At 33.0% G+C, this 72,089-nt stretch overlaps 1 protein-coding gene across 1 annotated transcript; it reads left to right on the forward strand.

Moving 5' to 3' along the window:
• Positions 1-17,620: 17,620 nt before the first annotated feature.
• LOC138338847 (uncharacterized) lies at positions 17,621-19,059 on the forward strand. The gene is made up of 3 exons (XM_069289930.1): positions 17,621-17,710; positions 18,163-18,806; positions 18,903-19,059. Exons 1-3 carry the CDS (start codon positions 17,621-17,623, stop codon positions 19,057-19,059), a joined length of 891 nt encoding a protein of 296 aa, XP_069146031.1.
• Positions 19,060-72,089: the final 53,030 nt, after the last annotated feature.

The following is a 72,089-nucleotide window of genomic DNA, read 5'->3' on the forward strand; positions in this document are numbered from 1 at the left end:
TGAATTTGAAGCAAGTACTGCGAGCTTGAGAATCTTTATTAATGATATGTCACAACTTTAATCTTGAGTACACAATTGATCCTCACATGAGTAATTTGAGTTTTATTGTGTACCTTCATGATTGAATTTTGTGTAGCACTGTTAGAGACATCCTTGTTGAACTACTGAATTTTGAGCAAAATTCTAAGTTTGGTGTTGATCAGTCCACAAATTGGACTCATTTAGAGATATATTTTAATAGAAATAGTGTCCTCAAATGCTTATTGTATCTAAATATCAGATGAAAACTCTCAAGTTTCAGGTATTTGATGTTTTAAGGAAAGCATGGACACTATGTCACAAAAAGGTCTTAAAAGAACAAAGAAATGAAGGTCTGAGGATCGACGAGTCCACGTGGTGAGTTACCAAAGTGTTCTTACTTTGCCTATTTTTCTAGTGTGTTGAGACCTAAAGGAAATGATCAAATCTTTGGTGCAAAAAAGTAGCCTGCACATCGCCTATTAGTTCCCAAAAGCAATACTATGTCGCCCAACGACCCAAAGCACCACAATGATGAAGGCTGGTGCAAGACGGCGCGAACGGCACCGAACGGGGAATCCCCAAGTAAATCAGCGATTCCAACTAATGATGTAGAACAACTACTGCAGCTTAGATCTGAGAAAACTATAAATACTAGATATAATTATACTTTAGAGTGTCTAACAATATTAAAATTTTCGTCTATAATCGTACTTTTTCATATATCTTCTCCATGTTTGAGGAGGTTTCGAAGACATGAAGATCCGAAGGGTTTTATCTTCAAAATTTACACTTACGTCTAATAGATTCTTCAGTTTCAGACTGTATGAAGACTTAAATATTCATACATACTTAAATTAAAGTCAATTTGGCATAAATATCTATCTCTTATACATGTGTGGCTAAAAACTACAAATCTTGGGGTGTGATTTTGTGAATATGGGTTAGATTAGTCATTGGGTCTTGCATGTTGTTTGTTTATTCGTAGTTTGAGTATGACTTTTTTAAGTAGTTGACGAATCTAATGAGTTTGTAGTTGTAAATATAATCACATCGATGTGTTTCCTGCTTGTTTTAGAGAGTAGTCGTGAAACTAAGACTACTAAATTGATGGACATGAGGAGTGGATCGGCATGAGGTCCAGCTCGAGAGAGTGAACCTTAGTCTCATTCCCACACACTCCGCTGCAGAGATTGAGTGGGTTATGGCGGAGGTTGTTCTTCATGCGACTAGTGTGTATCCGAGAGGAACTCATTCGAAATGGGGTATGTTGCTCCAGAGAGAGCATATCACCCTTATAGTCTAGCCTAGTCATAAATATTCTATGAATGCTCTATCAAAAGCATGTACACAACAATTTAGTCTAGTATATATTCCTAATGGTGTCCCAAGAATCCCCTCTAATTATTTAGAAATCTTTGTTTAATATGTTGTTTTTACTTACCAGTGACAACCCCCCCCCCCCATTGATAATTGACGCTTCGTCACCCCTTTTAATTTACAATGTTTTTTACTACTACAAATTTGAACTAAATTATAATTTTCTATTAATTCTCACAACCACTCCCTTGGGACACCACCCAAACCTTTTGTTGGGTTAGTATACGATTTCTTGATCGTAGACACTTGTATTGGAAGTTGTGTCTTTATTAGGTAAACATCATCACCTAATAACAAAATCTACAAGGTAAGGGAGATAGATATACTAGCTACCTCCTAACAATTCGTCTCATTGGTTCTTGTTATTTACCTGTTCGAATCTCATTTTCTTTTATGCTAATGAATGATAATTTTTTAAATTCCGCCATAGTATCCCTTGGTTATCTCAAACACAATGCTAATGTTCTCCATAGTAATTTCATCCCCATTTGTATTCTTCCTAGCATCTTTTCACAAGAACGCCTCCTTTATCTTCTAAGCATCAAAACTAGCTAAGAGCTTCAGGAGGAATAAGACAAGGGAATCAATGCTCAATGACTCCCTAACGGGCCTCCATACGAGCAACACCACTGGAAGTGGCATGCTTTGTTGGAGGCACTCTAAATTCCTTCAGTAGTTCTCTCATCGAGGTCATGTCAACTTGAACTCTCTCAAATAGGCCAACAGGCCATGGATATTTCAATTTTTTTTTAAATTGTCAATATAAAAAATAAGAAGTTAGACAACATTAATGAGGATCATGATTACTAAGACTAAATTTCCATACCTTTGCACTCAACCCCTTTACAAGCCTTTAAAAACCTTTTTAATCTTTAGAGAGCTTTAACAAATGTTGAATGGAAAATACGGGCAAGCCTTGGGTAAAATCATTCGTTGTGTTCCTCGTTTTAAGTGTGAGTGTTGTATTTGATTCCGTATCTTTAATTTATCATACCTTTGTTTATGAGAATGGAATCATCATTTGTGTGAAGGAAATCAAATGAGCTTGAACTTAAATTTGAAGAAAGTACTGCAAGCTTGACAATCTTTACTAATGATGTGTCACAATTTGAATCTTGAGTACACAATCGATCCTAGCATGAGTAATTTGTGTTTTGTTGTGTACCTTCATGATTGAATCTTGTGTAACACTTTTTGAGGCATCCTTGTTGAACTACTAAATTTTGATCAAAATTTTAAGTTTGGGTGTTGATAAGTCCAAAAATTAGACTCATTTAGGGATATATTTTAATAGATATAGTGTCCTCAAATTCTTATTATATCTTAATATCTGATGAAAACTCTCAAGATTCAGGTATTTGAAGTTTCAAGGAAAGCATGGACACTATTTAACAAAAAAGTCTTAAAAGAACAAAGAAACGAAGGTCTGAGGATCACTGAGTCCACTTGGAGAGTCACCAAAGTAGTCTTACTTTGCCTATTGTTCTAGTGTATTGATACTTAAAGGAAATGATCAAATATGAGATGCAAAAAACCAGTCTGCGCATCTAGTTCCCAAAAGCAATACTATGTCGCCCAATGACCCAAAGCACCACAATGATGAATGCTGGTGCAAGACGTCCCGAACGACACCGTACGGGGAATCGCCAAGTCAATCGGAGATTCTGACTGATGATGCCGAACGATCTACTAGAGATTAGATCTGAGAAAATAATAAATACTACATATAGGTGTACTTTAGAGTGTTTGACAATATTATAATGTTCGTCTAGAATTGTACTTTTTCATATTTCTACTCTAAGTTTGAGAGGGTTTTGAAGACTTGAAGATTTAAAGGGTTTCATCTTCAAGGTTTGCACTTGGTTCTATTAGATTCTTCTGTTTTGGCGTGTATCAAGACTTAAATCTTCATACACACTTGAATTCAAGATCAATTTGGAATAAATTTCTATCTCTTATACTTGCGTGGCTATAACCCCAATTCTTGGGGTGTGATTTTGTGAATATGGGTTAGATTAGTCGTTGAGTCTTGCATGTTGTTAGTGTATTCGTACTTTAAATGTGATTTTTAGTAGTTTTCAATGAATCTAATGAAGTTTTAGTTGTAAATATAATCTCATCCATGTGATTCTTACTTGTTTGAGAGAGAAGCCCTAAAACTAAGACTACTAAATTGATGGTTAGGGGGAGTGGATCGACATGAGGTCCAGCTCGAGAGAGTGAACCTTAGTCTCATTCCCATACACTCAGCTCCAGAGATTGAGTGGGTTATGGCGGAGGTTGTTCTTCATGCGGCAAGTATGTATCCGGGAGGAACTCATTTGAAATAGGGTAAGTTGCTCCAGAGAGAGCTTATGCCCCTTAAATTCTAGCCTAGTCATAAATATTTTAAGAATTATCTATCAAAAACATGTACACACAATTAGTCTAGCATATATTTTTAATCGTATCCCAAGAATACCCTCAAATTAGTTAGAAATCTTAGTTTAATTTGTTGTTTTACTTACTAGTGACAACCCCCCCCAATTGATAATTGACGCTTGCGTCACCCCTTTTAATCTACAATGTTTCTAACTACGACTAATCAGAAAAATATTATAATTTTCTATTAATTCTCACAACCACTAACTTAGGACACGACCACAACCCTTTGTTGGGTTTGGATACTATTGCACGATCGTAGACACTTGGATTGGAAGTTGTGTCTTGATTATGCAAACATCATCACCTAATAACAAAAGCTATAAGGTATGGGAGAGATATATACGAGCTACCGCCTAACAATTCATCTCATTGGTTGTTGTTGGTTACCTGTTGGAATCTCATTTTCTTTTATGCTAATGAAGAACTTCCCTCAGAGTCTCCCTTGGAGATCTTAAACACAATGCTAAGGTTCTAAAAAGTAATTTCATCCCCAATAGTATTCTTGCTAGTATGTTTTCACAAGAACGCCTCCCTTTTCTTCTCAACATCAAAAATAGCTAAGAGTTTCATGGGGGACAAGACAAGGGACTGAATACACAATGACTCCCTAACTAGCCTTCATAAGAGAAACACCAATGGAAATGGCATGCTCTATTGGAGGCACTCTAAATTCCCTCAGTAGTTCTCTCATCAAGGTCATGTCAAGCTGAATTCTCTCAAATAGGCCCACAAGCCATGGATATTTCAATTTTTTGTAAAGAAGAAGAAGAAGAAGTTAGACAGTATATTATTAAAAGTAACAGTATTAGATATAAATCCTAAAAGGATGCACCTATTAGGGGTGGAAAATTTGACTAACTCTATATGTTGAGTAGTATAACTTAGAAATTCAAATATCTAAGATAATTCTTAATATCTTATTTATAGAAGTTCATAACATCTATATTTGCAAATAAATTAAAACTATTTTTTCACTATTTTATAATATTACATTGAATTGTCGATGGAAAAATTTTACCATCATTATCTAGATGTCTTAGAAGTAATTTTGTTTCAAAGATGAAAACATTGGTTGTTTGTTACAAGAGGATCATGAAATTAAATATTCAACAATTTAATTATTCTATCACAAATTAGATAATCTGAGTTAATATGTATATTGGTTAGAAGAAAATTTGACCACGATATAATTTTCATTTGGAGATGGATTACAACTACAAAAAATTTATAACATAACCAAAAAGACAATGTTCTTTTTTGGAATATTAGTAATTCCTATTGTTGAAGTGAAATGATACATAGAGTGATATAATATGATCTAAAATAGTAAAAATTTTATCATGAAACTGACAAGCATAATTTAAAATATTCAAGGTTATGCTATAGTCGAGTCAGCAGGACTGCAGTTCATATCAATTTTGCAAATTTATGTAAAAGAAAATATATTTTTGATATGATAAAAGAAAAATCAATCATAGTATAAGTGGTGGATTTGGAGCAATATTTTTTGGTCAAACTAATATTATTTGATTGTGAAAAATAACTTAGTTGTAATTTACTTACTTCCTTAATTTACATTTAATTTGGGGAAATTGAATGGTAAATGAAATTGGGGTATAAATAATTTGGCTCATTCTTGAACTTCAATATGTGCACACATGTCACTGATTTTGAGCCGGTCAAAATTAAATATTTTGTGCACACCTGCCACTAATATTCATTGGAAATAAATATTTAATGCATGCTAAGTTTCATTAAATGACATATACATAAAAAAATATTTTTCTCAATTAATTTTATTCCCTAGCCTCTTTTTTTCTGAAACTTAATTGTTTGTTATATATATATTTTTTTGGGTCTAAAGGGAGGGAAAGAGAATAAGGTAATGAAAAATCAATTACAAGAAGATTTTTTAGATCTAACCCAACGATTAACCCTCTTTTTTGTAGATAGATCTTTTTGGACTTTGGATTTTTCTTGAGCGTCAAAAGGTGAGCTCTTTTTTAGAATGAAAATTGCCTACTCTTTTTCTTCTTTTTTTTTTTCAATTTTCAGTGTTATTCTAAAAAATTGTGTTGTTTTTGTTCTATTTTTGCAGAATGAAGAGATTGAAATCCGATGTAGTTGATACACCACCATTTAAGTGGTCAATTTATTCTTCCAATGAAGAACCGTAAGTTCATGCCTTCAATCAACTTTAATTCTTTGTGTGGTAATTTTTATATACATGTTTGTTCCCAACTCTTTTGATTTTCCAAAATCAAGCATTGGATTAAAGTGGATTAGAATATTACTGAGCTGCTACTTGTGTTTAAGAACATTACGAGTTGACCTAATACATCAATTTCCCCCTTAAATAATATTTTATTTAGATACTCGAATTATAATGTGTTCAAATTATATTGAGCACATGAACAAATGAAAAATGTTTTAATAGATACTTTGAGTTTGAGTTTTAGAAACATTTTGCATACAAGTATCAATAACAAATATTTGTTAAACTCTTAAAATATGTTACCTCCTTTCATTATACCGATTGACCTTCCACGACTTAAAACCTCAAGCATGTTCCAATAGTTATCGGTATGACTAATTAAATGAGATAATTTATTTTATGTAGTTAACTTATGTAGGTAGAAATGTTTGAAAATGCAACAATGTATTTAAAAATAAATCAGAACATATGAGCATCTTTGTCAAAAAATGTAGTAACTTTAAGGATTTAGTTAGGTGTGAAGATATATTACTCGTGTTACTAGAATTTGAGTTATAATCTTTTACATTTCACTTAGTTTACTTAATGTTAGACCACATCATACATTTTTCAGCAATATATTTAATTGGTTACTTATGGCTATGGTTCTGATATTTTTATTTTTTCTATCTCTTGGAAGAATAAGGTATGTTAGCAGCATAGATCCAGATGCTACAAGGTCTTATATAAGGCAGATTAAGGACACATTTGTAGACCAAGAGGGAAAGTATGACATGTTAGTTTATGTGATGAAAGACTTGAAGGATGGAAGGTTTGAAACTAAAATTTACCTATGGTCATGATCTTTATTAAAACATATTCTAATTTGGTGACATATATGGAATATATCTTTAAATATTCATTACAGAATTAATCATGTTGGTGTCATCGAAAGAGTGAGAGAATTGTATAAAGGATATCCTAGTTTGATCCTTGGATTTAATGCTTACATGCACAATGGCTATGAAATAATGCTCAGTGATGAAGAAAAGGCTTCTTTGAAGAACGTAACAAACTATGAAGAAGAACGTAATTTTGTGGAAAATATAAAGGTTACATTTTTGCTATGTTATGATTTTACTAATAAGAGTAGGACTTATCCTTGTTTTAATAAATTACAACAAATTTGAATTTTAACTTCTTGCAGAAGTGTTTTGAAAATTACAATAAGTACAAATTATTCATAGATATTATGATGATGTATAAGAAAGAGAGGAAAGACCTAAGCAAAGTGTATCATGAGGTGATATTTTTAAAAAAAAAAAATTGGATACATACACATCATATACAATTTTTATGTTTTTATTTCTTACTATTTTAATAAATGTGTAGGTTGAGGTACGTTTAAATGAACATCATGACTTGCTAGATGAGTTCTCTGAATTCTTGAAAGATTCAGTTACTCCCAATCCATTATCAAGTTTACTCCTTGTATTAGATCCCCTATTGCCCTGTGGCTATGATATAATCCTTAATGATGAAGTCAAGTCTCTGAATAAATCAATTCACTTTGAACAAGTACTCACTTTTGTTAAAAAAAAAATAAAGGTTACATTTGGATTACCTTATGATTTTACTAATTAAAGTCTTCTTTTTTATTCTTTAAAACACTTTTGTAATACCTTATTAACTTGTACCGACTTGCTTAAACATTTAGTAAATAACCATGAGTACAAATCCTTCTTATATATTATGAACAACTATAGGAAGGAGCGCAAGGATGTCAAAGAGGTGTATCATGAGGTGACCATTTCTTTTTATAATTTGAGTACATAGATATTATTGACAATATTTATATTCTTTTTCATTACTACATTTTTGTTATATTGTAGGTTTACATACTTCTCAGTGGCCGTCCATATTTGCTTGATGAGTTCTCTAGATTCTTGCCAGATTCATTTACTACTAATATGTTGTCTAATTTTGGACGGCAATAAAAATAGATGAAGTGACATACATGACTGTTGTTGTGCTATTTGGGTCAAATTTACAGTAAATATGTGGATTTAATAGAATTACATAATTTACATTGTTTAATTTAGAACATAGATTGTTGTACTTGATTATTCATCAATTGTATTAATTAGTCCTTCATCGTTTAACTAATATTCAACTTTTACTATATGTGAGGTTAATTTTTTTCATTTGTATGATTTTGGTAAATAATTTATTAGAAATAAAATATATTTATATTACTTGTGTGTAAGGGCTCTAACATTATCAAATTGTTGGAAATAGATACACTCATTCATGGGTTGAGTAGTAACTTGTTTGTTCCACGAAGTAAGTTACCACTCCACTAAATAGTAAAAGAAGAAGAGTTATGTATTCTTGAATTGAGTGGTGTTATAACATAATGGGTGATGTAACTCTTGATTGAATAAGAGTTCTCAAGATAAAGAGTGTATTTGTTGTGGAAAACAATACAACACTCCATAGTAATCTTATAAGAAATATCTTAGGCAATTGGTGGTGATAGCACCTCGATCCTATAACAAGAAGGTAGACATAATTCCGCATAAATCTCCGAGTTTAATCCTTCTGCCTGCAACCTAATGATCTTGAGGAGCGTGTTACTTTAGATGTATAAAACTTGTTAACTTGAAACTTAACTAGAAAATATACATAAATTAGTTTTGATTGTTTAAAACCATTGAAAATAACTTTCTAATTTGTTGTCAAATTCGATTCACTATAATAATAACTATATATAGTAATTGAAGAAATATTTTAAAATTTTAATATTCAACACAATTTTATAGTCATGTTGCTTACTACATAAACTATTTCTGTGGATGATTTTGTTGGGAAAAATATGATCACAGAATTAATTTTTTTTCTTCAAAGGTAAATTATACTAATTACAAATTTTTTCCTTCAAAGGTGAATTTTACTAATTACAAATTTATTAATCTACTTAGAATATTATAAAAATAACTAACTTCACTTCACAAAATTCTCATTATTATATTACTTATAGTGATGTAGCTGATAATATTGACGAGAAGAGTTCTGAAACATGTGATAGTTCTTTGCAATTGAGATGAATCGTAGTGACTGCAACATTATTACAGAACTAGTAGCCACTACACACTAGCCTCCTTTTCACCATGCTTCACCATGAAAATAAAATTATTTAACACGAAAAAGCTACAACAAGAAACTATTTATCTGTTGTGAAATGTTAGTATGTCATAATTTTCTCTAACATTACCTACAGTAATGTAACAATGTCTAATTTTTAGTCGCGAATATTCAGGAGTATAATTTCGAAACACAAATATCTTGTATCGTCTTATTTTTTGTCAATATTACTCCATTACATCTCAAATTAGAAAATCAACTAACTCCTGATTTATTTTGAAGTCATATTGTTTCAAATGAAATAAAAATTACTCATGTGCTATATTTAGTTTTTTTATATTAGATGCATTTTTTTCAATATTTACATTATCAAAAAAAAAAATACAAACAAAAGTATTGCAACTTCTTCAGTATCTTACTTTAATATAATGTGAGAAACAATATCTAAGAGTCCTCTAAAATTATTATTCAAAAAAAAACATTAATAGTCTTTGATGAATGTGATTGTAACTTGTATAAACCTAACTAAGACTGAACAATAGAAAAAGGGAGAACCGCAGAGGGGTTCATGGTCCCCCTGAACAAGACAAGGAGCCCTCCACGAGTCATGGGACACCACACGGGCCAACATGTGACCCGTGAAAATACACCAAACCCCCCCCCCCCCCCAAGGCACTATGAAAACCCATGATAGCATTAAACGATGCTTCACATGGTCCATGGAGTAAACCGTGAATAGGGTAGTTTAGCCTGTAAGTATTGAGTAAACTTCAAATGCTCAAATCTTTTACCACAAAATGAATTAGGTAGCTCATAACCTATCAAATTAAAGATGACTAAATTTCAAAACTCTAGGTTGTGTTACACTCGTTTCAGTAGAGACTTGTGTTCCAGGGCCATAACCATGACTGAGTTGATGGACCGTGGTCTTATTGAAGGTTTGTGAGCCCCATCATGATGTCCCTTCGTCTATTTTAAATTAGTTTAATATTTGTCTTTTGTGCTATGCATTGGGAAGTTAAACCACATCATTTGATACTTATATTACGTCGTTTTACTCAATACAAGCCTTAAAATCTAATAAGAACCTATCCAAAACCATTATTCTCAAAACAATCATCAAAATTAGTACAAAAATAAGAGTAAGAATCACCAGTTTCTTCCCAGAGCAAGCAGGGGTGTTCTTCAAAGTTCAGCCCCAAAATCCCCAAAATCCCAAGGATTTCTCCATATATTTTGTCAGCAAGCATGTGGGATTTTTCTAGTGGAATCATTTTATCCATTAGGCCCATAGAATTCAAATAGTTTTTCAAATTCTTAAATACTGTTCTGACCTAAGGTTTCTAGATTCTCAAGAATTATTGTGATTATTGTTCATTTGATCTATAACGTGTCTCTTGATAATTTAGTGTAAATCTAATTCTTAGCACTAAGAACCCTATCTTTTGTAAATTTCTCCTAGTTAAAGAATGATGTAAATTCTTAAGTAAACATGTAGGATGCGAAAGCTTAAAACAATGGATACCGGCAATGGGGATAACCTAATTAGTGTGAATATGTAAAATATAATAAGAGTTTAGTGATGACTAAAAACATACTTAACAACTTGAGCTGAATCTACTACTATGTCTAAAAACCCCTATTGAATTGAATTGCTGGAACATGCCCCAGCTATGTCTAACAAAACTGAAAATTGGAATTTAAGACTAAAATATAAAGTATTTATATTTTTCTCGAAATTTGAGGACTCACTAGTAAAGCTCTTGAAATCAAATCGAGAATTGATCTAAACGTGATGTGGATGCTGAGTGTGTGAACCTACATCATGAAATGATGTCGCGCAAAGTACACATCAGTACTTGGAATGTACTGAGCATGCAAGCTATATATATTCTAGGTTAAAAAAATATATAAGTTGAACAATGCATTACTGAGCAATGATATAATCTAAACACAGATCTACGTATGTACTGAAGTATAATGCAATCTAAAAGGATGTAATAACAAAGTACTAATCATGAAGGTAACATGTTTAACTGTATATTTATGTTAATGCTCAAAACCTAGTCAATGCACTAATCTCAGCTAGATGTAGTAACAAAGTACTAATCATGAAGGTAACATGTTGAACTTTATATTGATGCAAATGCTAAAAACCTAGTCAATGCACTAAGAGTCTTACTATGGAAACTACTATTAGCCGACATAAACCACATCAACTAAATCTGGATTCCAATATGCAAGCCCCACTGATATGTCCCAATAAAAATTTCCAAGGATATAAAGGCATGGTTTTAAAATTTACACACCCCATCAAGAGGACTCAATATAGCTTTCCATATGTGTAAATGCATGAATGTTGCGTGATCACTAAGCCTGATGTCGAACATAAGAGACTTCTGAACCTATATAAGCATGAAATTATGGGATATTGAGGGTAGACTGAACCCTAGTCTACCTCGGTGCTAATTCTACTTCCAACTAAATATTTATGAAGCTAAAATGCACTAAATGCTGATTAGCTGAAAAATAGTGACATGCTGACTAAGAATGCAATATTTATTTATAGAGAATATCACATTCCAAATTTGGAGCATGATTTTTTGTTTGATTGGCCTAGGAATCATAATTCATGAACTAGGATAAACTAACACAACTTACGGTTCAGAGTACTATGTGTGGATTAATACTAAATTATCAAGAGATACATTTTTTTAGATTAAAATAACCATAATCATAATAAATTTTGAAAATCAAGAAACCATAGTTCTTGACAGTTATTGAGAATTTGAAGAACTAACTGAATTCTAGTAACCTAATGGGTGTGGAATTCACTAGTGAAATCCCACATACACTTCTGCTTATTCTTGAGAGGACAGGTTGACATTTTCCTCTTCTTTTCGCTCAAAGTATTATTATTTTTCGAGAATGAGGGTTTTGTGTAGGTTCTTACTCTATTTTGAGGCTTAGACAGTGTAAAAGATGCATTGTTTAGGCATCAAACTATGTAGTTTAAAAGTACAAATGCATAGGGGAAAACGCCAGAATGACCCTGACTTAAAGGGTGATGAAGGTTCTTCACACTGGGACTATTGGGCCATCTTTTGAGCCACTACCCGTGAACTGAGTTGTGGTTTCTAGCTCTGTCTAATAGGGATCTAATAAAATGGCCGTAACTTTTTTCTTTAATCTTGGACTTTAGCAAACTCAGTGGAATTGGAAAGAAGAACCAACATCTTTAATATTCTTGTTCATGAGACACCTAATTCATTTTGTGCTAAAAGATATGACCGTTTGAATTTGACCTAAAATCTCATTCATTCCAAATAACTATGGATCCTCAGTAGAGGTCAGACCTATGGTTTATAGGTCCAACCATGGATCGTTCTAGTGGGCCATGGGTGGGATAGCAAACCCCTAAATCCTAGACCCCAATGATGAGTCTTCACCAACTGACCGTGGACCACGAACGTAGCTATCATCTCCTTGGACGTGAGGTATTACAGAAGATTAATGTTCCCAAGGGGGATGTAGTATAATACCTTAGATTCGAAAAATAATATTGAAGTAATCTGGTGCCAGTACCAATGGAACCACCAATTATTCGTAGGTTGACCATGAACCTTAAGTGTGAATCGTTGGTTGCAACCTACAACGATTTAGAATGGGTAGTCCCATTAGTATTTTATGGTTCACCAACATGATATGTCGTTCAATGTACGAATCCTAAGTAGGTGTTGTATGAGTCCTAGAGAAATTTTGAGGGTCAAATTTTAGACTTGCGGTTGGGATCTAAGGTCCATAAGTGTAACACTCAAGGAAATTTTGAGATAAAACTTGAATAATCCTTCATTGTGAGTATGATTTGCCAAGAAATCTTAAAGTATATTAAGTATTAAGATTATTATATATAGCACCTTGAGTTTCAAAAAGAATCAAAGAAAATTCATTGAAGTTATTCTTAGGTTCTTGTAAGGTTTTGGGTCAACTTTAAATGACTATAACTTTTAGCATAGAATAAGTTAGATGACCCATAAGATATAAAACACGAAAGATCTTTGTGTCCTCTTTCCAGAGACAGCGTGTTTGCTAATTTTTGAGCTCGTATGATCAAGATATGCCCCTTTTTAAATTAGGTTGTTCATTTAAGGAAAGTTACCCGAAATAGGAGGGATATTTTAATATTTTCCTTGCCCCCACTTATTCTAAACGCAAATTACACCCAATAAAGGGTGTTAACTGATTAGAATTAGTTTCATTCATCCCCAATATCATTTAGGATTTTCGAGAGAACATTCAAGTGAGAAAAAGTTCAAAGATCAAGTTTTGTTCAAGAAATTAAAGATTTCGCCAAGGCGCTAGTTCTTCGAGGTTTGTAAAATTCCATAGTGTTTGGATCGTTCTCCAACATGTCAATCGTAAGTTTCTTTTGCCAATCTATATATAAATACAAAGCATTTTAATTTCTTGATTCGTTCTTGATAAGTGTTCTTGTAGTTTCCTTATAAATTTATTTTTGAGGCAAGATTCTAGTTATGTAAACTTCAAAAAAACATCCCTTAGAATATCAATAGTTTCGTGGGCCATAGCATATAAAAATAAAGGAATTCAAGATTATTTCTATCGTTTTCAAGATTGTTCTTCAAGGTAAGTTTTTTTCTCCAAGAATTCCATTCTTTTCAACACAAATTTTTCCATACAATTATGTATCACTAATGAAAATCATAAATTCTTGTTCTAGAGATTTCAAAAAACTTATTTAATATTCTCAGGAAATGTATTCTTGATTGTTTACATTCAAGCTAGAGTATCAATGCTTCTAATAAAGTTTTTCTTCAAAATTCTTTAAGAACCTTATTCTTTCTGGTATATAAGGCTAGATTATTGTTGGAATATTTCATCCTCACGTCTTACATTTTCAAATCACTAAAAGAGAAATATAGGATGATACCCCTAAATCTTAGTATTCTTGAGATTAGTTGATTTAAGTTCTTGATTTTAAGGTTATTTTAGAAATTCTATTTTTAATTATTGAGTTTCTATATTTTTATTGATATCCTTATTACATTTGTTCATGTCTATAATCTAGCATGAAACCTATTTTGAGTTGTAAATTTTATATTAGATTTTAAAGGCAACATATGAGTTCTTAAACTGAGTATTTGAAAAAATAAAGATGAGTTTTGAGAAACAGTTTTGAAACATGATTAGTTTGACAGTTAAGTATGCATTCAATGTTTAATCAACATAATATCTAGTTATGTCATCAATTTTTATGTAGTATGGTGTCCAGATATATCATCAATGTTTATGTTTTATGACATCTTGAGTAATCAATGATCATATTAAAATATTATTTTAATATATTTTTGGGGAAGATTTTTCAAGTATGAATCCGGTAAGAGTATAGGGAGGACTATGTATTTCCAGAGGTATCAATTTTTACATTAATAAAAGACAAACTGAGATTTATAAAAGAGTTTTGAGCAGTTTGAGTACCACCTCTTTTAAGAGAGAGAGTTTTCAGTGATAATCTCAAAATACATAAAGAGTTATGTTTTTAGATATGTGAGCTAGTTATATTTTGGGAGTGGTATTGAGAACCGATATTAGGGAGAGTTGTAACAACTCCCAACCTCTGTAAACCATGTAGCCTACGTAAGTAGAAAAGGTAATACTTTTTATATGATTCATCAATACTTTGAGCATAGAGTAGTGATATACTGTGGTTTCACGGTATAATTAAAACTTTTTCTTTAAGTTAAGTGTGTCCAAAAGCCTTTTTGTGCTAATTTTTATGTAAGTTTCTTTTTACTTGATGGAAATCTGTCTCAAAAAGGAATGCAGAGGTTTTTGAACGAGAAATACAGAAAAGTACCACCTATGGAGCTTGTGATGGTTCGTCGTGCCCGTGATGGTCCGTAGGTGGCATCGTAGTGCAACTGCTGAAGGAAGATAGGGAAACATGACCAAGTGTGGGGTTATAGAGTGAGTGATGGACCGTCGTATCCATCACAATCGGTCTTGCTGGTTCGTCACGAAGTTCAGAAAAGTAGTCCAAGTACCTATATTCCAAGAGTTCAAGTGTTTTGGAATGGAGACCCTCGATGGAGAATTGTGCATGTGATGATCCGTCATATCAGCCGTCGAGGATAATTAATGGAGCAGCAGAAGAAATAGAAAAAGTATTGGATGACGGAGTCCATGACGGTCCATCGTGACCACGACGATTCGTCGCGAGGTCCGTCGACCCAACCGCGTTTTGACAGATTTCCAGCAAATAGAGTACTTATGTAATTAGGTTTTTTTTAATAAATAGTTCGAAAAACTTTGTTTTGGAGGTTATACTCTTGATTTTTTTAGACCTTTTGTGAGATTAGTTATTATTTTGAGATTCTTGTAATTGATTGTTGGTGATTTTTGTTCACTAATCAAGCGAACTTTCGGATTTTACTCTTTCTCATTGAAGTAAGTACATGAATTCTTATACCATATATTTTAATAATGTGATTATGACTATGGGTAACTAAACCCCATAACTAGGGTTGTGGGAACCATAGGCAAATAATGAGGTAAAACCTAACATAAATAATAATTTTAGAATGGTGTCTTGCATGTATTGATAATTCTTTCACTTAGAAGTCTTTTTAACGGATGACCAATGTTTGAACTCGCCTTAATGCTACTTGCCAGAAAAGGAGGTAGATAATAGGAAAAGAATTATCAACATAGATTTAGTGTATACTATCTACTAGGCTAGTATTGATTGGTACGAGGTAATAACTTAGTCAAATATCGAATACGATGCTTAATATGAGGTAAATATAAGGGTTAGTATAGCAACACACGTAGCCGGACCAAGGTGCAGAGTGAAATTTCTAGATGCCGGACCAAGGATTTAGAAATACCTAACTTATCACTTTGCATGCAAGATACTAGGAAAGAATTGTTATAGTTAGATTTATAAAGTTGTGAACCTGTGGGGAACATGTAAACCCTAGTTACTTTGATTAATTGATTAAACTCCTTCGATGCTGTTAGTTGCCTCCTTTAATTTCTGTAGTTATTTTCATTTATTTAGAAATAGAAAACCCCTCTTTTATCATTTTTGCTTTCCAAGGAAGTAATTGACTGAATAATAGTAATAACAAATTGAAGTTAAGTCTAAACTATTTTCCTTGTGAGAACGATCTCAATCTCATTAGTTGGGTTATTTACTTGACACGACCGCTTTACTTCTTTTTTGAGAAGTAAGTTTGAGCGTATCAAGTATTTGGCGCCGTTGCGGGGGAAAGTAGGTCTTTTATTAATTTAAACTTATTACTATATTTTAGTTGATATTTTCTTGATTTAACTTTGTTTTATTGTTTTTGATTCATACAGAACCATATTCCTTGTATGCCAAATACATGGAGAGGAAGAAAACCCTTCTGTCCCTACGATTACGAATTAGAGTGTACACTATGCAACATGAATCGAAACTTGGGAATCAATGATGATGATCCAAACCAGGAACATCCCTGCTCCAGTTGATGTTCATGGTTAGTTGTTACCCGACGTTCTGAGTGAACACCAACAGAGGGGACAAAATCCCGCTCCACGGCCCCAAGAATACTATAGAGGCTATGACAATATAGCAGACTCCGATGGGAACTTATCTTGCCCCCTCTACCACAAGGACACATCTTTGTGATAACTATTAGCCTCATGCAAATGCTCACTACAGAGGTTTGTTTTTTGGGCTACCTTTTGATGATCCACATGCCCATATAGCTAAGGTTAGGGTAGTGTGTAAAATTTTTTTAGGGAGGCCTGACTTAGACTTAGATGTAATAGGGCTCAGAGTATTTTCTCTTTCACTAACGGGTGAGGCTGCAATATGATTCACTGAGCTCCCTTACAACTCAATTTTAACTTGGAACCAACTAAGGGATGTTTACTTTGCACTCTACTATCCGGTCTCCAATAAACTAAACAACAAAGACAGAGTGAACAACTTTGTTGCACTACCAGGAGAGTCAATTAGTAGTTCTTGGGATAGATTCACCTCGTTGTTGAGAAATATCCCAAATCACCATATAGATGATGAGTCACTGAAGGAATACTTCTATCGGGGACATGATGATAATAATAAGGCGGTGTTTGACACTATAGAAAGTGGATCTTATGGGGAGTGTCCTTATGCTGAGATTGCTAATAAATTAGAGAAAATCTCCTAGAATAATAAAGCTTGGAGTACTAGGAAGTCAGATACCGGGAGAAATACTTTCGCAGTGCAGTCCACTCACAACTTAGCCACAGATGAGATTCATGAAGAAATGGCTCTGATGAGGATTGAGCTTAGTTTTGTACTAAAACATGTCACTGGGGGTGCATAAAAGATAAATGCACTCAACTACTTGTTGAAACCACTGCCATAAAATGATGAGTGCTATTATGAGGAGGATTCCTATGCGGTAAATGAGCAGACCGGGGGTTTTCGACCAAGTGCCCAAGGCTCTAATAAGGAGAATTGGCGCCAAGGTCAAGGGAACCACGGCCGGAACTATGGTAACTACAACCGTGAGGGTCATTATGTCTGAGATGGAAACTACAACCGCGACAACAACTTCAACATGGGTAACTATGGTAATACAAATGACAGGAATGGGCCCTATGTTCCTCCTGAAAATTGTGTAGTTACTCATAGGGATGGAGGAGTTAGTACGGTGTGAATTGAGGATATGTTGCGTAAAATGATAAGGAGGTTCGATGATAGTGATGAGCACAATAAAGAGTTGAGGAATGATTTAGCGGGTATTGGGAAAAAAGTCGATACACATGCAATATCGATTAAGCATCTTGAGTTACAATTGGCCTAATTATTTGTGACTGTGAACACGCGACAACTGGGCACTCTTTCTAGCAACACTGTACAAAATCCGAAAAATGATGGACATTGTATGGCAATCACTACTTGCGGTGGCAAGCAAACCATTCACCAACCTATGCCGACTAATTAGAAAAACGTGACAAAAGATACTGATAATGTGGAAGATATTAATGGTGAAGTAGAGGATAACACTGTAAAAGATGCTGAAGTGCCTAAAAAGGTAACTCCCATGCATAGGCCACCACCCCCATTTCCTCAAAGATTATTGAAAAAGACTGAGAATGGTAAATATAGGCATTTTATAACAATGTTGAAGCAACAATCTATCAACGTCCCTTTGGTAGAAGCTTTAGAACTAATTCTCGGTTATGCCATGTTTATGAAAGATCGTGTTACAAAGAAAAGATCGATCACTTTTGAAAATGATGATAGAATGCAACATTGTAGTGCTATTTCTAAAAGATCTTTTGTACAAAAGAAAGAAGATCAGGATGCGTTAACTATTCCTTGTACAATCGGGCTATTACATTTTGCGAAAGCATTATGTGATCTGGGGGCATGCATAAATCTCATGCCCCTCTCGTTTTACAAGAAGTTGGGTTTGGATGATCCAAAGCCCACTGCAATGAGGATACTGATGGTTGATCAAACAGTGAAAAGGCGTATAGGGATACTCCACGATGTTCTAGTAAAAGTGGAGTCGTTCATATTTCCGGTAGATTTTGTTATTCTTGATTTTGAAGTCGATTTCAAAGTGACCATTATTCTTGGGAGGCAATTCCTTGCTAGGGGAAGAGCCTTAGTAGATATGGAAAAGGGGCAGATTAAATTTTGATTGAACAATGGGGAAGTGATCTTTAACATTTGTAGGTCCATGAGGCAGAGTGGTGAGCTTCAATCTGTATGTGCTATATCCTTCAACATTGGCGAGACATCACAGACACAAATAGAAGAACATCTAGGTGTAGAAGCATTAGCGGCAGTGATAATGAATTTTGATAGCGATTGCATTGAAGAATATGAGTAATTAGTTGAGACTCTTGATCGAGGTGATGTTTGGTTTAAAATTAAGAAATATGAGTTAGATATGAAGAATCACGAGTCCCCACCTGCAAAACTATCTATAGAGGAGGCTCCAAAGATAGAACTAAAAGCTCTCCCACCTCATCTCAGGTATGAACTCTTAGGAAATGGTGACACTTTGCCGGTAATCATTGCATCAGATCTCAATGAACAACAAGTTGAGAGTTTGGTGAAAGTGTTAAAAACATTCAAAAGAGATATTGAGTGGACTATTGCGGAAATTATTGGGATCCCTCCTGATATTTGCTCTCATAAAATTCAACCCATGCCTGATCATAAGCCAAGTATTGAGAACCAGAGACGCATAAATCCTCCTATGCAAGAGGTCGTGAAGAAGGAAATCATTAAGTGGTTGGATGCCGGAGTAAGCTATCCGATCGTCGATAGTAGTTGGGTATGCCCTATTCAGTGTGTACCTAAGAAAGGGGGAATGACTGCGGTCCCCAACGGAAAAAATGAACTTGTTCCAATGAGACCGGTTACTGAATGGAGGGTGTGTATGGATTACTGTAAATTAAATGCATGGACTGAAAAAGACAACTTTCCTTTGCCCTTCATGGATTAGATGTTGGATAGACTTGCCGGAAAAGGGTGGTACAGTTTTCTTGATGGATATTAGGGCTATAATCAAATTTCTATTGCACTAGAAGATCAAGGGAAACCCACTTTTACTTGTCCATTTGGGACCTTTACGTTCAAAAGAATGTCGTTTGGGTTCTGCAATGCACCTGCCACATTTCAGAGATGTATGATGTAGATATTTTTCGTCATGGTGGAAGATACTATAGAAGTTTTTATGGATGATTTTTCTGTTGTTTGTGATTCATTCAAGCAGTGTTTGAACAATTTATCCGAAGTCCTTAAGAGATGTGAAGACTGCAATTTAGTACTAAATTTGGAAAAATGTCATTTCATATTGAAAGAAGGTATTGTTTTGTGTCATTGCATTTTAGAAAAGAGCATAGAGGTTGATCGAGCTAAAGTCGAGGTAATGGAGAGACTTCCCTCACCGATCTCTGTGAAAGGTGCGAGAAGCTTTCTTGGGCATGCAGGTTTTACCGGAGATTCATCCAAGACTTTTCAAAGATGGCACATCCATTGTGCAAACTACTGGAGAATGGTTGTAAATTTTGTTTTGATGAATCCTGTCTTAAAGCATTCGGCGAGCTAAAAGAAAAATTGGTGTCTGCGCCTATCATTGGTTCTCCGGATTGGAATAGTCCATTTGAGGTGATGTGCGATGCTAGTGGAGTTGCTCTTGGTGTAGTTTTGGGACAAATAAAGAACAAAATCCTTCAACCCATTCACTATGCTAGTAAAGCCGTAAATGAAGCTCAGAAAAACTACACAATGACTGAGCAAGATCTCCTTGCAGTAGTATTTGCTTTTGAAAAAATTTGCTCGTATTTGCTAGGTACTAGAGTTATAGTACATACTGACCACTCAGCATTGAGATATTTGATGGCAAAGAAGGATGCCCAACCTAGGTTGATTCGTTGGGTATTACTGCTACAAGAATTAGACTTTGAAGTGATGGATAGAAAAGTAACTCAAAATCAAGTTGTTGATCATTTGTCCCGTCTAGAGGATGAAGATATGAGAAAGTTAGGGGATACGACTATCACTGATGATACTTTCCTTGATAAGCATGTAATGGCTGCTTCACAAGACTTGATTCCATGATTCGCAGATTTTGCGAACTATCTGTCTAGTGATATTGTTCCATCGGACTTGTCCTTTCATCAAAGAAAAAAATTCATGTACGATATGTAGAAGTTCTTTTTGGATGAACCATAATTTTATTGGAGTTATGCCAACGGGCTTATTCGGCGTTGTGTGCCAGAATGTGAGATGTTGAGTGTGTTAGAAGCATGTCATTCCTTACCCATTGGTGGACATCACAACAGTATCCGAACTGCTCAATATCTTGCTCAATAGATATTACAATGTGGTTACTATTGGCCAACACTTAATAGATGCTCATGAGTTTGATAAATCATGTGATCGATGTCAACGAGATGGTGGCATTTCAAGAAAGCAAGAGCTCCCTCTAAACCCCATTCTTGTGATTGAGTTATTTTTATGTTTGGGGTATTCACTTTATTGGCCCTTTTCTGAGTTCTCATGGAATGTAGTACATTCTAGTAGTTGTTGATTATGTATCTTAATGTGTCGAAGTCATCGGCCTTGCAAACAATAAAGGGAAGAGTGTCACAACATTCTTTAAAAAGTAATATATTCTCTCATTTTGGCACCCCAAGGGCAATTATTAGTGATGGTGGCTCCCATTGCTGCAAGAGATTGGTCAAGGGGTTATTGGAGATATATGGGGTTCGCCATAATGTGGCCACTCCATACCACCCTCAAACAAGTGGGCAAGTTGAAGTGTCAAATCGGGAGATCAAACAGATATTGTCTAAAAATAGTGAACGCTAGTAGAGCCGATTGGTCAAGGAGTCTTGATGATGCTCTTTGGGCCTACCGGACAGCGTATAAGACTCCCATAGTTATGTCTCCATACAAACTTGTATAAGGGAAAGCTTGTCATCTTCCGGTTGAGTTAGAGCATAAAGCCATGTGGGCTATGAAGAAGTTGAAAATGGACTGGAGCAAAGCTGGAGAACAACGGTTAACTGGGTTGAATGAACTCGATGAATTTTGCCTTAAAGATTATGAAATATCAGCCCTATACAAAGAAAGGATGAAGAAGTATCATGACCGAAAATTGAAAATGAGAGTATATGGTCGGGGATTTGGTGCTTTTATTCAATTCTAGGTTGCACTTGTTTCCGGGCAAGCTCAAGTCCAAATGGACTGGTTCTTACTTGGTCACCCAACTATTCCCTCATGGAGCAGATAAGTTGGAAACTAAGGAGGGTGTGCGGTTCAAGGTGAATGGACAACACATAAAAATCTATTTTGGGCATGCTGAATTGGCAAATGAAGTGATCGAGGTATACCATCTAGATGAAGTCTTAGTTATCAAGTGTCCTCAGTCGTGCCCTGATATTAAATTAGGAGCTTATTAGGAGGCAACCCAGTACTTATAGTTTTTCTTTCTATTAATGGTAGCATTTTCTACTAATGGGTTTTAAATTTGTAGGCATATCACAAGGAAAATTAACAGAAAATTACTCTGTAGCAGTCACTGACGGATATAGCGATGGACCATTGCGCCTCCGACGGACCGTCGCATGAATCCGTCGTGTCAAGTACATCTTTCTGTTATTTCCAAACTAGGTCACACACGACAAAACCAATGACTAATCATCACCACTTAGACGGACGGTCGTCGGTGAATCGTCGCGTCATTAATGAAGTGTACCCAACCTAACCCGGCCGGTTTTTTTTTAAAATTCAACATTTAAAACCCCCACCACTTCATTTCACCCAATTCTTTCACTCTTTCTCCCATTTCCCTCCCTTTTCAACTTTCCAAGATCATACCCCTCTCTCTTACAACCGATCATTTTCCCCCAATACTCCAAATTCCTAAATTTCATCATCTACTAGTCGGAGTTGCTGCTGTGGGTGTCTTCTTGATCACCAAGTTCCTTTCCCTCTTCTTTTTCTCAAATTCTCAGGTATGTGTCTCTAATTTCTACTCATTTATATTGCATTTTTGTTTATCAATTAGTATTAGCCTAGTTCTTCTTGATATATTCATTCTTTATTAAAATTCTGTTTGACTTAGGTTAAAAATCCTTGAAATTGCCGTGTAAAAATCCTTGAAATAGGTGTTTTAGCATTGCTATTTTACTATTTGGGTTAGACAAATGTAGGTTAAAACACTACCAATTCGATTTGGATCATAGGGAATAAATAAGGCATCCCCACTTCTATTACTGAGTTAAAGAGTGAGACCCCGATGAGGGACCATCGTACCCACGACAGACCGTCATTGGGTCCGTTCCAACAGCCCTACCACCCTACTGTCCAATTTTCCGCAAGTGTCCACCAACGGCACATTCGACGGACCATCGTTCCCACGATGGTTCATCATGCACAATCGTTCTGGTTGTCAAAGACCCTATTCCTAAGGGTCTCTCACTTTTTCTAAGTGTTCTCCAATGGATACATATGACGGATCGTCATCCCTACGACAGTGTGTCCTTCACAATCATTCTGTTTATCAGAGACCGTGTTCCTATGGGTCTCTCTCTATTTTTCTAATTGTCCTCAAATGGCAAACTACGGAGGACCTTCATACCCACAACGGTCGTTCCTACATGACCGTTATGATTGTCAAAAACCCCTCTCCTAGGGGTCTCCATATTTTTTTCAAGTGTCCTTAGACGGACAACTACGACAGACCATCGTACGTTTGACGGTCCGTCCTGCACATACCGTTATACTTGTTAGAGACTCTGTTTTAGGGTTCTCCTTATAAACAAATTCTAAGTAAGATACGACAGACCCCATGATGGTCCGTCATACTCACGACGAGCCGTCACCTGGCCCGTCGTGTTTCACTGTTACTATAGAAATGTCATTACATCTTAACTCTTTTATTTATTTTGTGTGGTTTTGCTTGTCGTGTTTGCTCCTTCTAGTACTAATATTGATTCTTTACAGGTACTATCTATTATGGCACAAATACAAGAATGAGTCTACGCACGCGGGCAATCGATGTCTGTCGCCCCGTCTGCGAGCCTGGTCATGGCTCTAATGATGAGCGTGACCCCGAGTACGTGCCCCAAGGAACTTCCACCCAATCTCGAGCTGCACGTGCTGCCAAAGCAACACCCAAAAAGTTGGCCTCGGCGTAGTCACTTCCTCCCAGTCTTATGAGGAGCGCACACTGACCGGCACACCTTCCGGGTCATCTACTAATTAAGAAGGAGCGTCTGGATCCTTAGGAGTTTCGGGGTCGGAGGAAGCCTCAGGATTTGCTGAGGTTCCCGCACCCGCCCCAGCTGCAGAGTCTACCTTGTCTGATGAGGCTGACAGTTTGGAATCCACACCCGGTTCACCGAATCGTGCTCTCACCCCGGTGATTGACCAGCCCAACCAATGATGTGTCGACGGGCAGTTTCAAGTCTATTCAGATGCAAAGTTCCTGAATGACAAAGGAGTCTATTCAGATGCAAACTTCTATACCCTAACAAAGAATAGGACATTTCTGGAAGCGCGGGTGAGACATTGTATCATCACATATGTAATAGTTTTGGTTGTAAGTTAGAGAAAATTTTAGAAAGTTATCTTGTATTTTATATATTCAGATTGAGTTATTATTGTATTCTTCAGTATATTGAGTTATTGTCTCTACTAATAAAAGACTTCCATATATTGAAGTATAATGTCCAAGAACCTCCTCAACCTATGCCCGAAATCTCAGAGACACACTTATACTATACTAAGGTCTATTACCCCCTTGAACTTACTTTATTAATAATTTTTTACCCCCTTTTAACCTACATGACACTATATTTTGGGCCCAACGATGGTTGACATTTTTACAAACAAGTGCCACGTTGGCCGAAAAGGGGTAAAAAATTAATTATAAAATAAGTTCAGGGGGTAATAGGACCTTAATATAGTATAAGTGTGTCTCTGAGATTTTGGGCATAGGTTTAGGGTGTACTTGTGCACTTATGCTCATATAATTTATTCGTTAGCTAGGTGTATACTATTCTATAAACCTTATAAAGAGAAGAACTTTAAGAGGATGGTATTCTTAGAACTTGAGCAGTATTTCGTCCTAAAAGATTGTATTAAGTACAAGATTATGAGAGATAGTAGTGGAGGTGCCCAGAAATTGAGGAAAATATGTCGACGTTCGATAATTTAAGGAAAAGAGATAGGGATGGGGAAGATTATGTGATTGCATTCATGCACTCAGTCAATAATAAGCAGTAAGTTTTTCTTATGAGAAAAATAAGGAATTATAATGTTGTAGAGAGTTCTAGATAGAAGAAAGAGGAAGAATTACTATTCATGATGAGATAGATTATAACTTTCTCAAGAATAGAGTTGATAGAATATGTCATCATGTTACAGAAGACTAAATTCATATGTTGAATAATCGAGCAGAGTATTCATGAGTTGGTGGACCTATGCTTGGCTTAAGAGTTTTGGAGGGGGAAACCCCGCGGTAGTCAGAAGATGATAAAATTATTTGATAGATAATGTGAAGTAAGTGAGTAAGTAGTACTTAAGTTGTGAAGTTGAATATGATGGTAATTTTTGAATATGGTGACAAACATGTAAGATTGAGTACTTGTCATAAGGTTCTAGTGGATGAGTGTTTCTTAATTTGCATCCAGTAGTTGTAAGTTGTTATAGTAGCGACCAATTATATTGATATTAGGGTTTAGTAATAAACATTAAGCTTTAATTTGAGATGAGTGTCTTCATCAAAAGCATTGAAACATGAGGGTGATGATGATGTCTTGGGATTTAATCTAGATAACATGTCATACAGTAGGTGTGGAACTGATATGATTAGCTGTAATAAATGTAAGTGATACAACTAAGATACGCTAAACCTCTTGATAAGGAAAGTGCGGTGTGGCTAAGTTACAAGATTAAGGCCATTACAATTTGGTGTACCGATAGGGTATGTAATCAGAAGAGGTTAAAAAAACTTCTTAGAAATAAATCTTAGTACCTATTTATGGAGAGTTCGGTAGTAATGACATAAGCTTCACCCGATTGTTAGAGTAAAAGAGGTTGAATATAAGTAAGAGATGTTGGAATAGGTACGTAGACATCAAGTGTCAACTTTAGACCAAAAAGGGAGATGATATGATTAAAAATCAAGTCAAGTGTTGACAATAAGATAGTAATGAGTTCAAAAGAGCATGAGAGATATAATTTTGGAGGTATTTTTAGTAACACAATAATGTTCGAAAGAGAAGGTTAATGATCCTATCGTTTTAATGATGGTATGTTAATTTTGTCAAAGGTTATAAATGAGGTACAAGAAGAGAATGAGCTTTTATAGTGACAATTAGCTAAAGTAGAGTAGGTAGTTTGTTTCGAATAGTAATGCGTAAAAATTATAGTTGGTATGGCAGAGATCATAAGAGCAAGACCGTTCGATACCCAGTCCAGGCATTATTTGTGGATGAATGCTCCCAACGGGGAGATAATGTAACATCCAGTTTTTTTTAAGACTCAAACCATCCTTTGTCGTGATTAGGATTTTATCAAGGAATATATAATTTCCTAAGTATTAATATCACTAGATATCGCACCTTGAGTTCCATAAGAATTAAAGAGAATTCATTCATGTCATTCAAGGTTTTTCTAGGTTTCGGTGAAACATAAAATGATAATAACAATAAGCGCCGGATGAGTAAGAAGTCCCAGAAGATAACAAATGAAAGATCTTTGAGTCAACATTCGAACATCAAAAGGTTTGCTAGTTTTCTAGCTTGTATGAGGAAGATATGCCTTTACCCCCACTTACTCTAATAGTGAATTACACCCAATTGAGGGTCCTAACTTAATAAAATTAGTTTCATTCATCCCCAAAATTTTTTAGGGTTTCAGAGAGAAGATTAAAGAGGATAAAAAGCATAAAGTTTCAAGCATTTGTTCAAGAAATTTATGATTTATCCAAGTACCTATTTCATTGAGGTACGTAAGCTTCCACACCGTTGGTATTATTCACCCACAGGTCAATCATGATTTATTTTTTTTTCAAATCTACCCATAAATATTGAGAAATTTAATTTCTTGATAAGTTCTCTTGATTTTCTTTATAGATTAAGTTTTGATGTATATTCTATATCGCTCAACTTGAAACAACTATATCTCTTAGACTATAAAGAGTTAAGTGGGTCATAATCTATAAATATAAAGGTAATTAAATCTACTTTCTAATTTAATTAATTTGACATTGATCCTATTTCTGAGTAAACATTCATGATTTATTAACTTATACATTGTTCTTACTAATAAGCCAGCAGTAAAACATTGAAAAGGGTTCTTTTTGGTAGAATTTTCACCCTCTAGGGTAAAAGAACATTTTCCTTGGATAAAAGACCACACATTAAAATATTTCGAGTGGGTTTCCTTCCTTTCTGTGACATTTATGGAATTGGTTCTGTTTTACTATGGGGTACCCTATTGTGTAACTTATTAGCAACAAGGTTGACTTCCCCCATAGGTTTCTCGGTGATCCTAAATTAATTATTTGTGCATTCCTAATTTCCATTAATATTATGTTCTTTCATTCCTCCAATCCATTTTGCTTTGGTGTGTATATGCAATAGTTTGATGAATAAAACTATATGACAAAAATATTTATGCAAAAGGAGATCTGTATTCTCCACCCCTATCACTCTAAAAAAGTTTTATCTTTAGATTCAATTGATTCTCCACTACAATTTTATATTTCTTAAATGTATCAACTACTTCTTCCTTAGTATAAGAAAAAATATATAACAATATTGAGTGCAATATTCAATAAATCTTATAAAATACTCTTTTCCCACAATGAAATGGTATTTTCATATCATATGTATATATGTATGAATAAGTCTTAAGGTTTTGAATTCCTCGTAACAGACTTATAAGTATGTTAAAAAACCTTACATTTCACATAAATTTCACATTTGAAGTCATGCAACACTTCTAAAGTAATAAATTTTCGGAAGACTTAGTCAATTACATGCCCTGAACAAGCATGACATAAATCATTTGAATCCAATAAGTAATAGAAGAATAATTCTTTTTAATACCGTCAACATCAATTACATTCAATTTGAAGAGACCCTCAATGAGGTAGCAATTTTTTAAGAACAACACATTATTACTTATTAGAGATTTGTCACTAACTAGGACACACTTAAACCCGTTCTTAATGAGTAGGGCAACAGACACTGAATTCTTCCTTATAGTAGGAAATTGGAGAACATTATTCAAAGTCAACACCTTGTCGGATATCATATGATGTTGTTGTGTATTTATTCACTGTTACACATTTAGACATGAATCTTCTAGGAGAAGTAAGGTTCTCTTACATAGAATAATTCAAGGTGTCTTCATAACCTTAAATGAATTCAAACATGATAGACTAGAATAGCTTGAAGTTGTGATTTATGATCCCTTCACGTAGTTTTTGACTGTGTTAGACAAGACCGTTTCATGGTATCCTAGGTTTGAGGATTTATACTCTCATATGGATATATTGAACTAGCATAGTAAAATGCATTTCATGGTAGATTGATTTGGTTATGACAAAACCATTTAACGGTAGCTTTAAGATTGAGGACATATACTCACCTAATCGTAGCTTGGGATTCAGATTCATACTCCCCAAAGAATAGATTGACATAGTAGTACTAATGGTAGCTTAGTTTTGAGGATCATACTTTTCTAAGGATATCTTCTATATCACCGTGGGGTGTAGGATCGGACATTACTTAAATATATTTGAGTTACATGACAGTATGCCCTCCGTGGTAGTTTGAGTTAGCAGAATGTAAACATGTTAGTTAGATGATTAGCTTTGTCTTTCCTTGTAGGGGTGTTATTCCCTAGTATCCTTGAATTTATGTATTGTTCTCATTAATGTGTGATCTCTTTCCTATTACTAAGAAGAGAAGTAACTTAACTGAAAATAGGAAAATAGCCTATCGGGACTAGTCCCTCGCTAGTGAAAATTCATGATATCATAAAGGAGTACATAGTGTGGATAGTTGTATGTGATGCTATCCATACATTACACAAGTATGACTTGAGGCTTGTTATGAAGGGTTGCTTTACATAGTGTAGTTTAGCTTGGGTTTTTGCTATAGTTTCCTTCCTAGGATTGTTTGACTAAAGGTGGTAGTTCAATTTTCTACATGAAAGAAGACAATAGTGAGACCAAATGAGGGTAAATATGACTAGGATGACTTCAAGGTTATGCATAGTGTGAAGGGTTGTATGAGATGCCTTTTATGCAATTCACAAGTGGTTCTTAAGGTTTCTTAAGATTATGGTACCTTTATGGTAGAAAAGCTTAGAGACTTGACCATGTACATAGACTATGATTAAGATGAAAAAAAAGGGATACATGGTTTGGGTGGTATTATGGGATGCTATTCATGCTTTGCTCATGTATGCTTTTTAGGTTACTTGAGAATGGTTTTAGATTACTAACATTCAACAATTCTTGTATGATACTTATGTTGGAACTTTTTTAAATATGATTATGACTTATCTAATATGCCTATTAACTTTGTCATATGTTGACTTATGATTATATGATGATCATGTTGGAGATTATTCTATTACAATGTTATTTTATGTTTATGTCTTATGTTTACTAACCATTTTGATATGCCCTTTGTAGTTTTTATAGTTTTCACACTTGGTACATTTTTTAGTAACACATACTTCGCATTCATTCTAACCAAATGTAGGGTTTTGGAGATTGAGTTTCTTTGGAGGATAGGTTTCTAAAAAGCAAGAAGAATTTAAGATTTTGTGAGTCCTCATAGCTTCAAGGAAAAACCCATTATTTTCATTTATGTAATTTCTTCACGTTTTACACTTTTATATGATACATGTCCCAAGATATTTATTCAAGAGTCGAATAGATTGTTTGAGACTAAGGTATAGTAATGACTTACACTTGCTTTATGAAAAATGATTTTGATTGTATGGGTTTAAAAGAAATTTTAAATTTTCCATACTTTTATTTTACTTATGTTAAGAGTATGGTAAGGGCATCTATGATACCTTTTTATGGTCAAGTACACCATGTTACACCTACTGTTACCCTTGGGTCGTTTCATTGGCATAAAGATCTTTCGGGTTCATAGTGAGGTTCGACAAGTCATCATTTCTTAGCCAGACCTGAGAATCAAATGCAAGAAATATAAGAGGAAAGATCAAGTTATCAATACATCAACAATATAATTTTGGACTTAATAAAATAAACTATAGTTCAATTTCCATGTCTCGAGCAAGTGCAACAAAAACTTCTTGCTACCCAATATACACACAACTGTACGTGGTCACTCAATTAATATAGTTTCTTGCAGAAATGAGTTTTCATTTCCAACGTACTTATGATCTACTTATATTCAATACTAGATTCCTCAACAAAAAAGTAAACAGTTAAAAGAGTTTAATGATTATTAACTACTATTATGAATTGAGTAGTAACTAAAAGAAAATAATTGTGAATAACTTTTAAGTAATGATTCAAGCAACTAAAAGACAATTCCGGAACTAATTTCGTTTATCAAGTTAGTGGTTTATAGGGTTAATTGTATGAGTCGGGTATGTTGACCTTTAGTCGCCTACTCCAAATAGTTGTTCTAACTACATCATTGAGTGGGGATAGACATGTCTAACTAGAGAGCATTTCATGTTAATTTGTTCATCCGAGTGTCATTCCTTCACACGTCAACTCAATGAATTATCGAGCTTTCTATATTCTTTGGTCTATATATCTTATCCTTTCTCGATTATAAAAATAGACAATAGAAATATTTCTATGGTGATCAAGCATGAAAGATTAACACAAGAAAATAAAAGTAACTTGCGATGATAACCAAACTTAGTTCAAACTCCTTAAATATTCAACGTTCAATCCGTAGCTACAAACCCTAAAAAAGGGTGTTTACCCACTCACGATATTTGAAAACCGCAAAAGATAATTGTTCATGTGATTTCTAAAATAAAATATAGTTAGAGAATAGAAACCTATTACAGAACTTGAATTCTTGCTCGCGAACACCAAAAATTAGTTGAAACCCATAAACACAACCTAGGGTAATATTTATAGAGTTTAGTAAATGTATTATTTAATTAAGACCAATAAGGAATCCTAATTAAAGCCAACTTCCATCAAAACATCCACCATACCTTAGGGAATCATACCCAAATCACACCTCCCATGTTGGTGCGACGCGCTGCAAATGTGAAAAAATAGTGCCTCACTCAAAATCTAGTGCATCGCACCTTTGTTGTGCTAGTGATGCTAGGGCATCGCGCCAGCTATTATTCTTTGTGTCATTTAATCGTATTGAACTCCATTTCTCGCTTGCATCAATCAATTTTCTTATGAACCGTGCAAAATCGTCAATTATGTATATTAGTACACAATAATCGAAGTTCTACGTCAAACATGCTAGTTATATTAGCGGATGTCCTTGACTTACGTTAAAAGTTGGGTAATTCGTAGTAATTGGGCATATAATATGCCCAAGATTATTATTCCTTAATGTTATCTCGAAACATAAGGAAGAAGAACCAAGGGTTCACTTCAAGATTCAAAGTCATCATAACTCTTAGGACTTGATCACTAAGGTTATTTAGTATTCAACAATGCAGTCCTTTCCTCCGTCGGCTTCCCAAGATCTTCCAATTTAATAAGTTCAATTCAGAATTCAGAGTTAGGTTTTTATTCAATATACGTGGGTTCTTCTCAATTATGATTTAATTGGATTTTTCTCATCTTGTATTTATGTATTAAAGTAATTACATGTTTTCATGTTAAATTTAGATGAATATGTATAATCCATGATTTTTACTATGGAGATATGTTGAAGTTTATGAACAATGAACTACTAAGTAAGGATTCATAAGCATATGCTTGCATTTATGGAATTGATGTAAATCCCTTGAGGGTGATTTTAGATAAAGGTGTCAATGATAATGTGAATGTTTTTCTCACATGCTACTATAGTCATGATTGTTAAAGGTTTTATCACATAATAATTCATAAAGTTAAGAGATTTTCTCACCTAAGGTGAATAAAGAATTAAAGAGCTATTAGTTGAATATAGTTTGAATTTATAGTTTAATTGTGTCTTTCAATGTAAAATGAAATAATATGACTATTTTTGTGAGATTTTAAATAACACCACGAAGATATTTAGATGGAGGCACTCCTGTTGGTAGAATTTTTTTTTCAAGTAGCAATTTCCTTGTCCGCAACTATGTGTCCATGTAAGATATCTAATCTAGTGGATCCATGTAATCTAGAAGTTTATGGTAATTACCTCGGAAAGTAGGACTTCTCTTTTCAGTACAGAATAGACACATGATGCCATGCATATCTCACATGGTTTGTGTTATTCAATGATAAGCATCCCAGAAAAATAAACTAGGTTACTTTTAAAGTATATTACAAAGTGTTTTAAATATGTTTATCTTGAATTGACCATGATTAGTTTTTGTGTTTTCTCACTTCTTATATTATGCTCTAGCTTGGTCATTGCATGTCATGTGAAGTCCTTTTAGCATGATTTTATACCATGTATGTATTGCTATCATACTTAGTACATTCCATTTAATAATACATAGTTGTGCCTACATTGTTTAATTAATGTAGAGTCTATCACTCCTACATTGCAAACTTTTGGCTAGTTGGTCTCTCTCTTGGAATTCAAAGAATGGTGAATCCCCATGTTTCAAGGACTGAGACACTTGTATAATTTTCTTCATTTCAATTTTCACACATTGTTTGTGGTGTATGGGTTATGTACCAACAATTTGTTTTGATGTATTAGATGAATTATTTAAACTATGTTATACTTTTGCTTTGTCAAACTCTCTTATGATATCAAAACACTTTTTTGAACTGTATTTATTTGTATTACCTAATGTGATGTATGCTAAGTTGTATGTCTAGAACCTTTCAGGGTTCTACACATCATGATATTCCTAGGGTATACATTGAGTCATTAAAACCTAGAAATATAATTATTTATACAAGGTCCAAGTCGACCAATTACCACCTAATGAGTCCAGAAATTGGACTGATTAAGGGATATATTTCAATAGATATATTGTCCTCAAATGCATATTTATCTCAATATTTGATGAAAACTCTTAAATTTAAGGTATTTGAAGTTTGAAGGAAAGAATGGACACTACGTAGTAAAAATGAACACAAAGGGGCTTTAAAAAATAAACAAATGAATGTCTAAGGATTGACCAGTCTAATAAGGAAGTCGTCGAAGGGTATTACTTCTCCTTTTATTCAACTGTGTTGATACCTAAAGGAAAGGCTCAAATTTGCGGTGAAAAAGAGAAATTGGCGCATTGACGAATAGTTCCGCCAAGCAGTACTATGTCACCCAATGACCCAAAGCAAGATGATGTTGAAGGTGGTGCAAGACGAAAGTGAACTACACCAAAGGGTAAATCGCCTAGATGGTTTCCAACGAATGAAGTCGAATGATCAGCTGCAACACCGATCGGAAAAAACTATGAATACTAGTTTGCGTTGTAGTTTACTTTGCCGAAATATATTATAAATTTTCTATAGAATATTAAGTTTTCATATTTTTGCTCTGTATTTTAGAGGGTTTTTCAAGACTTTGAGATCCAACAGGTTTGATCTCAAATATTTGGACATAGGTCTCTTGGATTCTTCATTTTTGGCGTGTATCAAGACTTAAATCTTCATAATTGGTTAAATTTGATCTTAATTTGGTATAAATTTCTATCTCTTATACATGTGTTGTTAAAACCCCGAATTCTTGGGATGTGATATTGTGAATACAAGTTATAATAGTTCTTGGGTCTTGCTTGTGTTAGTTTATTCGTAGTTTAAATTTGATTTCGTCTACCAGTTACGGATAAAACTAATGAGTTGTAGTTTCAACTATAATCTCATCTATGTTTTCTGGCTTGCGAGAAAGAGAGGTCAATGCCGAGTGGAGTAGGTCAACATGAGGTTCAGCTCGAGAGAGTGAACTTAGTATCATTCCCACACACTCAACTTGAGAGAGTGAGTGGGTTAAGGCTGAGGTTGTTCTTCATGCGGTAAGTGGGTCCTTAGAGGATCACATTTGAAACGGGGTAAGTTTCTCGAAAGAGAGGGCTAATCCCCCTTAAAATCTAGTCTAGTCACAAATATTCTATGAATTCTCTATCAAAAATATGTACCCAATAATTTAGTCTAGCCCTTAAACCTACTCGCATCCCAAGAACCCCCTTATCATTATTTAGAACTCTTTGTTTATTTTGTTGTTTTTACTTACGAGTGAAAAAAACTCCCATTTATAATTAACGCTTCTGTCACCGCTAATAATTTACAATGTTTTTAACTGATATTGTTTGTGACTACGACTAAATAGAACTAAATTTTAATTTTCTATTAATTCTCACAACCACTCCCTTGAGACATAACCCCGACCCTTGATTTGGTTACTATACTACTGTACGATGGTAGGCACTTGTATTGTATGTGGTGTGTCGATTACACAAAAATAATAATCGTGCCGCTGACAGGGACTATAGTTACATAAAATATTTTTTATTAGTAGAAGTTTTTGTTCTTTTTAGTTGTAGTTTTACTGAACTTTTTTGTAGTTTTGTTTTACTTGTTTGAGTTTCAAAGCAGGGAAATAAGGATGGATAATCATTATGGGTACCACACAGATCATCCCCTTGTGAAACTATTGTACCTTAGGGATAATGTCCTCGCATTTAAACAAGTAGGGGTTGAGATGATTCAAGAAATATGGCTGAAGTTTAAAGTAGCGTCGCAGACATGCCTCATTCATGGGATTACTAATAAGGCGCTACAAGAGAGATTCTATTGGGGTCTTTGACCTGAAAACAAAAGTAATGTTGATATACTTTTTCACGAGTAATATCCTAAATGAAATGATTAAGACCAACAAGGAGACCATGATAAAAAAGAGTGGGATGCAAAACCAGATCAATTGGATTGTTTATCCAAAAGAGTCATGGAGTTTGAAGTACAAACTTCAGAGAAAGGTGAACACTTCTCCCTTCGAGAGTATATGAAGGGGAGGAAGAAGGAGGGAGTACAAGAGGATGAGTTCCTCTCACTCATTAAAAAAATTGATGATCAATATATAACCTAAAGTAATAAGAAGAAATATGTCACCTCGACAGACGAAAGAGATTCTTAACCAGGACTATTTTCTAGCGCCTTCTCTATCTTTCTTTAATTCGTCCTTTGGATAGTTTGTTATTTGCATTTTAGGACAATTGTTTTTTATTTGTGGTTGGATGAGACCTAATTTATGTGCTTATTAATGCTTGAGTTATGTGTTTATATTAGGATTGTTCTATCTATCCTGATGTTTTATATGCTTTTGTGGATGTTTGAGCTTATGTCTCCCTTTTTTATTTTAATTAAAAAATTTATTTTTACCCTTCCAAAAAATTTCAATTTTTTCACAAATTTTCACCACTCCTTGCTTGCGCTTACATGTGGTTGTTCCATAGAAAATTTGAGTCTCGATTTCAATCAATATTTATTACTTAAATAGTTCTTTGAATCAAACAAAAATGAATTTACATCTTTGATGAGGCCAAATGAAGTCGCGTAGAAAATATGTGACTCTTTCAATCTCATTGTAATTAGCCATTTATCAAATTGAATTTCTTGTGATGACCGTCGCACACTAGCCAAAGCGTGGAGTCTTGTTTGACTTAAGTATCAATGCCTTGTGTGATCTAAGGAAATCTTGTAGAGTGTGAGCCAACTTGACATATACCTCTTTTGTAACCTCCTTGTGAGTGTGTGAACTTCCCTTGAGCACTCCTTGAACCTTAACCTCGCTTGGCATAAATTGGAATAAACTAGACCTTTCTTAATCCATTTCTCATAATCCTCATGATTGTTGGTTTTATTGAAATAGACAACTTAGGTAAGAATCCTATGTTGGGGGTGTGGTAAAAAGAAAAGGGAACGTTAATAAGTTCAAGGAAAGTCTCCCTTAACCGATGGTTTTGCGAAAAATAGAAACCGTCCATATAATAAAAAGAAGAGAGAATAAAAAGAAAAACAAAAAAAATAATGTAAAATAAAGTTGTCTAATAAAGTACAAATGAAATAGGGTTTCCAAAAAATCGATGGAAGTGAATAATAGGATGAATTATGAGCGCTAGAGAAAATGTTGAAGGAAGAATGAAGGAAGTGTTGTAGGGACAACATTAATGAGGATCATGGTCACTAAGACTAAATTACAATACCTTTGCACTCAACCCCTTTACAAGCCTTTAAAAGACCTTTTTAATCTTGAGAGAGCTTGAACAAATGTTTAATGGAAAATACGGGCAAGCCTATGGGTAAAATCATGCATTGTGTTCCTCTTTTTGAGTGTGAGTGTTGTATTTGATTCTGTAACATTAATTTACTATAAGTTTGTTTGTGATAATGGAATCATAATTTGTGTTAAGGAAATCAAATGCTTTTGTTTAGCTTGAACTTATATTTAAAGAAAGTACTGCAAGCTTGAGAATCTTTACTAATGATGTGTCACAATTTGAATCTTGAGTACACAACCGATCCCCGCATGAGTAATTTGAGTTTTTGTTGTGTACCTTCATGATTGAATCTTGTGTAACACTTTTTGAGGCATCCTTGTTGAACTACTAAATTTTGATCAAAATTTTAAGTTTGGGTGTTGATGTGTCAAAAATTGGACTCATTTAGGGATATATTTTAATAGATAGTTTCCTGAAATTCTTATTGTATCTTAATATCTGATGAAAACTCTCAAGTGTCAGGTATTTGAAGTTTTAAGGAAAGCATGGACACTATGTTACAAAAAGAACTTAAAAGAATGAAGAAATGAAGGTCTGAGGATCGCTGAGTCCGCTTGGCGAGTCACCAAAGTGGTCTTACTTCGCCTATTGTTCTAGTGTGTTGAGACTTAAAGGAAATGATCAAATATATGATGCAAAAAACTAGTCTGCGCATCACCCATTAGTTTTCAAAAGCAATACTATGTCGCCCAATGACCCAAAGCACCACAATGATGAAGGTTGGTGAAAGACGTCCCGAACGACACTGAACAGGGAATCGCCAAGTCAATCGGAGATTACGACTAATGATGCCAAATGATCTACTGGAGCTTAGATCTGAGAAAATAATTAATAGTAGATATAGTTGTACTTTAGAGTGTCTAACAATATTATAATGTTCATCTAGAATCGTACTTTTTCATATTTCTACTCTATGTTTGAGAGGGTTTTGAACACTTGAAGATCCAAAGGGTTTCATATTCAAGGTTTGCACTTAGGTCTATTAGATTCTTCATTTTTGGCCTGTATCAAGACTTATACCTTCATAAACACTTGAATTCAAGATCAATTTGTCATAAATTTATTTCTCTTATACATGTGTTGCTATAACCCCAATTTAAGGGGTTTTGTGTATATGGGTTAGATTAGTCGTTGAGCCTTGCATGTTGTTAGTTAATTCGTAGTTAAATGTGATTTTTAGTAGTTTTCAAAGAATCTAATAAGGTTGTAGTTGTAAATATAATATCATCCATGTTTTTCTGACTTGTTTTAGAGAGAGGCCGTGAAACTAAGACTACTAAATTTATGGTTAGGGGGAGTGGATCTACATGAGGTCCAGCTCGAGTGTGAACCTTAGTCTCATCCCCACACACGCAGCTCTTGAGATTGAGTGGGTTATGAAGGAGGTTCTCCGTCATGCGGCAAGTGTGTAACCGGGAGGAACTCATTTGAAATAAGGTAAGTTGCTCCAAAGAGAGATTATCCCCCTTAAATTCTAGCCTAGTCACAAATATTTTAAGAATTTTCTATCAAAAACATGTACACAACAATTAGTCTAGTACATATTCTTAATCGTATCCCAAGAATCCCATCTCATTATTTAGAAATCTTTGTTTAATTTGTTGTTTTTACTTACTAGTGAAACCCCCCCCCCCCCCCCATTGATAATTGACGCCTGTGTCACCCCTTTTAATCTACAATGTTTCAAAATACGACTTATTAGAACAAAATTATAATTTTCTATTAATTCTCACAACCACTTCCTTGGGACACGACCCCAACCCTTTGTTGGGTAAGGATACTATTGCACGATCGTAGACACTTGTATTGGAAGTTGTGTCTTTATTATGCAAACATCATCACCTAATAACAAAAGCTATAAAGTAAGGAAGACATATATACTAGCTACCGCCTACGATGCACCATCCTTGCTGCTACGTACAGTTTCCTTGACTTGACAGATTCATTCAATTGAACCCACACTCAAAGGAAGACCACAAGCTCCGGGCTCGACGAAACATAAAGTACAATTCGTCTCATTGAATGTTGTTGTTTACCTGTTGGAATCTCATTCTCTTTTATGCTAATGAAGAACTTCCCTCATAGTCTCCCTTGGAGATCTCAAACACAATGCTAAGGTTCTCAAAAGTAATTTCATCCCCATTAGTATTCTTGCTAGTATATTTTTACAAGAACGCCTCCTTTTTCTTCTCAACATCAAAAATTGCTAAGAGCTTCATGGGGGACGAGACAAGGGACTTAATTCTCAATGACTCCCTAACTAACCTCCATACGATAAATACAAATGGAAGTGGCATGCTCTATTGGAGGCACTCTAAATTCCCTCAGTAGTTCTCGCATCGCAGTCAAGTCTACCTGAACTGTCTCAAATAGGCCACAAGCGATGGATATTTCATTGTTTTTGAAAAATAATTGTCAAGAAAAAGAAGAAGTTAGACGGTATATTATTATAATTAAAAGTAATAGATACAAATCCTAAAAGGATGCACCTATTAGGGGTGGAATATATAAATAACTCTATATGTTGAGTAGTATAACTTAGAAATTCAAATATCTAAGATAATTCTTAATATCTTGTTTATAGAAGTTCATAACATCAATATATGCAAATAAATTTAAACTATTTTTTCACTATTTTATAATATTACAATGAATTGTCGATGGAACTTTTTTACTGTCATTATCTAGATGTCTTAGAAATAATTTTGTTTCAAAGATGAAAACATTGCTTGTTTGTTACAAGAGGATCATAATTTGAAATTAAATATTCAATAATTTTATTATTCTATCACAAATTAGATTATTTGAGGTCAATATGTATATTGGTGAAAGGAAAAATTTGACCACGATATAATTTTAATTTTGAGATACATTACAACTACATAAAATTTATAACATAACCAAAAACAAAATATTATTTTTTGGAATATTAGTAATTCCTATTGTTGAAGTAGAGTGATATAGTATGATCTAAAATAGTAAAAATTTTAGCATAAAACTGACAAGTATAATTTAAAATATTCAAGGTTATACTATAGTCTAGTCAGCAGGACTACACTCATCTCAAGATTGCAAATTTATGTAAAAGAAAATATATTTTAGATATGATAAAAGAAAAATCAGTCATCGTATAAGTGGTGGGTTTTGAGCAATATTTTTGGTCAAACTAATATTAATTTATGAAAAATTACTTATTTGTAATTAACTTAATTCCTTAATTTACATTTATTTTGGGGAAATTTGATGGTAAATGAAATTGGGGCATAAATAATTGGGCTCATTCTTGTATGTGCACACATGTCACTGATTTTGAGCTGGTCAAAATTAAATATTTTGTGCACATTTGCCACTAAGATGCAGGGAAGTAAATATTTAAGGGCAACTTTCACATATAGCAAACAAAAAATTAATATTTGTATGCTATAGCAAACTTTGCATAATTGCTCTCCATAGCAAACATAAAACTGTATAATTTTCTATACATATACAATTGTATAATTCGCTGGCCTAAATTGTATGATTCGCTGGCCTAAATTGTATAATTCGTTGGCCTATTTCGCTACAATTGTATAATTTATTTTGCATATAGTTTTATCAAATTAAAATGTATGTATATTGCATAATTATAAGTGTATAACAAGAAGATATATATTTTTTTCGCTTTATACAAAAACAGAAACACAATATATACACTTCTGTTGTATAAAGCTAGAGAAAATTGTATTTCACTGCAATTGTATAATTCGCAATTTGATAATTCGTTCGCCTTTTTCCCTGCAATATTTGACGTAAAATGTTTGTAAATTGTATAATTAAGTGTATAACACGAAGATATACATTTTTGCATGTGTATATATAATTTTCTCTCGCTTTATACAAACAAAAAACAGAATTATACACTTCTGTGTATAAAGCGAGAGAGGCGAGCAAGAATGGAGAGTGGCGAGCGATATTTTGGGAGAGAGACACTTGCAAATTTTAGCTAATATTTGCTATGGAGCACAATTAAATCGAACGTTAGCTATTCCATTTAGTTTAGGTTATTAGTTTGCTATATACTAAAAAAAATCATTTTCCTCAATTATATTATTCCCTAGCCTCTTTTTTTTCTGAAACTTAATTGTTTGTTATATTTTTTTTGGGGGTCCAAAGGGAGGGAAAGAGAATAAGGGAAAGGAAAAGGTAGAGAAAAATCAATTATAAGAAGATTTTTTTTAGATCTAACCCAACGGTTAACCCTCTTTTTTGTAGATAGATCTTCTTGGACTTTGGATTTTCTTGAGCCTCAAAAGGTGAGATCTTTTTTCTTCTTCTTTTTTTTTCTTCAATATTCTGTGTTATACTAAAATTTGTGTTGTTTTTGTTCTATTTTTGCAGAATGAAGATATTGAAATCCGATGTAGTTGATACACCACCATTTAAGCGGCCAATTTGTTCTTCCAATGAAGAATCGTAAGTTCATGCCTTTAATTAACTTTATTCTGTGTGTGGTAATTTTTATATACATGTTTGCTCCCAACTCTTTTGATTTGCCAAAATCAAGCATTGGATTAAAATGGATTATAATATTAGTGAGCTGCTACTTGTGTTTCAGAACATTACCAGTTGACCTAATACATGAACAAATGGAAACTGTTTTATTAGATACTTTGAGTTTGTGTTTTAGAAACATTTTGCACACAAGTATCAATAAGAAAGATTTGTTAAATTCTTAAAGCATATTTCCTCCTTTAATTAATATATATTGACCTTCGTACGACTTAAAACCTCAAGCATGTTCAGATAGGTATCGGTATGACTAATTAAATGAGATAATTAATTTTATGTAGTTAACTTATGTATCTAGAAATGTTTTAAAATGCAACAATGTAATTAAAAATAATTCACAATATATAAGCATGTGTTTCAATGCTTAGTTGGAATGTATGGTATATAAAGTGTCTACATATATTCTCATGACAAAATTAATATTAAGTCTTCCATTGTTGTATTGTCTAAAATATTTTATTTTCCATGATAAAAATGTATTTATTTTATCATTCAGGATTTTGTTAGGTGTGAAGATATATTACCCGTGTTACTAGAATTTGAGCTATAATCTTTTACATTTTCACTTAGTTTACTTAATGTTAGACCACATCACATGTAATACATTTAACTGGATACTTATGGTTATGGTTCTGATATTTTTATTTTTTCTATCTCTTGGAAGAATAACGTATGTTAGCAGCGTAGATCCAGATGCTACTTTGTCTTATATAAGGAAGATTAAGAACACATTTGTAGACCAAGAGGGAAAGTATGAAATGTTAGTTGATGTGATTAAAGACTTGAAGGCTGGAATGTTTGAAACTTAAATTTACCTATGGTCATGATCTTTATTAAAACATATTATAATTTGGTGACTTATATGGAATATGTCATTAAATATTCCTTACAAAATTAATCCTATTGGTGCCATAGAAAGAATAAGAGAATTGCTTAAAGGATATCATAGTTTGATCCTTGGATTTAATGCTTACTTGCCCAATGGATATGAAATAATGCTCAGTTATGAAGAAATGACTTCTTTGAAGAACACAACTAACTATGAAGAGGAACGCAATTTCGTGGAAAATATAAAGGTTAGATATTTGCTATGTTATGATTTTACTAATCAGAGTAGGACTTATTCTTGGTTTAATACATTAGTCCTAATTTGACTTTTAACTTCTTGTAGAAGTGTTTTGGAAATGACAATGAGTAAAAAATTATTCATAGATATTATGATGATGTATAAGAAAGAAAGAAAAGACCTCAACGAAGTGTATCATGAGGTGATAATTATTTTTAATTTTTTTTTTGATACATAGACAATTTTTATGTTCTTATTTCTTACTATTTTAATAAATGTGTAGGTTGCGGTACTTTTCAATGACCATCATGACTTGCTAGATGAGTTCTCTGAATTCTTGAAATATTCAGATAATCCCAATCCATTATCAAGTTTACTCCTTGTATTAGATTCCCTCTTTCCCTGTGGCTATGATATAATCTTTAATGATGAAGTCAAGCCTTTGAAGAAATCAATTCACTTCAAACAAGTATTCAACTTTGTTAACAAAATAAAAGTTATATTTTGATTACCTTATTAACTTGTTTTGACTTGCAAAAACATTTAGTACCTTATTAACTTGTTTTGACTTGCAAAAACATTTAGTAAATAACAATGAGTACAAATCCTTCTTAGATATTATGAACAAGTGTAGGAAGGAGCGGAAGGATGTCAAAGACCTGTACCATGAGGTGACCATTTCTTTTTATAAGTTGAGTACGTAGATATTATCGACAATCTTTATATTCTTGTTCCTTACTACATTTTTCTTATGTTTGTAGGTTTCCGTACTTCTCAGTGAACGTCCAGATTTGGTTGATGAGTTCTCTGGATTCTTGCCAGATTTAGTTACTACTAATATGTTGTCTAATTTGGACGGCACTAAAAATTGATGAAGTGACATACATGACTCTTGTTGTGCTATTTGGGTCAAATTTATAGTTAATATGTGGATTTAATAGAATTACATAATTTACATTCTTTAATTTATAACTTAAATTGTTGTAATTGAGTATTCATCAATTGTATTAATTAGTCCTGCATTGTTTAATTGATATTCAACTGTCACTATATGTAAGGTTTATTTTTTCATTTGTATGATTTTGGTTAATAATTTATTAGAAAAAAATATTTATATTACTTGTGTGTAAGGGCTCTAACATTATCAAATTTTTGGAAATAGATACACTCATTCATGGGTTGAGTAGTAACTTTTTTCTTTCATGTAGTAAGTTACAACTCCACTAAATAGTAAAAGAAGAAGAGTTATGTATTCTTGAATTGAGTGGAGTTATAGGATAATGGGTGATGTAACTCTTGAATGAAGAAGAGTTACAAGCCTTATTCTTTTCATAGAAAAGAAAGGGACATGGTTCATCCAAATAACATAAACAATACAAGAAAAGAGTTCTCAAGATAAAGAGTGTAGTTGGTGTGAAAAACAATACAAGACTCCATAGTAATCTTATAAGAAAGATCTTACGCAATTAGTGGTTATACAACCTCGATCCTATAACTAGAAGGTATGCATAACTCCACATAAATCTCCGAGTTCAAATCCTTCCGTCTACAACCTAATGCTCTTGAGGAGCGTGTTACTTTAGATGTATAAAACTTGTTAACTTGAAACTTAAATAGAAAATATATATAAATTAGTTTTGTTTGTTTAAAATCAATGAAGATAACTTCCTAATTTCTTGTAAAATTCAATTCTCTATAATAATAAGTATATATAGTAATTGAAGAAATATTTCAAAATTTTAATATTCAACACAATTTTATAGTCATTTTCCTTACTACATAAACTATTTTTGTGGATGATGTTGTTGGGAAAAATATGATCACATAATTAAATGTTTTTCCTTCAAAGATAAATTATACTAATTTAAAATTTATTAATCTATTCAGAATATTATAAAAATAACTAACATCACTTCGCAAAATTCTCATTATTATATTACTTAGAGTGATGTAGTACATAATATTGATGAGAAGAGTTCTGAAACATGTGATAGTTCTTTGCAATTGAGATGAATCGTATCGACTGCTACTTTATTATAGAATTAGTAGCCACTACACACAAGCCTCCTTTTTTCGACATGCTCCACCATGAAAATAAAATTATTAAACATGAAAAATCTACAGGAAGAAACTATTTATCTTTTGTGAAATGTTAGTATGTCTCATAATTGTCCTCGAACAATACCTACAGTAATGTAGGAATGTCTAATTTTTGGTTGGGAATATTGACGAGTATAATTTCGAAACTCAAATATGTTGTATGGTCTTATTTTTTTGTAAATATTACTCCATTACATCTCAAATTAGAAAATCAACTAACTCCTGATTTATTTTGAAGTCATATTGTTTCAAAATGAAATAAAAATTACTCATGTGATGGATTTTTTTTCAATATTTAAATTTTAAAAAAAATAATACAAACAAAAATATTGCAACTTCTTCAGTGTATTACTAAATATAGTGTGAGCTACAATATCAAAGATTCCTCTAAAATTAATATTCTAAAAAAAACTTTAATGGTCTGTGATGAATGTGATTTTAACTTGTATAAACCTAACTAAGACTGAACAATAGAAATAGGGAGAACCGCAGAGGGTTTCATAGTCCCCGTGAACAGGACAAGGAGCCTTCCACGAGTCATGGGACACCACACGGGCCAACTTGTGACCCATGAAAATACCCCAAAACCCCCTAAGGCACTATGAAGACCTATGATAGCATGCAACGATGCTTCACATGGTCCATTAAGTCAACCTTGAATAGGGTAGTTCAACCTGTAAGTATTGAGTAAACTTCAAATGGTCAAATCTTTTAACCCAAAATAAAATAGGTAGCTCATAACCTATCAAATTAAAGATGACTGAATTTCTAAACTCATGCTTGGATTTAAAAGTTACACTTGTTTCATTAGAGACTTGTTGGCAAGGGCCATAACCATGACTCAGTTGATGGACTGTGGACTTATTGTAGGTTTGTGAGCCCCATTATGAAGTCCCTTCATCAGTTTTAAATAACTGTAATATTTGTCTTTTGTGCTATGCATTGGGAAGTTAAACCACATCATTTGATACTTATATTACGTCGTTTTACTCATACAAACCTTACAATCTAATAAGAACCTACCCAAAACCCTTATTCTCAAAACAATCATCAAAATTAGAACAAAAAGAAGAGTAAGAGTCACAAGTTTCTTCCCAGAACAAGCAGGGGTGTTCTTCGAAGTTCAACCCCACAATCCCAAGGATTTCTCGATATATTTCGTCAGCAAGTATGTGGGATTTTACTAGTGGATTCCTTTTATCCATTAGGCCCATAGAATTCAAATAGTTTTTCAAATTCTCAAATAATGTTCTCACCTAAGGTTTCTAGATTCTCAAGACTTATTGTGATTGTTGTTCATTTGATCTATAACGTGTCTCTTGATAATTTAGTGTAATTCTAAGCATAACACTCAGAACCCTGTCATCTGTAAATTTCTCCTAGTTCAAGAATGATGTAAATTATTAAGTAAACATGTACTATGCGAAAGCTTAAAACAATGGATATCGGCAATGGAGATAACCCAATTAGTGTGAATATGTAAAATATAATAAGAGTTAGTGATGACTAAAAACATACTTAACAACTTGATCTGAATCTACTACTATGTCTAAAAGCTCCTATTGAATTGAGTTACTAGAACATGCCCCAGCTAAGTCTAACAAAACTTAAAATTGGAATTAAAGACTAAAATATAAAGTATTTATATTTTTCCCGAAGATTGAGGACTCACTAGTAAAGCTGTTGAAATGAAATCGAGAATTGATATAAACGTGATGTGGATGCTGAGTGTGTGAATCTACATCATGAAATGATGTCGCGCAAAGTACGCATTAGTAATTAGAATGTACTGAGCATGGAAGTTATATACATGCTTGGTTGAAATAATTTATAAGTTGAACAATGTATAATTGAGCAATGCTATAATCTGAACACAGATTTAGGTAAGTACTAAAGTATAATGCAATCTAAACTGGATGTAGTAACAAAGTACTAGTCATGAAGGTAACATGTTGAACTGTATATTGATGAAAATGCTCAAAACCTTATCAATTCACTAATCTCAATTGGATGTAGTAACAAAGTACTAATCATGAAGGTAACATGTTGAACTATATATTCATGTAAATTCTCAAAACCTAGCCAATGCACTAAAAGTCTTACTATGGAAGCTACCATTTGCCGACATAAACCACATCAACTAAATGTGGATTCCAATGTGTAAGCCCCACTGATATGGCCCAATATAAATTTTCAAGGAAATATAGTCATGGTTTTCAAATGTATACAACCCATCAAGAGGACTCAATAAACTTTCTATATGTATAAATGCATGAATGTTGCGTGATCACTAATCCTGATGCCTAACATAAGGGACTTTTGAACCTACATAGGCATGTAATTATGGGATATTGACGGTAAACTGAACCCTAGCCTACCTCGGTTCTAATTCTACTCCCAACATAATATTTATGAAGCTAAAATGCACTAAATGCTGAATAGCTGAAAAAAAGTGACATGGTGACTAAAAATGCAATATTTATTGATAGAGAAAATGGCATTCTAAATTTGGAGCATGCTTTTCTCGTTGATTGGCCTCTGAAGGATAATTCATGATCTAGGATAAACTAACACAAGTTACGGTTCAGAGTACTATGTATGGAGTTATACTAAATTATCAAGAAATAGGTTTTTTAGATTAAAATAACCATAATCACAATAAATTTTGAAAATCAAGAATCCATAAGCCTAGACAGTTATTGAGAATGAGAATAACTAACTGAATTCTAGTAACCTAATGGGTGTGGAACCCACTAGTGAAATACCACATACACTTCTTCTTATTCTTGAGAGGACAAGTTGACATTTTCCTCTTCTTTTCGCTCAAAGTATGATTATTTTTTGAGAATGAGGGTTTTGGGTAGGTTATCACTCTATTTTTAGGCTTAGACAGTGTAAAAGATGCATAGCTTAGGCATCAAACGATGTAGTTTAAGAGTCCAACACCAGAATTACCCTTACTTAAAGGGTGACAAAGGTCCTTCACACTGGGACTGTTGGGCCGTCTTTTGAGCCACTACCTGTGAACTGAGTTGTGGTTTCTAGCCCTGTCTAATTGGGATCTACTAAAATGTCCATAACTTTTTTCTCTAATATTGGACATTAGCAAACTCAGTGGAATTGGAAAGAAAAACCAATATCTTTAATTTCCTAGTTCATGAGCCACCTAATTCATTTTGTGCTAAAAGATATGACCGTTTTAAGTTGACCTAAAATCTCAATCATTCCAAATAACTATTGATTCTTCAGTAGAGGTCAGACCTACGGTTTGTAGGACCAACAATGGATCATACTAGTGGGCCATGGGTTGGATCACAAACCCCTAAATCTTGGACCCCAATGATGAGACCTCACCAACTGACCGTGGACTAAGAACTTAGGTATCATCTCCTTAGACGTAAGGTACTACAGAAGATTAATGTTCCCAAGGGGGATGTAGTATAAAACCTTAGATTCGAAAAAATAATATTGCAGTCTTCTGGAATCTGGTGCAAGTATCAATGGAACCACCGATTATCCGTAGGTTGACCATGAACTTTAAGTGTGAATCGTCTGTTGCAAACTACAATGATTTAGAATGTGTAGTCCCATTAGTTTTTTATGGTTCACCAACATGATATGTCGTTCAATGTACGAATCCTAAGTAGGTGTTGTATGAGTCCTAGAGAAATTTTGAGGGTCAAAGTTAGGACCTGCAGTTGGGATCTAAGGTCCATAAGCGTAATACTCAAGCAAATTTTGAGATAAAACATGAATAATCCTTCATTGTGAGTATGATTTTTCCATGAAATTTAAAAAAAATTGAGTATTAAGATTACTGTATATAGCACCTTGAGTTCCAAAAAGAATCAAAGAAAATTCATTCATGTCATACTTAGGTTCTTGTAAATTTTTGGGTCAACTTAAAATGACTATAAACTTTAGCATAGAATAAGTGAGATGACCCATAAGATATAAAAAATGAAAGATCTCTGTGTCCTATTTCCAAAGACAGCGTGTTTACTAATTTTTGAGCGCGTATGAGCAAGATATGCCCATTTTAAATTAGGTTGTTCATTTAAGGAAAGTTACCCGAAATATGAGGGATATTTTAATATTTTTCTTGCCACCACTTATTCTAAACGCAAATTATACCCAATTAATGGTGTAAACTGATAAGAATTAGTTTCATTCATCCCCAAAATCATTTAGGATTTTCGAGAGAACATTCAAGAGGAGAAAATGTTCAAAGATCATGTTTTGTTCAAGAAATAAAAAGATGTCGCCAAGGCGCTAGTTCTTCAAGGTATGTAAGCTTCCATAGTGTTGGGCTCATTCACCAACATGTACCCATAAGTTTCTTTTGCCAATCTATATATAAATACTAAGCATTTTAATTTCTTGATTCGTTCTTGATAAGTGTTCTTGTAGTTTCCTTATAAATTAATTTTGAGGTAAGATTCTAGTTATGTCAACTTCAAAAAAACATCTCTTAGAATATAAATAGTAAAGTGGGCCATAGCATATAAAAATAAAGGAATTCAAGATTATTTCGATCTTTTTCAAGATTCTTCTTCAAGGTAAGTTTTTTTCTCCAAGAATTCCATTCTTTTCAACACAAATTTTTCCATACAATTATGTATCACTAATGAAAATCATAAATTCTTGTTCTAGAGATTTCAAAAAACTTATTTAATATTCTCAGGAAATGTATTCTTGATTGTTTACATTCAAGCTAGAGTATCAATGCTTCTAATAAAGTTTTTCTTCAAAATTCTTTAAGAACCTTATTCTTTCTGGTATATAAGGCTAGGGATTTCAAGACACTTATTAAATTATTCTGATCAAATGTTTTCTTGATTGTTTACTTTCAAGCTAGAGTATCAATGCTTCTTATAATGTTTTTCTTCAAAATTCTTCAAGAACCTTATTCTCTCTGGTATATTTCGTCCTCATGTCTTACATTTTAAAATCACTAAAAAGGAAATATAGGATTATACCCCTAAATCTATGTATTCTTGAGATAGGTTGATTTAAGTTCTTGATTTAATGGTTATTTTAAAAAATCTGTTTTTAATTATTGAGTTTCTATATTTTTTTTGAGATCCTTATTAGATTTGTTCATGTCTTTAATCAAGCATGAAACCTATTTTGAGTTGTATATTTTTTATTAGATTTTAAAGCCAAAACATGAGTTCTTAAACTGAGTTTTCGAGAAACTAAAGATGAGTTTCGAGAAACAGTTTTGAAACATGATTAGTTTGACAGTAGAGTATGCAATCAATGTTTAATAAAGATAATATCTTGATATGTCATCAATTTTTATGTAGTATGGTGTCCCGATATATTATCAATGTGTATGTTGTATCACATCCTATGTCATCAATGATAATATTAAAATATGATTTTATTATATTTTTGGAGAAAATTTTTCAAGTATGAACTCGGTAAGAGTATAGGGAGGACTATGTATATCAAGAGGTATCAATTTTTACATTGATAAAAGAGAAACTGAGATTTATAAAAGAGTTTTGAGCAGTTTGAGTACCATCTCTTTTAAGAGAGAGAGTTTTGAGTTATAATCTCAAAATATAGAAAGAGTTATGTTTTTAAATATATGAGCTAGTTATATTTTGGGAGTGGTATTGAGCACCGATATTAGGGAGAGTTGTAATAACTCACAACCTCTTTAAACCATGTAGCGTACGTGAGTATAAAGGGGAATACTTTATATATGATTCCTCAATACTTTTAGCATAGAATAGTTGATCCACTTAGTTGAGAGGCTCTGTACCCTAACAAAGTATAGGACAGTTCTAGAAGCACAGGTGAGACATTGTGTCATCACATATATCATAGTGTTGGTTGTAAGTTAGAGGAAATTTTAGAAAGTTATATTGTATTTTATATATTAAAATTTAATTATTATTGTATTCTTCAGTACATTTAGTTATTGTTTCTACTGTTAAAAGACTTCCATATATTGCATTTTTTAAAGAATAATGCCCAAGTACCTCCTGAACCTATGCCAGAAATCTCAGAGACACATTTATACTATACTAAAGTCTATTACGCCATTAACTTAAACTTACTTTATTAATAATAAGGAATTATAATGTTGTAGAGAGTTCTAGATAGAAGAAAGAGGAACAATTACTATTCATGATGAGATAGATTATATTTTTCTCAAGAATAGAGTTGATGTAAATATGTCATCATGTTAGAGAAGACTAAATTCATATATTTAATAATCGAGCAGAGTATTCATGAGGTGGTAGACCCAAGCTAGGCTTAAGAGTTTTGGAGGGGGAAACCCCATGGTCGTCAGAAGATGATAAAACTATTCGAGAGATAATGTGTTGTAAGTGAGTAAGTAGTACTTAAGTTGTGAAGTTGAATATGCTGGTAATTTTTGAGTATGGAGACTAACATGTAAGGATTGAGTACTTGTCATAAGGTTCTACTGGATGAGTCTTTCTTAATTTGCATCAGTAGTTGTAAGTTGGTATAGTAAGTGACCAATTATATAGATATTAGGGTTTAGTAAAAAACAGTAAGCTTTAATTTGAGATGAATGTCTTGATCAAAAGGATTGAAACATGAGGGTGATGATGATGTCTTGGGATTTAATCTAGATGACATGTCATACAGTAGGTGAGGAACAGAGATGATTAGCTGCAATAAATGTAAGTGGTACAAAAGAGATACGCTAAACCTCTTGGTAATGGAAGTGAGGTGTGGCTAAGTTAAAAGATTAAAAAGACCATTACAATGTGGTGTACCGACAGGGTATGTAATCATAAGAGGTTAAAAAAACTACTTAGAAAGAAATCTTAGTACCTATTTATGGAAAGATCGGCAGTCATGAGATAAGCTTCACCAAGTGTTAAAGTAAAAGAGGTTGAATATAAGTAAGAGATATTGGAATAGGTCCATAAACATCAAGTGTCAGCTTTAGACCAAAAAGGGAGATGATAAGATTAAAAATCAAGTCAAGTGTTGAGAATAAGATAGTAATGAGTTCAAAAGAGCATGGGAGATATAAATTTTGAGGTATTTTTAGTAACAGAATAATGTTCAAAAGAGAAGGTTAATGATCCTATCGTGTTAATGATGGTATGATAATTTTGTTAACGGTTATAAATGAGGTGGAAGAAGAGAATGAGCTTTTATAGTGAGAATTACCTAATGATAGTAGGTAGTTGGTTTCGAATAGTAATGGTTGGTTTCGAATAGTAATGCGTGCAAATTATAGTTGGTATGGCAGAGATCATAAGAGTAAGACCATTCGATACCCAATCTAGGGTATATTTGTTGATGAATGCTCCCAACGGGGAGATAATGTAACACCCAAGAAATTTTTTTTTAACTCAAACCATTCTTTGTTAAGATTAGGATTTTACCAAGGAATATATAATTTATTAAAAGTATTAATATCACTAGATATCACACCTTGAGTTCCAATAGAATTAAAGATAATTCATTCAAGTCACTATAGGTTTTTCTAGGTTTCCGTTAAACATAAAATGATAATAACATTAAGCACATGATGAGTTAGAAGGCCCAAAAGATAACAAAACTTGAGGGATATTTACGTCTTTTCCTTACCCCCACTTACTCTAAAAGTGAATTACACCCAATTGAGGGTATAAACTGATTAAAACTAGTTTCATTCATCCCCAAAAGTTTTTAGGGTTTCAGAGAGAAGATTCATGACAAAAAGCATAAAGTTTCAAGCATTCGTTCAAGAAATTGATGATTTATCCAAGTACCTAATTCTTTGAGGTATGTAAACTTCCATAGTGTTGGTATTATTCACCCACATGTGAATCATAATTTTGTTTTTTGAAAATCTATCCATAAATATTGAGAAATTTAATTTCTTCATAAGTTCTCTTGAAGTTTCCTTATAAATTATGTTTTGATGTATATTCTATATCGCTCAACTTCAAACAACCATATCTCTTAGAGTATAAAGAGTTAAGTGGGTCATAATCTATTAATATAAAGGTAATTAAATCTACTTTCCAATTCAATTAATTTGGCATTAATCATATTTCTGAGTAAACATTCATTACTATTTTAGTAACTTATACATTGTTGTTACAAATAAGACAGCGGGAAAACATTGAAAAGGGTTCTTTTGGGTAGAATTTTAACCCTCTTTGATAAAAGAGCATCTTCCTTAAATAAAATCCCACACGTTGAAATATTTCAAGTAGGTTTCCTTCCTTTCCGTGACTTTTATGAAATTGGTTGTGTTTAACTATGGGGTACCCTATTGAGTATCTTATTAGCAACAAGGATGACTTCCCCCTTAGGTTTCTCGGAGATTCTAAATTAATTATCAATGCATTCCTAATTTCCATTAATATTATGTTCTTTCATTCCTCCTGTCCATTTTGCTTTGTCGTATATGTGCAATAGTTTGATGAATAAAACTATATGACAAAAATATTTCTGCAAAAGGATATCTGTATTCTCCACCCCTATCACTCTAAATAATTTTATCTTTAGATTCAATTGATTCTCCACTTCAATTTTATATTGCTTAAATGTATCAACTACTTCATCCTTACTATAAGAAAATATATATAACAATATTGCGCACAATCTTCAATAAAACTAATAAAATACTTTTTTCCCACAATGGGATGCTATTTTCATATCATATATATATGTATGGATAAGTCTTAAGGTTTTGAATTCCTCGTAACTGACTTATAAGGATGTTTAACAAACTTACATTTCACATAAATTTCACATTTCGATTTATCACATTTGATGTCATGCAATACTTCTAAAGTAATCAATTTTGGCAATACGTAGTAAATTACATGCCTCGAACAGACATGACATAAATCATTTGAATCCAATAAGTAAATCGAAGAATAATTCTTTTTAATACTGTCAGCAACAATTACATTCAGTTTGAAGAGACCCCCAATGAGGTAGCCATTTCTTAAGAACATCACATTATTACTTATTAGTGATTTGTCACTAACTAGGACACACTTAAACCCATTCTTAATGAGTAGTTCAACAGACGTTAAATTCTTCCTTATAGTAGAAAAGTGGAGTACATTATTCAAAGTCAACACCTTGTCGGATATCATATGATGTTGTTGTGTATTTCGTCACTGTTACACATATAGACATGAATATTCTAGGATATCCAAGGTTCTCTTAGAAAGAATAATTCAAGGTGTCTTCATAACATAAAATGAATCCAAACATGATAGACTAGAATAGCTTGAAGTTATGATTTATGATCCCTTCATGTAGTTCTTGACATGGTAAGACAAGAGCATTTCGTGGTATCCTAGGATTGAGGATTTATACTCTCATATTGATACCTTGAACTAGCATAGTAAAATGCATTTCCTAGTAGCTTGATTTGGCTGTGCCAAAACCATTTCACAGTATCTTTAACATTGAGGACATATACTCTCCTAATGGTAGCTTGGGATTGAGATTCATAATCTTCTAAGAATAGATTGACTTAGTAGTACTAATGGTAGCTATGTATTGAGGATCATACTTTCCTAAGGATATCTTCTATATCACCATGGGGTGTAGGATCGGACATTCCTTATATAGCTTTGAGTTACATGACAGTATACCCTCCATGGTAATTTAAGTTAGTACAATGGAAACATGTTAGTTAGATGATTCACTTGGTCTTTCCTTGTAGGGGTGTTATTCCCTAGTATCCTTGAATTTATTTGTTGTTCTCATTAATGTGTGATGTCTTTCCTTTTACTAAGAAAAGAAGTAACTTAAGTGAACATAGGAAAATAGCCTAGCGGGACTAGTCCCTCGCTAGTGAACATTCATGATATCGTAAAGGAGTACTTAGTGTGGATAGTAGTATGTGATGCTATCCATATATTGCACAAGTATGACTTGAGATTAGTTATTAAGGGTTGTTTTACATAGTTCAGTTTACCTTGGGTTGTTTCTATAGTTTCCTTCCTAGGATGGTTTGACTAAAGGTGGTAGTTCAATTGTCTACATGAAGCAAGACAATAGTGAGACCAAATGAGGGTAAAGATTACTAGGATGACTTCAAGGTTATGCTCAGTGTGAAGGGTAGTATGAGATGCCTTTTATGCAATTCACAAGTGCTTCTTAAGGTAACTTAGGATTATGGTACCTCTATGGTATAAAATCTTAGATACATGACCATGTACTTTGAGTATGATTAAGATGACAAAAAAGGGATACATGGTTTGGATGGTATTATGGGATGCTATTCATGCTCATGTATACTTTTTAGGTTACTTTAGAATGGGTTTAGATGACAAAAAGTCAATAATTGTTGTATGATTCTTATGTTGGACCTTTTTAAAATATGATTATGACTTATCTCATATGACCATTAACTATGTCATATCTTGAGTTATGATTATATGATGCTCATGTTTGAGATTATTCTATTACAATGTTATCTTATGTTTATTTATTATGTTGACTAACAATTTTGAGATGCTCTTTTGTAGTTTTTATAGCTTTCACACTTGGTACATTTTTTAGTAACACATACTTCGCCTACATTCTAACCAAATGTAGGGTTTCCGAGATTGAGTTCCTTTGGAGGATAGGTTTCTAAAATGCAACAAGAATTTAAGATTTGGTGAGTCTTCATAGCTTCAAGGAAAAACCCATTATTTTACTTCATGTAATTTCTTCATTTTTTACACTTTTATATGAGATGTGTCCCGAGACTAATATTCAACAGTCTAATAGATTGTTTGAGAAAAAGGTATAGTAATGACTTACGCTTGCTTTATGAATTTTTTTTAAAATTTTCCATACTTTTAAATTACTTATGTTATGATTATGGTAAGGGATTCTATGATACCCTTTAAGGGTCAAGTACACCATGTGACACCTACGGTATACCCTTGGGTCGTGACATTGGTGTACAGATCTTTCGAGTTCATAGTGAGGTTCGACAAGTTATCATTTCTTAGCAAGACCTGAGAATCAAATGCAAGAAATATAAGAAGAAATATTAAGTTATCAATACTTCAACAATATGATTGTAGACTTAATAAAATCAACTATAATTCAATTTCCAAGTTGCGAGCAGGTGCAACAAAAACTTGTTGCTACCCAATATACACAAAAGTGTATGTGGTCACTCAATTAATATAGTTTCTTGAAGAAACAAGTTTTCATTTTCAACGTACTTATGATCTACTTTTATTCAACAGTAGATTCCTCAATAAAAAAGTAACCATTAAAAAGAGTTTGATGATTATTAACTACTATTATGAATTGAGTAGTAACTAAAAGAAAATAATGGTGAATAACTTTTAAGTAATGATTCAAACAAGCAAAATACAATTCCGGAACTAATTATACTTCATGTTAATTTGTCCATCCGAGTTTCATTCCTTAACACACATCAACCAAATGAATGATCGAGCTTTCTATATTCTTTGGTCTATCTACCTTATCCTTTCTCGATTTTAAGAATCGGCAATAGAATTATTTCTATGGTGATGAAGCATGAAAGACCAAAACAAGAAAATAAAAGTAACTTATAATGATAACAAAAATTAGTTCAAAAGCCTTAAATATTCAACGTTCAATCCGTAGCTACAACCCCAAAACAAGGGTGTTTACCCACTCACGATACTTGAAAACCGCAAAAGATACTTGTTCATGCGATTTCTAAAATATAATAGAGTTAGAGAATAGAAACCTATTACAGAACTTGAATTCTTGCTCGAGCACACCAAAAATTAGTTGAACCCCATAAACACAACCTAGGGTCATATTAATAGAGATTAGGAAATGTATTTTTTAATTAAGACAAATAAGGAATCCTAATTTAAGACATCTTCTATCAAAATGTCCACCAGACCTTAGGGAATCATACCCAAATCACACTTCCCATGTTGGTGCAATGCGCTGCCTGTGTAGAAACATAAAGCCTCACTCAAAATCTAGTGCATCGCACCTTCGTTGTGCCAGTGATGCTAGGGCATCGCGCAAGCTATTATTCTTTATGTCATTTCATCATATTGAACTCCCTTTCTCCCTTTCATCATTCATTTCTCTTAGGAACCATGCAAAATCATCAATCATGTATATTAGTATACAATAATCGCAATTCTACGTCAAACATGTTAGTTATATTAGCGGATGTCCTTGACTTACGTTAAAAGTTGGGTAATTTGTAGTAATTGGGCATATAATATGCCCAAGATTATTATTCCTTAATGTTATCTCGAAACATAAGGAAGAAGAAGCTAGGCTTCACTTCAAGATTCAGATTCATCATAACTCTTAGGACTTGATCACTAAGTTAAGTTGGTATTCACCAATGTAGTCTTTTCCTCCGTCGGCTTCCCAAGATCTTTCAATTTAATAAGTTCATTTTACTATTCAGAGTTAGGTTTTCATTCAATATACGTTGGTTCTTCTCAATTATAATTTTATTGGATTTTTTTCATCTTGTATTTATGTATTAAAGTAATTACATGTTTTCAAGTTAAATTGAGATGAATTTGTATGATCCATGATTTTTACTATGGACATATGTTGAAGTTTATGAACAATGAAATACTTACTAAAGATACATAAAGATATACTTTCATTTATGAAATTGATGTAAATTCCTTAAGGGTGCTTTTAGATAAAGGTGTCAATGAGAATGTGAATGTTTTTCTCACATGCTACGATAATCATGTTTGTAAAAGGTTTTATCACATAATAATTCATAGAGTTAAGATATTTTCTCACCTAAGGTGAATAAAGAATTAAAGAGCTATTCTAGTTGAATGTAGTTTGAATTTATAGCTTAGTTGTGTCTTTCCATGTAAAATGAAATAATATGACTATTTTTGTGAGATTTTACATAACACCACAAATATATTGAGATGGAGGCACTCCGGTTGGTAGAAATTTTTTCTCTAGTAACAATTTCCTTGTCCGCAACTATGTGTCCATGTAAGATGTCTAATCTAGTGGATCCATGTAATCCAGAAGTTTATGGTATTAACTCGGAAAGTTGGACTTCTCTTTTCGGAGCAGAATAAACACATGATGCCATGCATAGCTTAGATGATTTGTGTTGTTCAATAATAAGCATCCCAGAATAATAAATAACGGTACTTGTGCCTACATTGTTTCTCTAATGTAGAGTCTGACACTCCTACATTGAAAATTTTTGGCTAGTTGGTCTCTCTCTTGGAATTCAAAGAATGGTGAATCCTCATGTTTTAAGGACTAAGACACTTGTATAATTTTCTTCATTTCAATTTCCACACACTGTTTGTGGTGTATGGTTTATGTCCCAACCATTTGTTTTGATGTATAAGACAAATTATTTAAACTATGTTAGACTTCTTCTTTGTCAAGTTCACTTATGATATAAAAACACTCTTTTGAACTATGTTTATTTGTATTACCTAGTATGTTATATGCCAAGTTGTATGTGTAGAACCTTTCAGGGTTCAACACGTCATGTTATTCCTATGGTATACATTGAGTCATTAAAACCTAGAAATATAAATATTTATTCAATGTCCAAGTAGAGCAACTAGCACCTAATGAGTCCAGAAATTGGACTCACAAAGGGATATATTTTAATATAAATATTGTCCTCAAATGCATATTTATCTAACTATTTGATGAAAAATCTCAAATTTCAGGTATTTAAAGTTTTAAGCAAAGAATGGAAACTACGTAGTAAAAAAGAACACAACAAGGCTTTAAAAAATGAAGAAATTGAAGTCTAAGGATTGATGAGTCTAATTTGAAAGTCGTCGAAGGGTATTACTACTCCTTTTATTCAATTGTGTTGATACCTAAAGGAAAGGATCAAATTTGCGGCGAAAAGGAGAAGTTGGCACATTGACAAATAGTTTCGCGAAGCAGTACTTTGTGGCCCAGTGACCAAAAGCACGATGACGTTGAAGGTGCTGCAAGACGGCAGTGAACTACACCAAAAGGCAACTCGCCTAGATGGTTTACAACGAATGAAGTCGAATGATCATCTGCAACACCGGTGGGACAAAACTGTAAATACTAGTTAGCGTTGTAGTTTACAGTGCCGAACAATATTATAATTTTTGTATAGAATATTAATTTTCATATTTTTGCTGTGTGTTTTAGAGGGTTTTTCAAGACTTGAAGATCCAAAGGGTTTCATCTCAAATTTTTGGACATAGGTCTCTTGGATTCTTCATTTTTGGCATGTATCAAGACTTAAATCTTCATAATCAATTTGGTATAAATTTCTATCTCTTATACATGTGTGGTTAAAACCTCTATTCTTGGGGTGTGATATTGTGAATACAAGTTATAGTAGTTCTTGGGTCTTGCTTGTTGTTAGTTTATTCGTAGTTTAAATGTGATTTCGTCTAGTAGTTATGAATAGTTTAATGAGTTCTAGTTTAAAATATAATCTCATCTATGTTTTCCGGCTTGGGAGAAAAAGAGTTCATGGCCAGGTGGAGTGGGGCAACATGAGGTTCAGCTTGAGAGAATGGACTTAGTATCATTCCGAGACACTCAGCTCGAGAGAGTGAGTGGGTTAAGGCAGAGATTGTTCTTCATGCGGTAAGTGGGTAACTTAGAGGAACACATTTGAAACGGGGTAATTTTCTCGAAAGAGAGGGATTATCCCCCTAAAAATCTAGTCTACTCACAAATATTCTATGAATTCTCTATCAAAAACATGTACCCAATAATTTAGTCTAGCCCTTAAACCTACCCGCATGAAAAGAACCCCCTTATCATTATTTAGAACTCTTTTTTTATTTTGTTGTTTTTACTTACGAGTGTAAAAAACTCCCATTGATAATTCGTGCTTCTGTCACCGCTAATAATTTACATTGTTTTTAACTGATAATGTTTGTGACTACGACTAAATAGAACTAAATATTAATTTTCAATTAATTCTCACAACCACTCCCTTGAGACACAACCCCGATGCTTGATTGGGTTACTATACTATTGTACGATGGTACACACTTGTATCGTAAGTTGTGTGTTGATTACATAAAAATAAAAATGGCGCCGCTTCCAGGGAGTGTAGTTGCGTAAAATATTTTTTATTAGTAGAAGTTTTTGTTCTTTTTAGTTGTAGTTTTACTGAACTTATTTGTAGTTTTGTTTTACTTGTTTGACTATCAAAACAGGGAAATAAGGATGGATAATCATTATGGGTACCACACAGATCATCCCCTTGTGAAACTATTGAACCTCATGGACAATGTCCTTTCATTAAAACAAGTAGGGGATGAGACGATTCAAGAAATGTGGCTGAAGTTTCAAGTAGCGTTGCAGACATACCCCACTCATGGGATGACTAACAAGGCGCTACAAGAGAGATTTTATTGGGGTCTTGGACCTGAAAACAAAAGTAATGTTGATATACTTTTTCACGAGTGGTATCCTAAACCACCCCTATAATGTCGTAGCCGAACTCCTAAATGAAATAATTAAGACCAACAAGGAGACTATGAAGAAAAAAGAGTGGGATGCAAAACTAGATTAATTGGATTGTTTATCCAAAAGAGTCATGGAGTTTGAAGTGAAAACTTCAGAGAAAGGTGAACACTTCTCCCTTCGAGAGTATATGAAGAAGGAACAAGGAGAGAGTACAAGAGGATGAGTTACTATCACTCATTAAAAAAAATCGATTATCAAGATATAACCTAAAGTAATAAGAAGAAATATATCACCTCGACAGACGAAAGAGCTTCTTAACCAGGATAATTGTCTAGCGCCTTTTCTATCTTTCTTTAATTCGTCCTTTGGATAGTTTGTTATTTGCATTTGAGAACAATTGTTTTTTATTTGTGTTTGGGTGAGACCTTATTTATGTACTTATTAATGCTTGAGTTTTGTGTTTATATTAGGATTGTTCTATCTATCATGATGTTTTATATGCTTTTGTGGATGTTTGAGCTATGTCTCCCCTTTTTATTTTAATTACAAAACTTATTTTGACCCTTACGAAAAATTTCAAATTTTTCGTTAATTTTCACCACTACTTGCTAGCGCTTACATGTGGTTGTTACTTAGAAAATTTGAGTCTCGATTTCAATCAATATTGATGACATAAATAGGTGTTTGAATTGAACAAAAATTAATTTACATCTTTGATGAGTCCAAATGAAGTCGCGTAGAAAATATGTGAACTCTTTGAATCTCATTGTAATTAGCCATTTATTAAATTGAATTTCTTGTGATGAACGTCTCACACTAGAAAAAGTGTGGAGTCATGTTTGACTTAAGTATCGATGCCTTGTGTGATAACCTTACCTTGAACCATGCATGAAAACACCTAGAATTTTCCCCGGTTGTCCAGTCGATTAAGTAAGGCTTTCTCTTGATATGATCTTAGGAAATTTTGTAGAGTGTGAGCCAACTTGACACACCTCTTTTGTATCCTCCTTGTGAGTGTGTGAACTTGCCTTGAGCACTCCTTGAACCTTAACCTTGTTTGGCAGAAATTGGATGAAAACTAGACCTTTCTTAATCCATTTCCCATAATCCTCATGATTCTTGGTTTTATTGAAATATCCAACTAAGGTAAGAATCCTATGTTGGGGGTGTGGTAAAAAGAAAAGGGAACGTTAAAAATTTCAAGGAAAGTCTCCCTTAACCGATGTTGTTGCCAAAAATAGAAACCCTCCATAAAATAAAAGGAAGAGAGAAGAAAAATAAAAAGAAAAAGAAAATAATGAAAACGAAAGTTGTCGAATAAAGTACAAATGAAATAGGTTTTCCAAGAAATCGATGGAAGTGAATAATAGGATGACTTATGAGTGCTATAGAAAATGTTGAAGGGAGAAGAAAGGAAGTGTTGTAGGGACATCATTAATGAGGATCATGGTCACTAAGACTAAATTACCATACCTTTGCACTCATCCCCTTTACAAGCCATTAAGAGACCTTTTTAATCTTGAGAGAGCTTGAAATAATGCTGAACGGAAAATACGGGCAAGCCTATGGGTAAAATCATGCATTATGTTCCTCTTTTTGAGTGTGAGTGTTGTACTTGATTTCGTAACTTTAATTTACTATAAGTTTGTTTGTGAGAATGGAATCATCATTTGTGTGAAGGAAATCAAATGCTTTTGTTGAGCTTGAACTTAAATTTGAAGAAAGTACTGCAAGCTTGAGAATCTTTACTAATGATGTGTAACAAATTTGAATCTTCAGTACACAATCGATCCTCGCATGAGTAATTTGAGTATTGTTGTGTACCTTAATGGTTGAATCTTGTGTAACACTTTTTGAGGCATCCTTGTTGAACTACTAAATTTTGATCAAAATTTTATGTTTGGGTGTTGATGAGTCCAAAAATGGGACTCATTTAGGGATATATTTTAGTAGATACTCAAATTCTTATTGTATCTTAATATCTGATGAAAACTATCAAGTTTAAGGTATTTTATGTTTTAAGGAAAGCATGGACACTATATCACAAAAAGGGCTTAAAAGAATAAAGAAATGAAGGTCTGAGGATTGCTGAGTCCACTTGGCGAGTCACCAAAGTTGTCTTACTTCGCTTATTGTTCTACTATATTGAGACTTAAAGGAAATGATCAGATAGGTGATGCAAAAAACAAGTTTGCGCATCACCCATTCGTTCCCAAAAGCAATACTATGTCGCCCAATGACCCAAAGCACCACAATGATGAAGGCTGGTGCAAGATGTCCCCAATGACACCAACGGGGAATCACCAAGTCCATCAGAGTTTCCGACTAATGATGTCGAATGATCTACTGGAGCTTAGATCTGAGAAAAAAATAAATACGAGATATAGTTGTACTTTAGAGTGTCTAACAATATTATAATGTTCGTCTAGAATCGTACATCATATTTCTGCTCAAAGTTTGAGACGGTTTTGATGAATTGAAGATCCAATGGGTTTCATCTTCAAGATTTGAACTAGGGTCTATTAGATTTTTATGTTTTGGCGTGTATGAAGACTTAAATCTTCATACACACTTGAATTCAATATCAATTTGGCATAAATTTCTATCTCTTATACATGTGTGGCTATAACCCTAATTCTTGGGGTGTGATTATGTGAATATGGGTTAGATTAGTCCATGAGACTTGCATGTTGTTAGTTTATTCGTAGTTTAAATGTGATTTTGTAGTAGTTTTCAATGAATCTAATGAGGTTGTAGTTTTAAATATAATCTCATCCATGTGTTTCCGACTTGTTTGAGAGAGGCCGTGAAACTAAGACTACTGAATTGATGGTTAGGGGGAGTGTATCGACATGAGGTCCAGCTCGAGAGAGTGAACCTTAGTTACATTCCCACACACTCAGCTCTACAGATTCAGTGGGTTATACCGGAGGTTGTTCGTCATGCGGCAAGTGTGTAACCGGGAGGAACTCATTGGAAATAGGGTAAGTTGCTCTAGAGAGAGCTTATCCCCCTTAAATTCTAGCCGAGTCATAAATATTCTATGAATGCTCTATCAAAAGCATGTACACAACAATTAGTCTAGCACATATTCTTAATCGTGTCCCAACAATCCCCTCTCATTATTTAGAAATCCTTGTTTAATTTGTTGTTTTTACTTACCAGTTACAACCCCCCCCCAATTGATAATTTACGCTTGCGTCACCCCTTTTAATCTACAATGTTCAAACTACGACTAATTAGAACAAAATTATAGTTTTCTATTAATTCTCACAACCACTTCCTTGGGACACGACCCCAACCCTTTGTTGGGTTAGGATACTATTGCATGATTGTAGACACTTGTATTGGAAGTTGTGTCTTGATTATGCAAACATCATCACCTAATAAAAAAAACTATAAGGTAAGGGAGAGAAATATACTAGCTACCGCCTAACAATTCGTCTCATTGGTTGTTGTTGTTTACCTTTAGGAATGTCACTTTCTTTTATGCTAATAAAGAACTTCCCTCATAGTCTCCCTTGGATATCTCAAACACAATGCTAAGGTTCTCAAAAGTTATTTCAGCCCCATTAGTATTCTTGCTAGTATCTTTTCACAAGAACGCCTCCTTTTTCTTCTCAAAATCCAAAATAGTTAAGAGCTTCACGGGGAACAAGACAAGGGACCGAATTCTCAATGACTCCCTAACTAGCCACCATACGACGAACTCTACATTCCCTCAGTAGTTCTCTCATCGAGGTCATGTCAACCTAAACTCTCTCAAATAGTCCCACAAGCCATGGATATTTCAATTTTTTTAAAAAATATTGTCAAGGAAAAGAAGAGGAAGTTAGACGGTATAATACTAAAAGGAAGAGTATTAGATACAAATCCTAAAAGGATGCACCTATAGGGGTGGAAAATTTAAATAACTCTATAAGTTAAGTAGTATAACTTAGAAATTCAAATATTTAAGATAATTCTTAATATCTATTTTATAGAAGTTCATAACATCTATATTTGCAAATAAATTTAAACTATTTTTTCACTATTTGATAATATTACAATGAATTGTCGATGGAAAATTTTTACCATCATTATCTAGATGTCTTAGAAGTAATTTTGTTTCAAAGATGAAAACATTGCTTGTTTGTTACAAGAGGATCATAATTTGAAATTAAATAGTCAACAATTTTATTATTCTATCACAAATTAGATAATTTGAGGTCAATATGTATATCGGTGAAAAGAAAATTTGCCCACGATATCATTTTCATTTTGAGATGGATTACAACTACAACAAATTTATAAGATAACCAAAAAAACAATGTTCTTTTTTGGAATTTTAGTAATTCCTATTGTTGAAGTGAAATTCAACATAGAGTGATATAGTATGATCTAAAATAGTCAATGTTTTAGCATAAAACTGACAAGTATAATTTAAAGTATTCAAGGTTATGCTATAGTGTAGTCATCAAGACTACAGTTCATCTCAAGTTTGCAAATTTATGTAAAAGAAAATATATTTTTGATATGATAAAAGAAAAATCAGTCATAGTATAAGTGGGGGTTTTGAGCAATATTTTTTGGTCAAACTAATATTATTTTATGATGAAAAATTACTTATTTGTAATCAACTTACTTCCTTAATTTACATTTAATTTGGGGAAACTGGATGGTAAATGAAATTGGCGCATAAATAATTGATCTCATCTTGAACTTCAATATGTGCACACATGTCACTGATTTTGAGCCAGTTCAAATTAAATATTTTGTGCACACCTGCAACTAAGATGCATTGGAAGTAAATATTTAATGCATACTAAGTTTCATTAAATAAGATATACATCAAAAAATGTTTTTCCACAATTAATTTTATTCCCTAGCTTCTTTTTTTCTGAAACATACTTGTTTGTTTTATTGTTTTTTTTGGGTCCAAAGGGAAGGAAAGAGAAGAAGGGAAAGGAAAAGGTAGCGAAAAATCAATTATAAGAAGATTTTTTTAGATATAACCCAACAATTAACCCTCATTTTTGTAGATAGATCTTATTGGACTTTGGATTTTTCTTGAGCCTCAAAAGGTGAGCTCTTTTTTTGAATGAAAATTGTCTTCTCTTTTTTCTTCTTCTTTTTTTTTCTTCAATTTGCAGTGTTATACTAAAAATTGTGTTGTTTTTGTTCTATTTTTGCAGAATGAAGAGATTGAAATCCGATGTAGTTGATACACCACTATTTAAGCGGCCAATTTGTTCTTCCAATGAAGAATCGTAAGTTCGTGCCTTCAACTAACTTTATTATATGTGTGGTAATTTTTATATACATGTTTGTTTCCAAATCTTTTGATTTTAAAAAATCAAGCATTGGATTAAAGTGTATTAGAATATTACTGAGCTGCTACTTATGTTTAAGAACATTACAAGTTGACCTAATACATCAAGTGCCTTAGATACTCGAATTATAATGTGTTCAAATTATATTGAGAACATGAAGAAATGAAGAATGTTTTATTAGATACTTTGAGTTTGAGTTTAAAAACAGTTTGCATACAAGTATAAATAACCAATATTTGTTAAAGTTTTAAAATATGTTACCTCCTTTAATTATACAGATTGACCTTCGTACGACTTAAAACCTCAAGCATGTTCCAATAGGTATCGGTATGACTAATTAAATGAGATAATTTATTTTATGTAGTTAACTTATGTAGCTAGAAATTTTTGAAAATGCAACAATGTATTTAAAACTAAATCAGAACATATGAGCATGTGTTTCAATGCTCAGTTGGAATGTATGGTATATCAAGTGTCTACATATATTCTCATGAAAAAATTAATGTTAAGTCTTCCATTGCTGTATGTGTCTACAATATTTTATTTTCCATGTCAAAAGATGTTGTTACTTTATCTTTCAGGATTTAGTTAGGTGTGAAGATATATTACTCGTGTTACTAGAATTTGAGCTATAATGTTTTACATTTTTGCTTCGTTTACTTATTGTTAGACCACATCATACATTTTTCAGCTATATATTTAACTGGCTACTTATCGCTATGGTTCTGATATTTTTATTTTTTCTATCTCTTGGAAGAATAAGGTATGTTAGCAGCATATATCAAAATGCTACTCTGTCTTATATAAGGGAGATTAAGGACACATTTGTAGACCAAGAGGGAAAGTATGAAATGTTAGTTGATGTATGAAAGACTTCAAGGCTGGATGGTTTGAAACTAAAATTTACCTATGGTCATGATCTTTATTAAAACATATTCTAATTTGGTGACTTCTATGGAATATGTCTTGAAATATTCCTTACAGAATTAATCCTGTTGGTGTCATAGAAAGAGTGAGAGAATTGTCTAAATGATATCCTAGTTTGATCCTTGGATTTAATGCTTACTTGCCCAATGGATATGAAATAATGCTCAATGATGAAGAAAAGACTTCTTTGAAGAACGCAACTAACTATGAAGAAGAACGCCATTTTGTGGAAAATATTAAGGTTACATTGTTGCTATGTTATGATTTTACTAATAAGAGTAGGACTCATTATTGTTTTAATACATTAGTCCTAATTTGACTTTTAACTTATTGCAAAAGTGTTTTGGAAATGACAATGAGTACAAATTATACATAGGTATTATGATGATGTATAAGAAAGAGAGAAAAGACCTCAACGAAGTGTATCATGAGGTGATAATTTTTTATTAAAAAAAATTGATACATAGACATCATAGACAATTTTTATGTTCTTATTTCTTACTATTTTAATAAATGTGTAGGTTGCGGTTCTATTCAATGACCATCATGACTTGCTAGATGAGTTCTCTAAATTCTTGAAAGATTAAGTTAGTCCCAATCCATTATCAAGTTTACTCCTTATTTTAGATCCCCACTTGCCCTGTGGCTATGATATAATAATTAATGATGAAGTGAAGCCTCTGAAGAAATCAATCCACTTCGAACAAGTATTCAACTTTGTTAAAAAAAATAAAGGTTACATTTCGATATATTACTAATTAAAGTCATCATTTTTCTTCTTTAAAACACTTTTGTAATACCTTATTTACTTGTACCGACTTGCAAAAACATTTAGCAAATAACCATGAGTACAAATCCATCTTAGATATTATGAACAAGTGTAGGAAGGAGCGCAAAGGTTGTCAAAGACGTGTACCATGAGGTGACCATTTCTTTTTATATTTTGAGTACATAGATATTATCGACAATCATTATATTCTTGTTCATTATTACATTTATCTTATATTTTTAGGTTTCCGTACTTCTCATTGATCGTATAGACTTGCTTTATGAGTTCTTTGGATTCTTGCCAGATTCAATTACTACTAATATGTTGTCTAATTTGGACGGCAATAAAAATTGATGAAGTGAAATACATGACTCTTGTTGTGCTATTTGGGTCGAATTTACAGTTAATATGTGGATTTAATAGAATTACGTAATTTACATTGTTTAATTTAAAGCTTAGATTATTGTACTTGAGTATTCATCAATTATATTAATTAGTCCTGCATCGTTTAATTGATATTCAACTTTTACTCTATGTGAGGTTTATTTTTTTCATTTGAATAATTTTGGTAAATAATTTATTAGAAATAAAAAATATTTATATTACTTGGGTGTAAGGGCTCTAACATTATCAACTTGTTGGAAATAGATACACTCATTCATGGGTTGAGAAGTAACTTTTTTCTTTCATGAAGTAAGTTACAACTCCACTAAATAGTAAAAGAGGAAGAGTTATGTATTCTTTAATTGAGTTGAGTTATAGGATAATGGGTGATATAACTCTTGAATGAATAAGAGTTACAAGGCTTATTCTTTAAATAAATAATTAGTAATTTTAGCGATACATAAACAACACAAGAAAAGAGTTCTCAAGATAAAGAGTGTAGTTGTTGTGAAAAACAATACAAGACTCCATAGTAATATTATAAGAAAGATATACGGCAATTGGTGGTGATAGCACCTCGCTCCTATAACTAGAAGGTATGCATAATTCCGCATAAATTTTCCAGTTTAAATTCATCCGTCTACAACCTAATGATCTTGAGGAACGTGTTACTTTAGCTGTATAATATTTGTTAATTCGAAACTTAACTAGAAAATATATATAAATTAGTTTTGTTTGTTTAAAATCAATGAAAATAACTTCCTAATTTCTTGTCAAAATCGATTCTCTATAATAATAAATATATATAGTAATTGAAGAAATATTTCAAAATTTTAATATTCAACACAACTTTATACTACATAAACTATTTCTGTGGATGAGGTTGTTGGGAAAATATGAGCACAGAATTAAATTGTTTTCCTTCAAAGGTAAATTATACTAATTACAAATTTATTAATCTACCCGGAATAATATAAAAATAACCAACTTCACTTCGCAAAATTATCATTATTTTATTACTTAGAGTGATGTAGTACATAATATTGATGAGAAGAGTTCTGAAACATGTGATAGTTCTTTGCAATTGAGATGAATCGTATCGACTACAACTTTAATACAGAATTAGTAGCCACTACACACAAGCCTCCTTTTTTCATTATGCTCCACCATGAAAATAAAATTATTAAACATGAAGAAACTATTTATCTGTTGTTAAATGTTAGTATGTCTCATAATTGTCCTCTAACATTACCTACAGTAATTTAAGAATGTCTAATTTCTAGTCGCGAATATTGAGGAGTATAATTTTGAAACTCAAATATGTTGTATCGTCTTATTTTTTTGTCGATATTACTCCATTACATCTCAAATTAGAAAATCAACTAAGTCCTGATTTATTTTGAAGTCATATTGTTTCAAAATTAATTAAAAAATACTCATGTGCTAAATTTAGTTTTTTCATATGACATGCCTTTTTTTCAATAATTAAATTATTAAAAAAAAATAAAACAAACAAAAATATTGCAACTTCTTCAGTATCTTACTTTAATATAGTGTAAGCTACAATATCAAGGAGTCCTCTAAAATTATTATTCTAAAAAAACTTTAATGGTGTGTAATGAATGTGATTGTGACTTGTATAAAACTAACTAAGACTGACCAATAGAAAAAAGGAGAACCAAAGATGGGTTAATGGTACCAGTGAACCCGACAAGGAGCCCTCCACGAGTCATGGGACACCACACGGGCCAACACGTGACCCGTGAAAATACCCCAAAACCCCCCAAGGCACTATGAAGACCCATGATAGCATTCAACGATGCTTCACATGGTCCATCAAGTAGACCTTGAATAGCGTTGTTCAGCCTGTAAGTATTGAGTAAACCTCAAATGGTCAAATCTTTTAACCCAAAATGAATCAGTAGAGAATTGTTGTCCAGGGCCACAACCATGACCCAGTTGACAGACCGTGGTCTTATTGAAGGTTTGTGAGCCCCATAATGAAGTCCCTTCGTCATTTTTTAATCAGTGTAATATTTGTCTTTTGTGCTATGCATTGGGAAGTTAAACCACATCAATTGATACTTATATTACGTCGTTTTACTCAATATAATCCTTACACTAATAAGAACCTATCCAAAACCCTCATTCTCAAAACAATCATCAAAATTAGAACAAAAAGAAGAGTAAGAGTCACCAGTTTCTGCCCAGAACAAGCATGGGTGTTCTTCGAAGTTCAGCCCCAAAATCCCAAGGATTTCTCCATATATTTCGTCAGCAAGTATGTGGGATTTTACTAGTAGATTCCTTTTATCCATTAGGCCCATAGAATTCAAATAGTTTTTCAAATTCTCAAATATTGGTCTGACCTAAGGTTTCTATATTCTTAAGACTTATTGTGATTATTTTTCATTTGATATATAACGTGTCTCTTGATAATTTAGTGTAATTCTATGAATAGCACTTAGAACCCTATCTTCTGTAAATTTCTCCTAGTTCAAGAATGATGTAAATTCTTAAGTAAACATGTACCATGCGAAATCTTACAATAATGGATATCGGCAATGGGGATAACCCAATTAGTGTGAATATGTAAAATATAATATGATTTTAGTGATGACTAAAAACATACTTAACAAATTGAGCTGAATCTTTTACTATGTCTAAAAACCCCTATTGAATTGAATTTTTGGAACATGCCCCAGCTAAGTCTAACTAAACTGAAAATTGGAATTAAAGACTACAATATAAATTATTTATATTTTTCCCAATGTTTTGAGGACTCACTAGTAAAGCTGTTGATATCAAATCGAGAATTGATCTAAACGTGATGTGGATGCTGAGTGTGTGAACCTACATCATGAAATGATGTCGCGCAAAGTACTCATCAGTACTTGGAATGTACTTAGCATGCAAGGTATATATATGCTATGTTAAAAAAAATATATAAGTTGAACAATGATAAATGAGCAATGATATAATCTGAACACAGATCTAAGTACGTACCAAAGTATAATGCAATCTATACTGGATGTAGTAACAAAGTACTGATCATGAAGGTACCATGTTGATCTGTATATTGATGTAAATGCTCAACACCTAGTCAATGCACTAATCTCAACTGGATGTAGTAACAAAGTACTAATCATGAAGGTAACATGTTGACCTGTATATTGATGTAAATGCTCAAAACCTAGTCAATGCACTAAGACTCTTACTATGGAAGCTACTATTAGCCGACATAAACCACATCAACTAAAGGTGGATTCCAACTAAATATTTTATGAGGGTTTTGGGTAGGTTCTTACTATATTTTTAGGCTTAGACAATGTAAAAGATGCATAGTGTGGGCATCAAACAAGGTAGTTTAAGAGTCCAAATGCATAGGGGAAAATACCCTAATGACCCTTACTTAAAGGGTGACGAAGGTCCTTCACACTGGGACTGTTGGGACATCTTTTGAGCCACCGCCCTTGAACTGAGTTGTGGTTTCTAGCCCTGTCTAATAGGGATTTAACAAAATGGCCGTAACTTTTTTCTCTAATCTTGGACATTAGTAAACATAGAGGAATTGGAAAGAAGAACCAATATCTTTAATTTCCTAGTTCATGAGCAACCTAATTCATTTTGTGCTAAAAGATATGACCGTTTTAAAGTTGACCTAAAATCTCATTCATTACAAATAACTATCGATCCTCAATAGAGGTCAGACCTACGGTTTGTAGGTCCAACCATGGATCGTACTAGTGGGCCATGGGTGGGATCACAAATGCCTAAATCCTGGACCCCAATGATTAGACCTCACCAACTGACCGTAGACCACGAACGTAGGTATCATCTCCTTGGACATGAGGTATTACAGAAGATTAATGTTCCCAAGGGGGATGTAGTATAACAGCTTAGATTTGACAAAATAATATTGCAGTCTTCTTGAATCTTGTGTCAATGCCAATGGAACCACCGATTATCCGTAGGTTGACCATGAACCTTAAGTGTATCGTCAGTTGCAAGCTACAATATTTTAGAATGTGTAGTACCATTAGTCTTTTATGGTTCAACAACATGATATGTCGTTCAATGTACGAATCCTAAGTAGGTCTTGTATGAGTCGTAGAGAAATTTTGAGGGTCAAAGTTTTGACCTGCGGTTGGGATCTAATATCCATAAGTGAAACACTCAAGAAAATTGTGAGCTAAAACTTGAATAATCATTCATTGTGAGTATGATTTTGACAAGAAATTTTTAGAAAAATTAAGTATTAAGATTACTATATATAGCACCTTGAGTTCCAAAAAGAATCAACGAAAATTCATTCAAGTCATTCTTAGGTTCTTGTAAGTTTTTGGGTCAACTTAAAATGACTATAAATTTTAGCATAGAATAAGTTAGATGACCCATAAGATATAAAAAATGAAAGATCGCTGTGTCCTCTTTCGAGAGACAGCGTGTTTGCTAATTTTTGAGCTCGTATTAGCAAGATATGCCCAGTTTAAATTAGGTTGTTCATTTAAGGAAAGTTACCCGAAATAGCAGGGATATTTTAATATTTTCCTTGCTACCACTTACTCTAATCATAAGTTAAACCCAATTAAGGGTGTAAACTGATTAGAATTAGTTTCATTCATCCCCAAAATAATTTAGGATTTTCGAGAGAACATTCAAGAGGAGAAAAAGTTCAAAGATAAAGTTTTGTTCAAGAAATAAAAGATTTCGCCAAGGCGCTAGTTCTTCAAGCTATGTAAGCTTCCTTAGTGTCGGCCTCATTTACCAACATGTCAATCATAAGTTTCTTTTTCCAATCAATATATAAATACTAAGCATTTAAATTTCTTGATTCGTTCTTGATAAGTGTTCTTGTAGTTTCCTTATAAGTTAAGTTTTAAGGTAAGAATATAGTTATGTCAACTTCAAAAAAACATCTCTTAGAATATAAATAGTTACGTGGGTCATAGCATCTAAAAATAAAGGAATTCAAGATTATTTCGATCTTTTTCAAGATTGTTCATCAAGATAAGTTTTTTCTCAAAGAATTCCATTTTTTTCAACACAAATTTTTCCATAAAATTATGTATCACTAATGAAAATCATAATTCTTGTGCATTGAGATTTCAAGAAACTTATTAAATATTCTCAAGAAATGTTTTCTTGATTGTTTACTTTCAAGCTGGAGTATCAATGCTTCTAAAAATGTTTTTCTTCAAAATTCTTGAAGAACCTTACTCTTTTTGGTATATAAGCTTATATTAGTGTTGGAATATTTTGTCCTCACTTGTTACATTTTCAAATCACTAGAAATATAGGATTATACCCCTAAATATTTGACTATTCTTGAGATAAGTTGATTTATGTTCTTGATTTTATGGTTATTTTAAAAATTCTATTTTTAATTATTGAGTTTCTATATTTTTATTGAGATCCTTATTAGATTTTTTCATGTCTATAATCCAGCATGAAACCTATTTTGAGTTGTAAATTTTTTATTAGATTTTAAAGCC

The sequence above is a fragment of the Solanum lycopersicum genome, chromosome 10, assembly GCF_036512215.1.
Source record: "Solanum lycopersicum chromosome 10, SLM_r2.1".
Classification (NCBI taxonomy): Eukaryota; Viridiplantae; Streptophyta; class Magnoliopsida; order Solanales; family Solanaceae; genus Solanum; species Solanum lycopersicum.

Coding starts and splice junctions, on each gene's coding strand:
- LOC138338847 (XM_069289930.1), top strand. CDS start 17,621: ATGAGCAGACCGGGGGTTTTCGACCAAGTGCCCAAGGCTCTAATAAGG. Junction 17,711..18,162: donor GAACCACGGCCGGAACTATG/GTAACTACAACC, acceptor CCGACTAATTAG/AAAAACGTGACAAAAGATAC. Junction 18,807..18,902: donor GTGACCATTATTCTTGGGAG/GCAATTCCTTGC, acceptor TAACATTTGTAG/GTCCATGAGGCAGAGTGGTG.